Source organism: Aotus nancymaae, unplaced genomic scaffold (genome assembly GCF_030222135.1).
Source record: "Aotus nancymaae isolate 86718 unplaced genomic scaffold, 86718_ANA_hifiasm-v0.15.2.pri h1tg000008l, whole genome shotgun sequence".
Classification (NCBI taxonomy): Eukaryota; Metazoa; Chordata; class Mammalia; order Primates; family Aotidae; genus Aotus; species Aotus nancymaae.
In genome coordinates, this window is record NW_026988419.1 from 17,090,873 (window position 1) to 17,161,798 (window position 70,926).

A 70,926-nucleotide genomic window follows, 5' to 3' on the forward strand; every position below is an offset into this window, starting at 1 on the left:
CCTCGGGCTACCGGGGCCCAGCAGTGGGGGTGAAGGAGGAGGAAGTGGAGGATGCATTAAGAGGTGCGGAGAGGGACCAGGCACCTTCTCTGCTTTCCTTTCCAGAGATGCCTCGAGTGGGGGGACAGGAAGAGGAACTACAGGAAGACCTACCCCATGGCATCGCCTGCCCCCAGACTGCCTCCTGGCTTCTCGGGGGGAAGCCGCTCACCTGTCGTACGCATGCACACTGCCTGGAGCAGGTGCAACCAGAGATCCTTCTCCCCACTGCTCCTCCCTGAAGGCTCATCTCACGCCCCACCCCGCGCATAACGCTAACCCCCTCCACTGTGGTCCTCCACTCCCCTTCCATCTCCTCCCTCCCATATAACCCACATCTGTGAATCCCTGCTCACAGCCCGTGGCCATCGAGGATTCAGGCTCTGGATGGACTACTCCACCCCTGTCCCCCCACCACCCTGCACCGCCGGTGCTCATGGGACAACCCATACAGCCCCTTAGCATAGCACCATTCCCCGGGGTCCCCGCGGTTCAGCAGCCTGGAAGCCCTGTCTCCCACCTCTCCCCAGTGCTATGCTGCTGGTCCAAGCGCTGCCACACACCATCTGCCTTCCCTTCCGTCCTCTTAAGCCACACTTTGAGCCCTGGGACCCCCAAGGTTCCGTATCTAAAATCTGAAAACCCCACTCTCCCACACCAATCACAGTCTACTATGGGAGTGAGAAGAATCAGGCAAGAAAGCAGAGACGATTTTACCCAAGAGAGACGGAGAGCCTTTGCTCGCCCCTGCTTGAGTTTTCGATCCACCAGCCCTCTCTGGCTCTGCTGCTTTGCCTAAGGAGACCGGAGCCCACCGCTCCACTCTCGGTGTCAGCTTGGTTGGGGCCCCCCTGCCCTGCAGCTTCGCAGCCCTGTCCGGCAGCACTGTCCCTCCTGCACAGTGCTGCTGAGCCCCGCGGGGAAAAGTGCTGCTATTGAGTGAGCTGACATCACCCCAGAATCCCCAGGCTCCAAGGGCCCACATCCTGTCTGGGAGACCCATTGGGGCCCTAATCTAATTATCTCCCCCCAACATTACCCTCATTTCTCCAACGCATTGTACCACCTTCCCTCACTCCTAGCAAACACCCTGGCCTTCTCCCTATCAGAGAAAACAAGGGCCAGTAGGTGAGACCCTTCCCACCTCCCCATTCCAACCCCTACCAAGTTATCCACAAAACCATCCGTCACACTTTTGTTCCCTCCCCTGCCAGTCCTCCTCTGTTCCCAAGGGACAGCCCCTTCCCCACCTGCTTGTCAGCCCGGACCTATCAACCAAGCCATCTCCCTCCATGTTGGTGACAGAGGAAAGGGAGAGGAGGGAATAGAGAGGAACCATGGCCTGCAGACAGAACTGATGGGCCTTGCTCAAGAATCAACATCAGGATGGGAATGAGGGAAAGTCGAGGGATGCCTTCTCCACCCAGTGCCCCTCAAGCAGCTCAAATACAACGCATCCAATGTTGAACTCATCCTGTAAGCTCAGGCACTTGGCCTCTCTTATCATTTTATCTTATGCCTTACAAAGTGCAAGTTCAATAACAGCAACACAATTTGAACTCAGCATCTTCTCCACTACACCATCCATCTTCCTTCTCTTTCCTTCTTCAACCCCCTCCTCTTCGTCCCCATTTTTCCTCCTCCTCCTGTTTGCTGTCTCCGGGAATGACAGTGCATCCACCCAGCTGTCCAAGTCCGACCCCTGGCCTCAGTCCTGACTCCTCATTTACCCCTTACATCCAGTAAGCCACCAAGCACTAGGAATCAGCGGCCTCACGGACCACCCTCACCCTCGGCCCTTCTCTCCAGCTCCCAGCCCTGGTTCATTCAGATCATGCTCACTTCTCACCCGGATCCTTGCAATTCCACCTGCAGGGACGTTCCACGCACTCCCACTCCACGTTTTGGCTTCCATGCTGGACATCACAGTTGCAGTTCCTTTTTTTTAAGATGGAGTTTTGCACTGGAGTGCAGTGGTGCGATCTCTGCTCACTGCAACCTCCGCCTCCCAGATTCAAACGATTCTCCTGCCTCAGCCTCCCCAGTAGCTGGGATTACAGGCACCCGCCCCTGCATCCAGTTAATTTTTGTATTTTTAGTAGAGACAGGGTTTCACCATGTTAGCCAGGCTGTTCTCAAACCCCTGACCTCAGGTGATCCACCCGCCCTGGCCTCCCAAAGTACTGAGATTATAAGCGTGAGCCACCATGCCAGGCCAAGTTCACTTTCTAAACACCAATCCAGTCATGTCCATCCTCTGCCTAACTTCCTTCCTTGCTATTTCTTAACTTTTGGTCCAGAGTCTGAATTCCTCAGCAAGACACCCCAAGTTGTTCCTGATGTGCCCTGGCTTCCTCTTCCTCTGGTTCCTCTTCCACCTGCTTCTTCCCCTCACCACACATATTCCCAGCCATATGCCGGCGTCCAAGTTCATTGTGCAGCTCATGACTTAAAGGTTCTGCAGGTCAGGCATGGTGATGCACTCCTGTAATCCCAGCATTTGGGGAGGCCAAAGCAGTAGGATCACTTGAGCCCAAGAGTTCAAGACCAGCCTGGGCAACACAGTGAGATCCATGTCTTTACAAAATAAAAATTAGCCAGGCATGGTGGTGCATACCTGCAGTCCTAGCCACTAGGGAGGATGAGATGGGAGGATTGCTTGGGCCCAGGAGCTCAAGGCTGCAGTGAGCTATGATCATGCCACTGTGCTCTAGCCTGGGCAACAGAGTGAGACCTTGTCTCTAGAAATAAATAAATACGGACATAAAAATAAGATAAAGTCTCTGCACGTGCTGTTCCCTCTGTCGGAACGCCCCCCGGCACCCACACCCGCATACACACGCATGGGTGACACACTCACATCCTCCCACTCTCCTCCCCAATCTTGGCTTCTTCCTTCCAACTCTGCCTTCACCCTGTCTGAGACACCTTCCCTGACACCAGACTTAGCTGTTCCTTCTAACTGCCCCACATTCCCTGCTGGAGGGGTACCGCCATCCATGGAAGGCCATCTCTGAGTTTCCTTCCACAAGAATGTCACCTCTTCAGGACAAAGGCCATAATCTTCTTCATCTTCATCCTCTTCATCTTTATAGCCTGACACCCTAACCCTGATCCTGGGATACAGTGAGAGCTACATTTTTTTTTTTTTTTTTTTTTTTTTGAGATGGAGTCTCACTCTGTCACCCAGGCTGGAGTGCAGTGCCATGATCTCAGCTCACTACAACCTCCACTTCCCAGGTTCAAGTGATTTTTCTGCCTCAATCTGCCAAGTAGCTGGGATTACAGGCACCTACCCCCGCATCCAGCTAATTTTTGTATTTTTAGTAGAGACGAGGTTTCACCATGTTGGCCAGGCTGGTCTTGAACTCGTGACCTCAGGTGATCTACCTGCCTTGGCCTCCCAAAGTGCTGGGATTACAGGAGTAAGCCACTGAGCCCAGCTGAGAGCTACATTTAGGCAGCGCTTACTATGTGACAGAAATGATTTTATATTCTCAAAGCAAGTCTTTGAGATAGAAATTATCCCAATATTTAAAGAAGAAGTAAATGAGATTCACAGAGGTTAGAAATACGCCCAAAGGCACATAACTCAGGAGAGTTCAGATTCTGTTCAAAGGCTGCCTCACCTCCACGCTCACACTTTTAGCCACAACATCTTACTACGTAGCTAGTATTCAAGACACAATGAACAGATTCGGGGATGACAGTCGGGACTGTCCAAACACAGAGGGCATAAGAAGAGGGGTAGCCCCGTGGGCATGACCCATGCGTTCACACAGGGCTGGCGCTTGGTTTAATTCTACTATTACTGTATTGACATTCTTAGTCATTTCTGAATAAGGGACTCCGTATTTTTATTTTGCCCTGGGTCCTATAAATAAAGTCAACCAGTCCTCCATAAGAACCACACAGGAAGCAAGTTTCAGTGCAGACTCCCAGGCCCCTCCCCGAGTTTCTAACTCAGAGGTTCTGGGATGGGGCCAGTGGTAACAAGGTCTCCAACTGAGTCCTTCTGGTCCACTCCTCTTCAATGCAACTGCCCCAAGTCAAGGCCCAGTGTATGCTCAGCTGCAGTTCCACGTGCTGCCACAGAGTGGCAGTATAGACCCTGTATTTGCTTAACCTTTAAAGAGACAATTAGTTCCAGGTGAAGGATGTGCCTGACAACTGCACAATCCCTGCCCAACCAGCCATCTTCCCATATGGATGCATTGATGCTTCCTCTCGGCGAATGTTTCTAGGTTGCACTGCACAGCAATTCGTGTAATTCCTGTAGCTAGAGCCGCAGCAGAGGTGCTGCTCACCCACTCATCTATAAAAGCACCTCTTCAGCCGAGCGTGGTGGCCCACGCATCTAATCCCAGCACTTTGGGAGGCTGAAGCAGCGGGATCACCAGAGATCGGGAGTTCAAGACCAGCCTGACCAACATGGAGAAACCCCATCTCTACTGAAAATAACAAAAACATTAGCCGGGCCTGGTGACACATGCTTGTAATCCCAACTACTCGGGTGGCTGAGGCAGGAGAATTGCTTGAACCCGGGAGGCACAGGTTGCAGTGAACCGAGATGACGCCATTGTACTCCAGCCTGGGCAACAAGAGCGAAACTCTGTCTCAAAAAAAAAAAAAAAATGCCACCTCCTTCGGAGGGTTGGGTACAAGAGCACTAAGGGTAATGGAGGGGAAATGGGCAGGGAGGTTGTGGCATCCTCGGAAGCTCTCTGTAAAAGTTCAAAGAATGGAATGGACAACGTGGCAAGCCTGGGGCATGAGGTCTGGCAAACAGCTGACCCAACAAGGGCCCCATAGTAACCCCTCCCGTTTTATACAGTCCTATAGTTTTCAAAGCACCTTCGCATCCAGTCTCACACTGATACCACCCTGTTATTTGAGGCTGATATTATCCCCGATAGACGAATGAGAAAAACAGGCTCAGAGAAGATGATGGCATAGCCCCAGGCAATGGAAAACGACCTGGTGGGAACGGATCCAAGCCCAGGCGTCCTGACTCCGGCATTCTTCTTGCCTTATCCCTGGTCCACAATCACCTTTGAACCTAAGAAAGGAAAAAGACCCTGCCTGGGCTCCACGGCAGGCCAGTTACATCAGAATGTCTGAAGCTGGCGGCGGCGCAAGTGTCCTGCGCATGTCCTTCAGCGCGAGCCACCGGCTGCACAGTACATTTCTAAGTGATGAAGAAAACTTGAAACTGTTGGGGAAATGCAGCAATCCAAATGGCCATGGGCACAATTATAAAGTTGTGGTGACAATACATAGAGAGATTGACCCTGTTACGGGAATGGTTATGAATTTGGCTGATCGCAAAAAATATATGGAGGACGTGATTATGCAGCCCTTTGATCATAAGAATCTGAATATGGATGTGCCATACTTTGCGATGTGGTGAGCACGACTGAAAATGTAGCTGTTTATATCTGGGACAACCTCCAGAAAGTTCTTCCTGTAGGAGTTCTTTATAAAGCAAAAGTACATGAAACTGACAATAATATTGTAGTTTATAAAGGAGAATCGCTCTTAGGGGTTAGCATTGTACAAAGCCCAATTTCTTTCTGTGTTTGAAAAAGATCTTGGTCCCCTTGGAATAGCAAGAGGTCAGCATGTGATTGTCACACCTCCACATTGTGCTCTGGAGTGCCTATGTATTGAAGTCATTGTAAGACCTGTTATAAATTTAAGTCTATTTTAAAACTAAACTTGTAATATATGCTGAAAATCATTTAGAGTCGTTTATTTAAAAATCACTTCATTTTCAAAAACAAACAAAAGAATGTCTGAAGCTGAGGCACTGGCATCAGTTTTTTGTTTTCTGTTTGCTTTTTCAAGTGCCCCCGTCAAGTCAAATGTTTACCACGGTTGACAACCACCCGGCTTCCCAGGAGACCAGGCGTGGGCTGCTCCACCCGGGAAGAGCAGCTTCGGTGCTAGAGAGGACAGGGGGATGGGCCGGCAGCAACACGCATGCGCCAAATGAAAGCCAATCAGCCCCCGCCCGGGGGCTGCTGAGCTTCAAGTCCCAGGTCCTTCCAGTGCCCAGAGCCCTCTAGGCCCTCTCCAAAGCGTCCCGCCTGCTTCCACCCACGGGCCCAGTATAACTCAGGGGTGGGTGGCTGTCACAGGCTGGATTTAGGGGTTCCCAGGCCCAGGGCTGGGGAGTTTGGGCCCTTCTGGGGACCTTTTCCTCATCTGTAAAGTGTGACTAACAAGAGTGCCTGTTTCACGGACGCACAAGGATTCGCGGAAGGAACACACTTTCATTCGGGGCAGTGCCACGTGCTGGCTTGGCTGGGTGCAGCCTGGAACACACCCTCTTGGCAGGGCTCCATCTATTCTTGGGGATCTGGGTTTCCTGCGCTCCAAGAAAGCTCATCTCGTGGCATTTCTGAGGGCTGTCTCGCATTCCAGCTACACTTATGTCACACCTGGTAAAGGCCCCGCCATCCCTCTGCCTCTCCACACTCACCAGATGGAAGGTCTGGAGGGTTGTGGGTTGGGCCAGGGCCCTGGGCCACGTGCGTCGGCCTCAAATGCTGCGCTTTCTCCCCCCATGGCCCACTGCAAAGGCAGGGGTGGGGGTGCGTTAAGCCCACTGAAATTCACTGGGGCTGAGAGGCCAGCAGAACAGTGGCGGATGTAGGTGAGCTCCGACGTGGAACTGTGTTAAGGAAACAGGGCCACATTCTGTGCCTCCTTCCAGAGTCCCTCAGCCTGCGCTCCTCGACATACCCTGTTTCCGGTTGGTATTTGCTGGTCTGGAGACCAAATCACGTGGACCCCTTAGAGAGCAGCGCCTGAACTCAGTGGTTCACCTTTGTGAATAAGCCAGTGAACCACAGCCCTACTCCCTTTCTTTGGGGGCTGAGCGGAAATGTCTCACCCTGGGCAGAAGGGAGCTTCCTTTATTTCAGGGGCCAGACAACCCCAATTCCAGTGTTTCCTGTGCCTTATCTCCCACTGCAGTGTCAGCTGGATGTGGGAGGGAGGAAGCTGGACCCCCGCTCAGTGTCTCCCCTGACCCCCACCCCGTGACTCATCCCACCCCCGTAGAGGGCCAGGCAGGGGCCACATGGGGGCAGAAGCCTCACCTGGGAGTCCTGGGGCCACACTGAAAGGTTTCATCTGGATTCAGGAGGTTCCTATTCCTTCTTATTCCCATTTAATGAACAGGAAACCGAGGCAGGGCCTTTCCCATTTTCCTATGGGCCAGGGGCAAAGCTGGATGCTGGCGGGTAGGCCAGCCTCCTCATCTCTCCCTGAAGACCCCAAAGACTCAGACAAAAGACACACACTTTACTTTTCCTTCCTTTATTCATAAGCAAAAGAGACATAGGGGTTAAAAAATAAAAATGTCTCTCCCCTCTTCCCAAACCTGAATCCCAGCTCCCCCACCATGACTCCCTTCCTCCCTGAGAGGGGACGCAACAAGGGGCAGGTGTGGCATCTGTGGCCAGGAAGAGAGAGGGGGGAGGTGCCGAGCTCGGTGCTGGTCTCTTTCCAAGTATAAATGCGCGTGGCAGAACTGGAAAGCCCTCCAGCACCCACCACCCAAGCATTCTCCGTTTTCTGCCAGTGCTTGGAGAGGGGTGGGGGTGGGGGCACCAGGCACCGGCTGGCTGCGGTCTACTGTGCCTGCTGGGTGGGCACCCCGCCAGCCTCCTGCGGCTCATAGTAGAAGCGATGACACTCGGGGTCCCCACGGACGGTGGGGGCGCCCTCGATCCTCTTCCCGGTGTTAGGGTCCACACACCAGCACTCCCCGCGCTGCCCGTTCAGAGACATCTGGCACTGGAAAGAGAGGAGAGGAGCGTGGAGGAGCCTGCAGCTGGCAGCTTTCCAGCCTCCCTCCACCTGGCAGCCACGGAGCAGCCACCCGGTGCAGCTACCCACACGCTGCAGGGCGGAGCGTCTCAACTTCAAATATGCGCCAGGGAACCTTGATAAAATGTAGATTCCTATTCAGCAGGTTCCTGGACGGCTGGAAATTCTGCATGGCTAGCAAGCTCCCGCGTGATGCTGATGCTGCCTGCCCAGGCCCTCTCTGATAAGCAAGGCCGGTCCCGATCCTCGAAGATGAAAAAACTCAGTCCCCAGCCTCAAGGAGGCCCCACCCAGTGTGTGTGTGGGTGGGGGGTGACCCAGCATACTGAAGCTTAGTCATAGCGTAAGGTGAAAAACCTCATGCTGCAATCAAAATCTGTTATGTGCCAGGCACTGTGTGAGCAAAAGACACCACTTGTTCAGTTTCTAACAAATGCACTCATTTAATCCTCACAACCACTTTGTGAATTAGATGCCATTATTATCCCTGGTTTACAGATGATAAAACTGAAGCACAGATGGGCTAAGCAACTTGCCCAAGGTCACGCAGCTGGTGAGAAGCATAGCTGGGATGGAAGCCAGACACTCCCCAGGCATTCCAGCTCAAGGCCTCTGTCCTTATGCCCAAGCTAACTATGCCTACATTAGTACCCAAAGGTGCAGCAGACAGCCTGTTTTCCATGAGAAGTGACCAAGCTTTTCTTCTGAGCTCCAAATTGAGTTAGCCAGCTTACATTTAGAGGGCGTGTACACAAATCGCCTTTTTTTGTTTTTTTAAACGGAGTGTCACTGTCACCCAGGCTGGAGTGCAGTGGCACGATCTCAGCTCACTGCAACCTCTGCCTCCCGGGTTCAAGTGATTCTCCTCCTCCCTCAGCCTCCTGAGTAGCTGGGATTACAGGTGCCCGCCACCACGCCCAGCTAATTTTTTGTATTTTTAGTAGAGATGGGGCTATACCATGTTGGCCAGGCTGGTCTCAAACTCCTGACCTTGTGATCTGCCCTCCTCAGCCTCCCAAAGTGCTGGGATTACAGGCGTGAGCCACCACGCCTGGCCCACAAATAGCTTTTAATGCTAAACTCATATTTAGAGGATCAGCGTGCCTCAATGGTGACGACGGTGGAGGGGTGTGACCCCTGGGCTGTCAGCAGAGCCCTGTTCCCATCTCCCGGCTCCAAACATCCACGCTTCAGGTCAGCCCAGACTGCCATTAGAGCCACCAGGGGAGCTTTATAAAATCCCACTGACCAGCCAGGTATGGTGGCTAAACGCCTGTAATCTCAGCACTTTGGGAGGTCGAGGCAGGCAGATCACCTGAGGTCAGGAATTCAAGACCAGCCTAGCCAACATGATAAAACCCTGTCTCTACTAAAAATACAAAAATTAGCCAGGTGTAGTGGTGGGTACCTGTAATCCCAGCTACTCAAGTAGGCTGAGGCAGGAGAAATACTTGAACCAGGGAGGCGGAGGTTGCAGTGAGCAGAGATTGCGCCACTGCACTCCAGCCTGGGCAACAGAGAGACTCCATCTCAAAAAAATACATAAAAAAAATAAAATCCCAATGCCCAGAAAGCACCCCAGATCCACAAAATCTGAATCTCTTGGGGTGGGATTTTAACAAAAAACAAAAAAAGACGATTTTCTTTCTTTCTTTGTATTTTTTACAAAGAAAAATCTCTATTTTTTAAAGTTCCCCAGAAGACCCCAGTATGCAGCCAGGGCTGAGAACTCATGCTTGAAAACAGGATGATAGCTGGCACCTCCTCTTTTATCCCATTCCTTCCCTCTGTCTCACAGGAAAGGCACAGACACACAGGACAGTCAGGCGGGGGAAGCGAGGGATGGGCTAATATGTACCCAACCGCCTGTAATCCCAGCACTTTGGGAGGCTGAGGCAGGTGGATCCCGAAGTCAGGAGTTCAAGACCAGCCTGGCCAACATAATAAAACCCTGTCTCTCCTAAAGATACAAAAAATTAGCTGAGCATGGTGTCATGCACCTGTAGTCTCAGCTAATGGGGAGGCAGAGGTTGCAGTGAGCTGAGATCGCACCACTGCACCGCAGCCTGTGTGACAGGATGAGACTCTAAAAAAAAAAAAAAAAAAAAAGCCTCCTCTCAACCTGGATGCCAAGTGTGGCTGGTGGGTGGCTGGGTGAATGGAGCCTGCATCTGACCTGTCGGAGGCAGGGAGAAAAGCCACACCCTTCCTGGCCTGGCAGCTGGCACCCCGATCCTCCTGGTGACGGAAGTCTGGGTTTCCTACTCAGCCTAGAACTCAGAGGATTATAGGCAGGTGGGGCAGAAACAGGGCACATCTGGGGCTCAGGGCTGAGGAGGAGCCACTCGAGCCCAGGCTGGCACCATGCTCACCTGTTTGAGGTTGTACAGGCCATTCCTGTCACAGTTAGGGATGTGCAGGGAGTACAGGTGCTCCAGGGGGCCCCGCTCATCTGGAACGCGCATGGTGGAGATCCGCTCCAGGACCTGGTCCAGCTCCTGCTGGCAGGGGGTCTGCGAGCACAGACAGCAGAGGACGCCCAGAGTCAGGATAGCAGGCCCACAAAGCACGCCTCACACGCCAAGTGCAGGGAGAAGCTGCTGCACAGGGAGGGGACTTTCCCATGGTAATAGCCAGCAGGTGGCACAGGGACTTCTGACACCCCACCTGGAGATCTCCCTGCCATGCTGGGTCCCCAACCCTAGACCCTAAGAAAATTGTATGGATGGGAATGTTCACTCTCCTCCTTGCTCTGTGACCATGGTGTTCATGCTCTATCTCCAAATATCATTCCAAGTGGTTGTCTCCAGAATCTCTATGCCCCCACCCCCAGCCCAAGCTCCATTTCTTTCCATAAAACCAACCAGGGCCAGGACCCAAGGTGGCAGAGCTGGGCAGGAAAAAAGAGAGGGGATAGCGCAGTGAGAGAAGCATACGGCACCAAGAGTGACTAAGTTTCAGGCCAGGCGCAGTGGCTTCTGCCTGTAATCCCAGCACTTTGGGAGGCTGAGGTGGGAGGATAGCTTGAGTCCAGGTGATTGAGACCAGCCTGGGCAACATAGTGAGACCCCCATTTCCAAAACACAAAAAACAAAATTGGGCGGGGCACAGTGGCTCACACCTGTAATCCCAGCACTTTGGGAGGCTGAAGTGGGCAGATCACCTGAGGTCAAGAGTTCGAGAGCAGCCTGACCAACATAGAGAAACCCCATCTCTACTGAAAATACAAAATTAGCCGGGCGTGGTGGTGCATGCCTATAATCCCAGCTACTTGGGAGGCTGAGCCAGGAGAATCACTTGAACCCAGGAGGCGGAGGTTGCGGTGAGCCGAGAGATCCTGCCATTGCACTCCAGCCTGGGCAACAAAAGCAAAACTCCATCTCAAAAAAAAAAAAAAAAAAAAAAAAAACCAAATTGGCCAGGTGTGGTGGTGCACACCTATAGTCCCAGCCGCTCAGGAGTCCCGAGGGAGGCAGAAGGCTCACCTGAGCCCAGGAGTTGGAGGCAGCAGTGAGCCATGACGGCACCACTACACTCCAGCCTGGGCAAGAGAGTAAGACCCCATCTCGGGGAGCGGGGGAAAGAGTGAGCAAGTTTCAAGGAATCTGTCTTCATCTCTGGGATTCTTTTCCTTTGCCTATGTTCTAAAACCATATGGAAATGTGGAGGGTTTCGAAGGAAAGAACATCAAGAAACCACATGTCCAGTCTATTTCACAGCCAGAGATACTGATCGCCCCAAAGGTCAGTTTGTGGAAAGAAAAATGCACTGCCTGCAGGTCACACCAGATGAGGATCTTATTCGGATGCCCTCCTCCAGCTGAGACCCCTTTTTCACGTCCTCCCACACCTCCCACCAGACCTGAGACTCACTGACCCTGGCAGGGGGTGGTCGCAATATCTTGGGCTCCTCAGCGCCGAGGTGATGTTTGCTGCCCTTGCCCATCTGCCGGTGCTGCTCAGTGACCTTCTCCCGCAACACAGCCAGCTCCTTCATACCCGACTTGAGGGGCTTCCGGCCAGCACCGCCTACCCCACCCAACATGGTCACGGCGCTGTCTGCGTGGTTCTCCATGGGGCCTCCTTCCGAGTCATCGCCATCATCTGCAGAGAGGAAGGGAGGAAGTGCTCAGGTCCAGTTTCCCAGAGAGATGTGCCCTCTGGGAGCCATCTGGGCCCTAACGATGATGAGGGTGGAGATGACGCATGGCTAATTCGTGCCACCGACTTGTCAGGGCCTGTGCTGAGCAATTTACATGGATGATCAATTTCAGCTTCACCCTAACTCTTAGGTAGGCACTATTAACACCCTTCCCAACTTTCACAGATGGAGAATTTGAGGCTCACAGGTCAGCTACTTGACCAAGATCACAAATCTGAAAAAGGGATGGATTCAGGATTTGAACTCGGGCTGTCTGACTCTAGAAGAATGACAGGGACCCTCCTACAAGGCAAAAGCAGAACAGAGGGGCACAGAGGGACAAAGGCATCTGAAGACCTCCGGCCATGGAATGGACTTAAGTCCTTTCTGGGACCTCCCAGATTCTCCCACCATAACCCCCAGTTTAAAGTTTGTTTATAGTCTGGAAGAGCACCAATTAGTTGAGTTTTTTAAAACTCGTGCCACAGACATCACTGGGCTGCAGCACGCATGGCAAAGGAGAAGATGGAAGGCCATGTTGCCACCCGGAACCCGGTCCCAGCACACCCTTCTGTCACTTTGCATTTGCCAACCTGGCCCCGCCTCAAAGGTCCCACAGTGCTCCTCCGAGGCCGCTACAGCTCTGCCCCATTGACTTTTCCTCATTCCCAAGTCTGTCTGTGCAACCCACCCCAACCCCATGACATTGCGAGCCCCAAGAATAGGAACTATGTATGACTCCTTCAACTTCATAGCTTCAGCTGACTGCAGGCCTTTGCCTGTCCAAGAAGCATCCATTAAGTCTCCTTAGACTTTCTTTGACCTTCTGTGTGCACAGCCCAGGTCAAAGAGGTCTTGAAAGCAGCTCCAGCCTGCCACGGTCTCACTCTGGCTGAGGCACGTCCAGCCGAGGGAGGCAAAGAGGATCTGAATCGCATGGCAGAGCTGTAACTGGGAGACAAGTCCGGGCTTGTCTCCAAAAGGGCAGGGCCTCAAACCACCCAGCCCTGGCCCCAGCCCCCTAGAGACACAGCAAAGCAAACAGCCCCAGACCACGCCACCCAGAGCTGCTCTCCTGCAGGTCCCAACAAGATCTGGGTGGGTGCAGAGGGGGTGTTTTTCAACCGATCTTGCACATTTTCTCTTCCCCATTAATGCACCTTCAAAAACTTACAGCCCTGAAAACACAAAGGAATAACTATTAAATTAATTCTAAACAAGGTTATTCACTCACTCACCAGCTAAGGGAGGGGGCACCTCTTCCATGACAGGGACAGGACCAGGTGCTAGCACTCCGGCAGCACCTGCTGCCAGGGCATGTCCAGCACAAGCCCCAGCATACGGAGCATTTGATAGAGGTTTATCCCGTCCCTTTCCCTCCCTCCAAGCCTGATAACTAATCAGTTTTCACTTGCTATCCAGCAGCATCCTTTAGAAGCCAGCACGCCATCACCAGGGTAGCAGCACTGGTTAACGGGGTGTACTTGGGTTAAATCCCAGTTCTGCCATTTTCTATATCAGATGCACGTGTTCTCCCCTACACAGACCATCTCTGTGCCTCTACCTTCTTAACTGTAAGTTGCTGGATAATAACAGTTCTTTCGTCATAGAGCTGTTGAAAGTATGTAAAGTAGTTAAAAGACGGCTTAGGCTGGGTACGGTGGCTCACGCCTGTAATCCCAGCACTTTGAGAGGCTGAAGCAGGTGGGTCACTTGAGGTCAGGAGTTCGAGACCAACCTGGCCAACATGGCAAAACCCCCTCTGCTAAAAATACAAAAAATTGGCCAGGTATGGTGGCTCACGCCTGTAATCCCAGCATTTTGGGAGGCCGAGACAGGCAGATCATGAGGTAAAGAGATCGAGACCATCCTGGCTAACACAGTGAAACCCAGTCTCTACTAAAAATACAAAAATTAGCCAGGCGTGATGGCACACACCTGTGGTCCCAGCTACTCAGGAGGCTGAGGCAGGCGAACTGCTTGAACCCAGGAGGTGGAGGTTGGAGTGAGCTGGGTTTGCACCACTGCACTCCAGCGTGGCAATAGAGTGAGACTCTGTCTCAAAAACAACGAAACAAAACAAAACAAAAAGTTAGCTGGGCATGGTGGTGTACACCTTTAATCCCAGCTACTTGGGAGAGTGAGACAGGACAATCACTTGAACCCTGGAAGCAGAGGTTGCAGTGAGCCGAGATCTCGCCATTGTACTCCAGCCTGGGCAACAGAGCGAGACTCCGTCTCAAAAACTAAGTAAAAGACGACTCAGCGCACAGAAATTCTATATTCATGTTGCCAGTTATTCCTTTGATGATGATGGTGATGATGATGAGGATGATAACGAATGCCTCAGTTATCTGCCACCTCAGCAGCATGAAACCCAACCAAGAACCAGGAAACAAAGGAAAATAAGCTCTGAGCATCCTAATGGCTGTCGCCACGGCTGGGCATGTTTAAACGTTGGCATTTTCCACCCAGAATGAGGGGAGAATCATTCCGTGAGGAACCTTGACAGTTCACAACTATGCTGCTCCAGGAAGCCTGGCTTCTGGATGTCTGGTTTCCAAGGCTGCGGCAGAAGAAAGTCAACAAAATTAAAGGGAGAAAGAAGGAATGCATGTGGACAGTAGCAAGAAGGATCAAATGGCAGAGAGGAAGGACACTAAGAAAATCAAACACACGAACTCCGAGTACATTTTGTGCATGGCAAATGATGAATGCCGCGCCCCTCAATGACCCTTGGGGATGCCCATGTCTTAGAGCCCAAAACACAAATTATGTTGATGATGATGGTCTTGGGACATCAAAAGGGGGAAGGAATTAAAATATTACCTATTCATCATTTGAAAAGACTTTTATCCAAAATTGTTGAACTTCAGAAAACGAATTGAAATATTTAAATGTATAAACCTCTGACACCTGGAAAATTATTTTATCGCGAATGGGTATTCCCACAGGGGTTCTGGGGAGCCTAGGTTGTCCCATAAATGAAGCCAGCACAGATTAAATTGTTCCAGCAGCCCAGCAGCCCGGCACCACTGGCAGGAAAACGCAGATTTAGCGAGCGCCTCCAGGCTGGGTGGGAGTCCTGCTCCACCATGTCTAATCAGACCCAGCCACTAACCCACAGCTTTCCTCAACCATCCTGCCCTGCCTCTGTGCTCCTCCACGTGGAGAGCAGCAGACACCCAGGGGCCCAGAGAAGCAGGCTGAGTGAGTCCCCCCGCTCAGCTGCCTGCTACGTTCCCAAGAACAGGGACACTGAGTGACCCCATCATGCGGCACAGATCTCTTCAGTGCCACCAGGTCCACAACCTCCTAGAAGGTTGGTGTTGAGGGGAGCAACCATGCAGGAGAGCCCCTCTTCCCTCTTCAGATGGACCCCAGAGGTCAGGAACAAAATGGTGAAAGAGAAAGGCCAGGGAAAACCTCTAACACATCACAGATGCCCATACAGCGCACACACTCATTCCCCAGCCTCCCTGCCTCCGCCCCACTGCCCTTCCCAGACAGGCTTCCAGTTCCCTGGACCTGGGTGGGACCATCTCAGGCTCCCTGTTCCTTTCCTCTGCAGACCAAAAACACAGGAGGAGAGCAAAGTGGCTAGAAAGTCCCCCCACTCCCACCCTGGCCTGCATCAGAACATAGAGAAGAGACTTTTGCCTCCATCCCAGCTAATCAGGATCAAAATGAGAAAGACAAAATGAAGTGGGAGCCTCCAGTTGCCCTCACCCAGGCCCTTGGTAGCTGACATCACCCTTGGCATCACCTTGCTCACCACACCCTGCCCAGCTTTGTGCCCACAGAGGCAGGAAGGATTTCTGGAGACCTCCACACCGCGTTCTGCTCAAAGGGTGTTAGAGAAGATGCGAGCTCTGGGAGTCTGCTGGGACAGCACCCTGCCACCATTTCTGGAACTCTCCACTCTGTGGACATGAAGTCTGTGATGCTCAGAAACACCTGGCTGTGCCCTTCTGGGAAGTGGCTTGGGTGAAGGCAGCCAGTCTCTATTACGGCTACAATAACATGTTGTCTGGTTGGAGAAGGAAAGGCAGCTCATGTGTAGCCCTATCCAGGAGCTTCTGGGAAGGCTCTGCTCACCCAAACTCAATGCCTGGAACATCCTCTGGGATAGGGGTCTCCACCTCAGCACTATTAATAGTTGACCAGATAATTCTTTGCTGCAGGGGGCAAACCTGTGTACTTAGATTCCACCCAACAGAAACCAGTGGCACTCTCCCCAGGTTGGAACAAAAAATGTGTCTTCATTCTTTGCCAAATGGCCCCTGAGAGGCAAAATGGCCTAGGGTGGGAATCACTGTTCTGGAGTCAGGCATTTAGCCCGAGGCCTGAAAGTTGACAGCCCAATGCTGAAATGACTCCAGGCCCCACATAAAGCAAATCTACTTTCACTATATTCACATCCACAGCTAAGACCCCTCCGCTCCCCTTCCATCTGCAGCCACACTAGTCCACAGCTTATTGAGCGCAGGGCACAGGATCTTTCCTGGTCATTTCAAAGGACTTTTCAGCCTGTAGCGCCCTCTTCACTAGGCCCTCTTATACCAGACAGTGGCCAAAGAAGCATCCCTTTGCTGCGACCCAGAGGTCAACCCAACATTAATCCTCAGAAGAAGGACCTCTGTAATCTCTGGAAACACATTTGAAGAAAGAGAGGCACACATAGATAAATGTGCATTTGGGCCTGAAGCCTCCAGGCAAGGCCAACTTATCCATTAGGCTTTGCAGGCACAGTGCCTAGAACATGCTTTTATTTCTATTAACATCAGAAAAAAATTAACTTTTAGGAGCAAAAGTCTTAATATATAATATTAATACATTTACATTTATTAAATCAGTTATAAAATACTTTTTTTGTGTTTTGTTTTTTGAGACAGAGTCTCGTGCTGTCGCCCAGCCTAGAGTGCAGTGGCACAATCTCCACTCACTGCAACCTCCACCTCCCAGGTTTGAGCAATTCTCCTGCCTCAGCCTTCTGAGTAGCTGGGACTACAGGCGTGCACCACCATGCCTGGCTAATTTATATATATATATATATATTTTTTTTTTTTTTAATTTTAAAAAAATATGGAGCGCTTCATGAATTTGCGTGTCATCCTTGCGCAGGGGCCATGCTAATCTTCTCTGTATCGTTCCAATTTTAGTATATGTGCTGCTGAAGCAAGCACTGATTTTTATGTTTTCAGTAGAGGCGGGGTTTCACCATGTTGGCCAGCTGGTCTCGAACTCCTGGCCACAGGTGATCTGCCCACCTCAGCCTCCCAAAGTGCTAGGATTACAAGCATGAACCACCATGCTCAGCCATATTAGTCCATTTCCATACAGCTATAAAGAACTGCCTAAGACTGGGTAATTTACAAAGGAAAGAGGTTTAATTAACTCATAATTCAGCATGGCTGGTGAGGCCTGAGGAAACTTACAATCATGGCAGAAGGCAAAGGGGAAGCAGGCACCTTCTTTACAACGTGGCAGGAAGAAGTGCCAAGTGAAGGGGGAAAGAGCCCCTTATAAAACCATCAGATCTCATGAGAACGACAGGGGGGACCCACCCCCATGATTCAATTGCCTCCACCTGGCCTCTCCCTTGACATGCAGGGATTGTGGGGACTATAACTCAAGTTAAGATTTGGGTCGGGACATCAAGCCTAAAAATATCACCTTGTCTCTGCTAAAAATTAAAAAAAAAAAACAAAAACAGCCAGGCATGGTGGTGCACACCTGTGGTCCCAGCCACCTGGAAGGTTTTGGTGGTTAGATCACTTGAGCCCAGGGGTCAGAGGCTGCAGTGAGCCATGATCACACCACTGCACTCCAGCCTGGGTGACAGAGTGAGAGCCTGTCTCAAAAACTAAAAATAATCATTTTAAAATTTTAAAAATATATCTTTTTACAGAAGGGCCCACAGAGACAGTGTCCAGGGCCCAGATGTCATATGCAACCCTGGCTCCAGTTCCCAGAAGGCAGGGGCCAACTGGGCAGTGTTCCTCCAAGAGGACAAAGTTGGTTTCCTGTCCTGAGATGTCCCAACCTCTCTGAGGTGAAGGTCAAGTTTGTCCACCCTCACAGAGGCCACCTGGATTCAAGGGTATGTTTCATTCCATTTCTTTATTGATCTCAGCACTGCCAACGAACATGCCAATAAGATGAAGAAATCCAGAGGCCTGGTTTGCTGACGCAAGGTCTTTGAAAGATGGTTTAACAAGACCATGCGTCAGCATCTGCTTCCTTCTCTGGAACAGGCTTCTGGACTCAAATCCAGTGGCCAGATCTGAACTCCACATCTTGAAGTGGAAGCCCAGGGAAGGGAAATGAAAGAGTTGACCTGGCAGAGATCACAAAGCATTCTGGGCTGAGAAGAGCCTTCATTCCTTTTTTACCATTCCCAGCCAGAGATTCAAACCCCAATGTCTAACCATCTGAGTTGGAATTCCAGATTTTATCACTGAGCTGTGCAGCACCAGATAAGTTCCTTAAGCTCTCTGTGCTTCCATTGTTCATCTGTAAGAAGAGGACAGTGTGCACCTCCAGTGGGCCACTGGGAGGATACAGAGACACTGCCTGCATCTACAGTGAGGGCCTGGCACACAGTAGGTGCACATGGGATTAGCACTTAGCCACTTCCATTTCCTGCCCACCAGGAAGTACCCACATAGCACCCCCCGCCGACCCCCAGTCAGACACAGGCATCATCACACATTACCAAGTTTTTTCTCATATATTCTCTTATAGGCTGCAGGAACAATCCACAGGAAAACATTCCAGATGTCGAATTCCAACTAGAGTGGAATTTGCCCTCAGAACAAAAATACCAAGTTGTATTTTTTTTTTCTGCCTAAGAGAGTTAAGTTCAGAATAATATTAAGCAACCACTTATGTATGCAACTCCATGGGCTATGGCGCAAAGGGTACTATAAGAAATGGTTCTTAGCAACCAGAATGACATCAATGGAAAAGGTTCATGGGCTTAGAAATGGTTGACAGGAGCCCCCAAGGCCCCTGAAGAGACTTTTCCCTATGGACAGTAAGCATTGGCTCTTCTCCCCTACATAGCACCTGGGGAAATGGGTCAACACAGAAGCAAAGGACTTCACCTACGGAAGGCTGAGCATTTCCAAAGAGAAGTCAGGGAGATGACAGACAACCCCAGGGCCATTAGTGGGGGGCTTGAAGGGCAGGGGAGAACTCCCACCCCTGCCTTGGGTAGACTGCCATACCTTTCGACCCCTGAAGGAGAGCTGGAGGTAAGGCAGATGGGATGAGAAGAAATGGATCATTGTCCCATTTTACAGATGGCAATCCTGAGCCCCGAGGGACTTTCATCTGAATTCACAGGAGCAAACACAACCTCTCTGCCATTATCAGCAGTGCTTCACAATTGCCATGGGGTCCCTACGTTCTTTTGGCCCACCCTTACTAATTTAGCCAGGAGAGCAGCTAGAAATTGACAGCCCAAGAGCCTTTACTGTTCACTTCTATGCATTCATACCCAGGTTTTCAGACTTAATTTTGGCACAGCCCATTTTTCCAACATAATCCTGTTTGTTTTATCAATGATCTTACTCAACAAATCAAAGCCTGTGTTCGATAGAAACGGACTCCCATAAAACCTCATTTTCTCCTAGTGCACTGTTCTGACCTCAGTGCTCTATTTGGAAATTGGTGATTCCTGATCTGTGAGAGACCTTAAAGCTCTCTTAGGAACCTAAGCCCCAGGTATCTAAAAGTAACTCCCCAGTCCCGTCTGCTTGGAGGGTGTGGCATTGGTCCTTATCCAGACCTGGTGAGGAAATGAGATCTTTTCCCTAGAACGATCACACATCTTCCTAGCAGCTCAATGTGTCTCCTTTCTTTCTTCTTTTCTTTATTCTGAAGAAAGCCTTACCATTTTCCGGGCTTCTCCTCCTACCTCATGATTATCCTGAAATCTAAGAGCAGGGTTGGAGAAGAGGGGTATCACAGAGAGGATCTAAGCCAACCCTGAACCTATCATTCCTCCAGTGAACTCACCTCTTGCAACACGTGCATTCCAAGCCTTTCAAGAGTTGATTCTGAGTAATGGGCCAGGGGAATGAAGGCTGGCTGCCGCTGCTTCCTGGTTCAACCCTAGCCGGGCAGAAAATTCACATGGCTCCGTCTTTGTTAATTTATCCCAAAAGGCACTTAGCCTTGACATGTGTTGGGCAAGAGGATAAAAGCTAACCACCATTCTCCTCCCCCTGCTATCTAGATGACTCCACTAATATCCATAGCAGTGGACGATTCCTTAACAAACTGTAACAAGCAATGAAAACCAGCAGTCAAGAACCCTGAATGCCAGTGCTGTCCCTTGGGATTCACTCACGAGTCAGAACCTTTAACCTCTCTGAGCTAATGTCTCAAGTCTGAAAAATGATATTAACAATTCTGCTAAAATGATAGCTGCTGTTAAACAGGACATGGTATTATTGCCCCTCAAACTCTCATTGTGAGCAAAACCAGGCTTTAGAAAAAAATGTGTGGTGGCCGGGCAGGGTGGCTCATGCCTGTAATCCCAGCACTTTGGGAAGCTGAAAGCCTTGCTAAAAATATAGCCCTAGATCCCAGCCCCAGAAATTCAGAGGCAAGGGCTAAGGAGTCTGTATGTTGAATGATCCCTCTCCTCTCAAGCTCTGGCATTCTCTCTGTTCTGTCTGGGTTTCCCTAAGAACTTCTTGGTGAGGAGAGAACGATGCCTCTTCTTTTTAAGAGATGTGGCCTCATGTACACACTTTGCAGAGACACAGCCTTGTGAGCTCATGAACTCATGGGTTTGTAAACAGACATATAAGCATGTTTGGATACACGCAGAGGGGCATTTCCTGGCCAGGCGTCATGGAGGTTTCTAGAGCATGCCCTCATGTTGCCATCTCATCTCGGGTTCCCCCCTGGGTGAGCAGAAACAGCACAGCCTCTCCAGAGCCTCCCTGCCTGTGCACTCTCCAAAGGGCTGCTGTATAAACATCAGGGTCATTCCTGGAATTGCAAAGACCTAGGGAGGGTCAGGGCTGAGACAGACAGTTTGGGAAAACAAAAACATGCTCAAATTCAGCCAAGGTCTCTGGGGCCCCATAAGCCAAGCTATCCTTGAAGAGCCAGAGAAATTGATATCAAGATGGCAAACAGCACTATCAGCTTTCATTCCTTTCCGTGGGTCCCAAACATTTCTCCTTGGGTTCAACTAAAGCCATCCGGAAACCTGGCAAGGTGACCTAGTTGCTGAGGCCCAAGTGAGTAGAGTGTGCTTTGATTCAAACTTGGACCAGGGACTATGGGAATGGGAAGAATGTGCCTGACCCAGCAATTCTACTTCTCTCTCCATGTGCACAGGGACACATGCACAAAAATGTTCATTAAAGCATTATTAGTGGCTGTAAAAACACTATAAGCAACCAGATCCAAAAGTCTTTCAACGTGTGAATGGAGAAATAAAATCAGTAGGGTAATACAAAGGAACACTATACGGCAGTTAAAAAGAACATCTCTGACCTATGTATGTCAACATTAGATCTCAGAAACCTAATATTAAGAGGGAAAATAAAACCTTTATGTACATTTTCAATTTATTTTCACAAAACAAGTTAGATAGTATTAATCATTTATCGTATATATGCATACAGATGCAATATATGCAAACATAGGCATATTAGTCATCTAACATATATATGCAAATCTGCTTAGCTAAGAAACATGAACACTAACTACTGCGTGCTAGTGGACAATATATCAACCGCTCACGGTTCTGGGTGGTAGACTGGCGTTATTACATTGTTCTTAGCACTTTTCTGCATTTTTTAAATCTTCTTTTAAAAAAGTCACCTCTAAGTGCCAGGCGCGCTGGCTCACGCCTGTAATCCCAGCACTCTGGGAGGCCGAGGTGGGCGGATCACGAGGTCAGGAGTTCAAGACCAGCCTAGCCAATATGGTGAAACCCCATCTCTAATAAAATACAGAAATTAGCCAGGCAAGGTGGTACGTGCCTGTTGTCCCAGCTACTTGGGAGGCTGAGGCAGGAGAATCACTTGAACCTGGGAGGTGGAGGCTCCAGTGAGCTGAGATGGCACCACCAACTACAGTCTGGGCGACAGAGCGAGACTCCGTCTCAAAAAAAAAAAGTCACCTCTTCATGTCATCCACCTTCCTTATCAAGCAGAGCTATCAGTAACTTCAAGCGTCCCCGAAGCCCTACTGGTTGGAAGAGGACCAAACAATAGTGACATAGCAGACTTCCCACCACTCTCATTGGCCAGTGCAATGTCACCAGGGTCACTTGTCTGCCAGACTGAACCTGGCCCTGGGCTCCTGGCCAGTTCTCTATTCCATGAAGAACTTGGAAATGAGTCAGAAAGAAGACCCAAAGACAGTAGAAGAGGGTCACAGAATTAAGAAGGGGAAAACGAAGTAATCAAGATGACTCAGGCCTGAGAACTGATATTCAAGGGACAAGCCCATCCTGGCGTGGCCAGACGGTGCTGAGTGGTGGAGGTGACAAAGGGCCAGGAAAACCCAAGGGAAGGGAGGGAACTGTTCTGCCTCCCCAAAAGCCAGAGAGAAAACAGCCTTAAACTAAAACAGGAGAGATCCAAGTTAGAAGCCATCTAAGAATTTCATAAGAAAGAACAAAACAAGTGATAAACTGCAGATGGAAAGAAATTGCATAGACTCCCTCTGGTATAACTTAGGAGAAACCTTTGGAGAAGGAAGAAGGATGAACAATACAGCCTCCAAGAGTCCAAAGGCTGCCATTTGATTACACTGATGAAAAGCACTGCTGTAGGTGGGAGGATGGCTTGAGCCTGGGAGGTGGAGGTTGCAGTGAGCTGAGATCGTGCAACTGCCTTCCAGCGTGGGCGACAGACCTGGTCTCAAAAAAACAAATAAACAATTTTTTTTTTAATTTTAAAAAGAAAAGTACTGCTGGGTAAAGTCTTCCAGTAATTTGACCAACTTTCTTCACAGCACTATCGCCTGAGTCCATTGCCAAAAAGCTGTAGGTCTGTGCACTTTCTTAGTCCTCCTAAGAATGGAAGCTTCCTGAAGACATAAATTTGGTCTTAGCTTCCATACAGCTTTCCATCCTCAGTGAATGGAGGAGAGAAAACGTTCTGTGTGCTCAATTTACATTTTTGGAAGGAAGAGACACTGTGCTTTTTTCTTCCAAGACTGAAGTAGAAGTCTGTCCCACTTGATTCCCTTACTTCGTAACTTCAGTCACCATAAAGGGACTTCATTATTTAACATCAAGATCTTCCCAAGAGCCTTGGTCAAAAGGCTAAAAGAGCTACCTGTTTATTTGCATAGGATGTATATACATCTCTACAGACTTGGCTTCTTCTTTATTCACCTTTTTAAAATGCTTTTCTTGCCTCCCTCCAGCATGAAAAGCATGTGTTACAGGAGGTATGACAACTGCTTTTTTAATAAGTCTCCTCGCTGACACACAGCATATACTCAATTAACATTTACACATTAGAAAAGGAGACCATCGGACACGGTTTGGCTGTGTCTCCCCCCAAATCTCATCTTGAATTGTAGCTCCCACAATTCCTACGTGTCATAGGAGGGACCCAGCGGGAGGTAACTGAATCATGGGGGTGGGTCTTTCCCATGCCATTCTCATGATAGTGAATGAGTCTCATGAGATCTCATGGTTTTATAAAGGGAGTTTCCCTGCAGAAGCTCTCCTGTCTGCTGCCACGTGAGACATGCCTTTCACCTTCTGCTATGATTGTGAGGCCTTCCCAGCCACATACCTCCATTAACCTCTTTCTTTTGTAAATTGCCCAGTCTTAGAAACGTCTTTATCGGCAGCATGAAAACGGACTCATACACTATTGAATGGCATCTAGCACTTGCCCAAGAGTACCCTGTTACATTAACTCTTTTTCTTGCTCTTCTGGCCTCTGTCTCACCATCTGGAGCCCATATCAGCAAGAGTGGCTAAGAGTCAAGAAAGGTAGTGAGCCAGTGGAGCCATGAGATGAGATGGGAAGGACTCGTGCCTCTCCCAAGACCCACATTCAAACAACTCAGTTTCGATGAGGCAACCCCACAGCCCCGCTCCCATAGTGTAACAAAGGCTGAATCCCACCAACCTCTCTCCCACCACCCTCCCCTTCTACTGTCCTCTTCTCCATCCCCGTAACGCTGCTCTCAGATACTCCAGGCCTGACTAATCGAACCCACAGGGTGCAAAAAGAAATTTAAAACCTGCAAAGATGTCCAGAATTGCCGGCCACTCTCAAACCAGCACAAGAAGTGTCTTGAATATAAATAAGTGTCTTTAAATAGGTCACCATGCTTTTCTCCATCTTCAACTAAAGTTCACTAATTTTGTCTGATAGTGTATCATATCAATCACCTTCCTTGGCTATGCTCTCATGGTTTTAGAAGCAGTGAACTAAACCAGAGACAACCAGCAGAGCCTCAAGTGAGAGTCCTAACTTCTAGGGCACAAATGGGACATGGTTGGTCATTAGTTGGTAAAACCACAGGCACAATGGCATCGAGGGTCATGACTGCCCCCTGGAAAACCCTCAACTATTGACTCCTCTCTAGACTCACTGAAGGCTTGCCAAAGCAAAGCGCAGCTGTCCAGGTAAGCCACGCTCAAGGGAATAAGCCACACCTGCTAACAGGAGTCTTGAAACAACCAATCAGAAAACATCCAAAAATAGGTGTTTGCCATTCTCCTGTTCTCCTGTGTTGCAAGAATCAAAACCTGCACTCCTTCATTTGATTATCTGAGTTTCTGTGCTATGTGGCTGGCATGTTTAACTTTGTTATCAAGCAGGCACATGAGGTTGATAATTTCTTATCCCCTCTCACACTTGAAAAATGAGCTATAGAGTTGGAAGCCAACTGCACAAAGTCACATAACCAGTGGCCAAAATCAAACCCAGGTTGTTAACCTGGTCAAGGAAAGACTCGAGAAAGACATTTTAGCCTCAGGGCTTCATTTCTTCCCCTCCCCATCTCTATGGGACCCCCCATCTTCCCACAGAAGGTGGCTATCAGTCATGTCAGCAGCCCTACCCAACCGCAAAGACCTCTTTGATCCAGTAAACCCGTCCCACCCCCACCCCCTTTATTCTGCCTGACACACCTCCTGCCACCGTTGCTATAGCAACTACCCAGTGTTATCAGGCAGTCATAGGAGCAGGACACAGGGTACAAGGGAATTGCCATTTTCATTTTTTTCTTGGCCTCAGGCATTTTAGAAAACAAATTCACCATCCGGAGGCAACTTGGCACCTCCATCCAGAAGCAAAGACAATAGACCTAAAAGAAACTTCCTAGAGAGTTGCATAAAGGAACATTTTTGAGAAGATATGCCTTAATTACTACCTCCCAGGGAAAAGGAGCTTTTCCAAGAAGCAGTATGTAATTCACTGCTTTTCTGCATGTGCGAGTCTGGTGGAATGGAGGGCTGGAAGAATCTACAGAACCAGACTGCAATCTGGTCTGTGCTTGCCCTGGCAGTTGAACCTGAATGTAGCCTTGATATCTTCATTTGTCAAGTGAAGAGAATCTCGAGGCTAAAACGGAGCTGGAGCAGGAAGCAGGAGGCGAGGTAACAATATAAAACAAACAAACAAAAAAAAGCTTTCGGGTAGAAGCAGACGATGTCTAGAGCAAAGCCATTTTGTTTATCACTGTTGTATCACTTCCCTTTGAGGTAGCACCCTTTGCTTAGTGCCAATGAGACTCTGCACCCCTGGAATCCAACCTGAATCCCTCCAGCTGAAATGCCCCCTCTTCTCAACTTCTAATAGGATGAAGCAGTGAGTAGGCACCCATTCCTCCCCACCTCCGACCTACCAAGGCCTTCTGGAGCTCAGTCCCCTCTTCCCTTTGACTTCCTGGCTCAGAGAGCTCAGTTCCTTGAATGAACACAGGCTGCCACACCTTCACCGTCCTCCACTAATTAGAAGCCTCCCCAGGCTTCACTAGAGGCCAACTACACCAGGGCCTGTGGGCCAATTCCTCTGCCCAGCAACTGGGGGTTTGCCAGCCCCTGCCCCCTTCTCCCCAATCTTCACCCCTGCCCTGCCTCCCAACAGCCAGGAAGAGATGTGGGGCTGGCAGCCAGAAGGGCCTCAAGGACTGCCAAGTGTCCCTCCCCCCGCCCACAGAAAAAGGAAAGGGAAAAAATTCCTGACTACAGTTGCTCTGTATTTCTTTCCGGGAGAGCTGGCTTTCTGAGCAAGGTCTCCCTCTGAGTCTTGACTGACACCCAGGGGCTGAGCCAGCCCAGATCTTCCCTGGCTTTGTTAAGGAACGGGAGTGAGCAGAGAAGGGGGAGGGAAGAGTCAGGGGTTAGTGGCCAAGGAGGAGGAGAGGCATAGGGAGATATGGACCATTCTAAAGGAGAAGAAAAAAAACTGACATCCCATCCAGCAAGGAGGAGGAGAGGCATAGGGAGATATGGACCATTCTAAAGGAGAAGAAAAAAAAACTGACATCCCATCCAGCCTGCTCTTTGTGAGGATGGAGAGTGGGAGCAGGTAAATTACTCTGGAACTGAAAACCAACACATTTCTCTGGACCTACTATCCCACCTGTAAAATGGGCTTTTCCTTTCCTGCCTCCACCATGAAAGCCCTCCATGGGTCTAAGGCAAGCTTGTCCAACATGCAGCCCAGGATGGCTTTGAACATGGCCCAACACAATTTCGTAACTTTCTTAAAACATGGTGAGATTTTTTTGCAATTTTTTTTTTTTTAGCTCATCAGCTATGGTTAGTGTTAGTGTATTTTATGTGTGGCCCAAGACAATTTTTCTTCCAAGCAGCCCAGGGAAGCCAAAAGATTGGACACCCCTGGTCTAACATGACCATCCACTTGGATTCCCAGTGGCAATAGTGTGCTTTGTCCCCAGTCCTGATTTCACCGTAAGTATATTCTGACCCTCAGAGACTCAAGCATCCTCCTTCTCTGCTTTCCTGGGGCCTTGCCTCATTCGATGCTGGAAAAGAAAGTCTTCTGCATCATTGTGCACAGACAGGCTGCCATTCAGAGGGCTTTTTGGTACCACAGATAGAATCAGATATTACGTAGAACCCCAGTACTCAGAAGACACTCCCCTAACCCAGCATTCCTATGGAAAATCCATCAGCCCCTTGCAAAATGGGATGCTGCCTCCCCAACTCAGGAGAAACCTCTAGAGATAATGTAGCAAGAAAATATCACTTTTGTGGAAAGAGCTTCCAATTTCTTTGCCAGGATCAAGTTCAGTGCATTCTGGCATCCCAGGTTCAGAGATGTGAAAGGACCATTTTCCTGGTGCAGGAAATGGGTCGCATAGGGGGTCCTCAATGGCTTTGATGACTGCACAATTGCACACCCTTGAGCATGCCAGATGTGCTAAATGTGCTAGGACCACCTGGATTAGTTAATACTTAATACTATTATTCTACAGTCTGGATCCTTGTAGACGTCCCCTGGAAGGCCATCTATACAGAGGACCTTCCCCCACCCGAAGATGTGGCCTCACAGATTCTCCAGAGCTCTAGAGACTGACAGTCAGAAGGCTAGGTCTTCCAGGTTGGCTGGCCTAGTCAAGGAGGAACTCAGCCCTGTGTTACCTGCTTATGAGAAGCAAGGTCAGCATGAGAACCCAGGTGTACAAGCTCTGGGGCCACCTCTATTCCCCCATAGTCCCTCCCACCCCCATTCTAGACACTGCAGAGGGAAGCTCCCATACCAAAAACAGTCAGCCCTAGATGTTAGGACATGGGCCCCAAAGAGCACTGCCTAACTAATCCATTAAAAATGCAAGCCTGGCCGGGCACAGTGACTCACACCTGTAACCCCAGCACTTTGGGAGACCGAGGCAGGTGGATCATGAGGTCAGGAGTTCGAGACCAGCCTGGCCAACATGGTGAAACCCCGTCTCTACTGGTGGGGAGTGGTGGCAGGCACCTGTAATCCCAGCTACTCGGGAGGCTGAGGCAGGAGAATCGCTTGAACTTAGGAGGCAGAGGTTGCAGGGAGCCAAGATCACTTCAGCCCAGGCAACAGAGCAAGACTCCGTCTCAAAGAAAAAGAAATGCAAGCCTGCTGGCCTCCAACCATTTATGCACTGTCAACTGCATTTATGTTGCATGTAAAGTACAGTTTTGGCCGGGCGCAGTGGCTCACACCTGTAATCCCAGCACTTTGGGAGGCCGAGGTGGGTGGATTGCTTGAGGTCAGGAGTTCGAGACCAGCCTGGTCAACATGGTGAAACCCTGTCTCTAAAAAAAAATAAATAAATAAATAATAAAAAGTAGAGTTTTATTGCCCTTTCCATAAACAGCCTCGCTACAGCCCTGTAAAGCAGGTTGGAGAGGTATGGATATTTCATTCACAGGTGAAGAGAAAGAAACCAAGTAAATCATTACCAAAATGCAAGAGCTTAGGTTTTACACGTAGTTCATATCTTTACAAACGTCTGCGTAGTTGACCCAGTGAAGTACTATCAATTTCTGATTTATAAATAAGAAAACTGAGGCTTAGCAAGAAGAAATCTCTTACCTTGGATGATTAGTATGTGGTAGACCACCTGGGATTTGAACCTCCAGAAAAGAGTGGCTTGCCTGACCATTCCAGTTTGGCCTTCATTTAAAGGCCAGCTAACTGTCAAGGAGAAGATATCACTTGCCAAGATTATTAAGGCAGTTAACATGTACAAGAACCTACTATGTGCCAGGTACTTGCCATCATCACAGCTGCACTAACATACACCCTGGGAAAGAGGTAAAATCATTGCTATTTTACCAACAGGGAACTAGCATTGGCGGAAGAGCCTGGCTAACTACTCTAGTATTAAGAGACGGGTCTGGCCAAGCACGGTGGCTCACGCTTATAATCCCAGCACTTTGGGAGGCTGAGGTGGGTGGATTACCTGAGGTTGGGAGTTCGAGACCAACCTGACCAACATGGAGAAACTCTGTTTCTACTAAAAATACAAAAATTAGCCAGGCATGGTGGCATATGCCTCTAATTCCATCTACTAGGGGGCTGAGGCAGGAGAATCACTTGAACCCAGGAGGCAGAAGTTGCAATGAGCTGAAATCATGCCACTGCATTCCAGCCTGGGCAACAGAGTGAGACTCCATCTCAAAAAAAGAGAGAATGAGAGAGAGACAGACATGTCTGTACTGGAACCCAGGTCAATATGACAGCAAAGGCCAGGCTGCCCGCACCATCATCTGCTACCGGCCAGCTCTTCTCTCAAGAGGCCCACCCTGTGACCCTTTTGTCCCTCTTAACTGACCTCTGTATGCTGGCTACTTACAATTGTGAGGTATAAGTGCCCCATACATCACATGCACATGTCAGGTGTCCAGGAACAAAACTTCTGGCTGATAGGGTCAAATGCTTTTCTCTGCCAACAGCACAACTCCTTGCCTGGCCACGGAGGTAGAGGGGTGCAGTGGGAAGGTACCCAGGTGAGCCTCTCGGCACTTTCTTACTGCTGACTCACTCAGTGTCCACACCTGTGAAACGGAGGTAGGAAAGCCTCCCTCGCAGGGAGGCGGAAGACAGGAGACAAAGCAGGCGCAGAAGCTGGTTCATAATAGGGTGAGGACAGATGCAAGCACCACTAATCTCCTGGGGGCTGCCTGCCATCTCAGAGAAATGCTGGCCAGAGACAGGAGAAGCAGAGGGGTCTAGAATATCGCCAACCAGGTCACCAGCTTCCCTGATGAATTGAAACGTCATCTCCCTCTTCTATACCTTGGTTTCAGCAGGAGCAGCACTAGTGCTAACCCCCCTAGGAGAGAATCACCATTCCCTGGCCTATAGATGTCATTTCCCTCAAAGCCCAGTCAACCACCCTCCTCATTTAAGGATTCCAGTTTTTTCAAGCATTATAGTCTCCAGTCACCTACATAGTGTCCCTCTGATTGGATGGATCTCTGAGGAAGGCTGAGACCACTGTATTTTCCACGCCATTTTTGAGCCCCGCCCACCTACCTAGCAAGCAGTCAGGTGTTCTAGCTGAGCCGGAGTAGGAAAGGCATGGAAGGGAAAGGAAAGAATGGTTTGCAGGGACCAAGAGGACAGGGTGGAGAAGGCAGGAGAGGGAGTCAGGAACACAGAGAAAGGCTGAGACAAAATGCACTCCCTGGATTCTGAGTTACTTAAGAAATAAAAATAGGCCGGGCTTGGTGGCTCAGGCCTGTAATCCCAACACTTTGAGATGCCTGAGGTCAGGAGTTCCAAGACTAGCCTGGCCAACGTGGTGAAACCCCATGTCTATTAAAAATACAAAAATTAGCCAGGAATGGTGGCAGGCATCTGTAATCCCAGCTACTGGGAAGGCTGAGGCAGGAGAATCACTTGAACCCAGGAGGCAGAGGTTGTAGTGAGCCAAGATTGCACCACTGCACTCCAGCCTGGGTGACAGAGTAAAACCCCATCTCAAAATAAATAAATGAATATATTAATACTAATAAAAATAACAATTCCCAGATACACAGTCTCAAATAAAAAAAAAAAAAAAACTAAGCCTTATTCTTTTGGAGAGTGTTCTAGAATGTGGGAAGGACCAACAACAAAGCCAGATGTGTACGTGGCCTCACAGCCCCTTTCTGTTCTGCTCCTCCCTCATTCCTTTCAGCAGCCCCCTGCCCTATCCTGCCAGGCATCGTAGATATTTACCTGTTCTCCATTCCCTTTGCTGCAGAATTTTCAGAACTTCCTCACAGAAAAATCGAGCAGTTGTGGCTGAGCACGGTGGCTCATCCCTGTAATCCCAGCACTTTGGGAGGCCAAGGCGGGAGGAACACTTGAGGTCAGGAGTTTGAGACCAGCCTGGCCAACATGGTGAAACCCCGCCTCTACTAAAACTACAAAATTATTAGCCGGGTGTGGTGGTGCGCACCTGAATTCCCTGCTACTCGGAAGGCTGAGGAAGGAGAATTGCTTGAACCCAGGAGGCAGAGGTTGCAGTGAGCCGAGATCGCACCACTGCACTCCAGCCTGGGCAACAGAGCAAGACTCCGTCTCAAAAAAAAAAAAAAAATTGAACAGTTGTACCTCCCATTTTCTATGGCGGTGAGCAGCCCAGCTGAGAACCAACTGGAAGCCACCTGATGATTGGGCCAGGAACAGTTCTCTCAAGTCAGCCCTCAAAGGTCAGATAATGAGGGAATGGATACGCTCCCGCTTTCAGGAAACCCATGGCATTTTTTTTTTTTTTTTTGAGACGGAGTTTTGTTCTTGTTGCCCAGGCTGGAGTGCAGTGGTGTGATCTCGGTTCACTGCAACCTCCACCTCCCGAGTTGAAGTGATTCTCCTGCCTCAGCCTCCTGAGCAGCTGGGATCACAGGCATGCCGCATGCCCCACCACACCTGGCTAATTTTGTATTTTTAGTAGAGATGGTGTTTCTCCATGTTGGTCAGGCTGGTCTGGAACTCCTGACCTCAAGTGATCCACCCGCCTTAACCTCTCAAAGTGCTGGGATTACAGACGTGAACCACCACACCTGGCCCCCAAGCCTGAAGGAACGATTTGCCTGAAAGTCTTAAAGTTCAGTCCTGAAGTAGGCCAGCAATGAGAACCATCTAAGCCTCTCTCTTCCCTCTGCCTGACAGGAAACTCAATAGTCCACTTGACCAAAAGCCCCGATGTAGACAGACCCTCAGGAATACAACAGATAAGTTATCCTCTCCTTCTAGGCTCTACCACCTATTCTAACCCAGAGATTCCTGTGCCTCATTTTTCTCAGATTCCTTAACATTGTTACATAGAATTTTTCTGTTCTCAAACCACCCTCAAATATCTTGTTTAAAGAAGTGGGTCTTTACCACCTTTACACAAAGGGACCTATGGCAGCAAATGATTTGGGCATATGTGGAAGCTGAGTAGGGAAATTTCAAACAAAGAAGACCCGGATTCTGCAGCTTTCTCAAACTCCAGCCCACCCCTTCAGAGAGGCCCCCTCCAGGGCCCGGGTGCACACTGCCACACCCTGCTTGGTCTCCTAGACAGGCGCTTCCCCATCTCCTCCTTCCACGAACAGTGGTGACTGGTGACTCAGGCGGTGGCGCTGCTTAGCAGAACTAGTTCTGGGAGCTCTGTCCAGATAGGGGGAGGGGAGGTGGAAGGTAGTGGTGTTAACAATCAGTGACAGTAGATCCCACTCATTTCCCTGGTCTATTTTACGACTTTGAACTCAGTATGCAAATTTATGCAAGACGAGATGCAAAGCAGTACTGAGCCAGAAGTCCCGTTGCTTCCCCCCCCAACCCGCTTTTTTTTTTTGAGGCTGCACTGAACCACTGTAAATCAGTGCTGGCCTCTTCCCCCCTTTATTCTTCCCTGGCAACTGCAGATGCAGAGCCTCCCCAGGCCCGCCCATCTGTCCTGGGACTTTGAATGACTACACATTTCTATAGCACCTTTATACGTGCAGCGGGCCCCGCCCCTCAGTATAATCCTCTGCTTTGTGCATGGTAGGGAAGGAGGCTGGGGAGATACTGAGGGGGAGCCGGTCCAGCCCTGCCTGAATTTTGAAAGGGCCTGGCCTGGCCCAAGCCTGCTCCCTCCTTGGCCCCTGACATTTCTAGGCACTTCCGTCCACTCTACCACCAAACACACACACGCTTTTAGAGTCCCAACTTCAAGCAGATCTCAGGGTCTCCTTTCGGTTTTTCATCCACCCCTTCCCCCAAGTCTGATTTCTCAGTTTCTTTGAACCAACAAGTCCCAGCCCATCGTCCCCGTGGGATAGAGGCTCACCACCACCCACTCCTTCCACCCACTGATGTGCCCACCCCCACCCCTGCATCCCTGCCATCCCCAGGAAGCCAGCGACACTGCCCCTGAGTCCCGGGAACAGAGACAAAAGAGCTAACAGCAAAGCCGGAACTGCTGAGGTTCGCTGCCTCGAAATAAGAGGGTATGTTTAAAATTCTCAAAAGCAACCTGCTCAAAGAGGAATGCAGGCTGGAGAGGGGTGCTCATTCTTCGGAGGGAAGAGAAGAGGGGCTGGGAGATGGAGTGGGAGGCAAAGGATTCAGTGCTAAGATCTCTGTCTGGGGCAGACCCCACCCAACTCAGACCCAGCACTCTCCATCCAGTGACCCCAGTCTCTGCCCCAGCCTAAGACCCTCTCCCGCACAAAAGCCTCCAACCTTGACCCCTTTTTCTCCTGCACCCTTGCAAGCCCAGGCTCCTTCCCAAAGTGCTCCCCTCCTCCAGTCTGACTCTTTCTCAGGCACCCCGACGTCGGTCACTTCTTTTGAGTGAGCCCACTCAGCTTCCAGCCCCGCCCCCCATCTTCCAACCCGGCTGAAAATCCCCTCTTCCCAGGCTGGTGAACAAAAGAAAAATGCGGAAGGCGTCTGGGCACTGGGGAGGAGAAGGCAGCTGGGGCAAGCTGGCGGAAGGGAGTCCCATAAGCAGGCAGAAAATCCAGAGTGACATTCTTCCCATGAACTCACCCCATTGTCCCTGGCCTCCCCTGACAACTCCCCCCACCCCCCCTTCAGGCTCCTGGGAAAAATGAATGGGAGAAAATCTGCTGCATCTGTTCCTGGCTAAAGATCCTAACCGGCTTCAAGGATTTGGGAAGTAGGAAAATTGGTTTTCAGGCTTAGAGTGAGACGAACAAAGGGCAGGAAAAAAAAAATAGTAAAATGTTGAGGAAAGAAAGGCATCACACACTTTATTAAAACAGTCAGCAGCCAAACCATTCTGTGAACTTAGACGCCTTGCAGCAAGTTCACCCTGCTGAGGAAGATGTTTAGTTAGTCAGAGTTCAGCTCAGAAACCGCACAGCACCTCCCCAGTAGGACCTCAGAGGGGTGATGAGGAGGAACGCAGGATGGGCGGACGGGCACCGCGCAGTGAAAAGACTTGGTCGGGCCTCTTTCCTTTTCTTGTTACTTTCTAAGAGAAGCAGGAGGAAAGGGTTAACTTCCAGGCCGGCTAGAGAAGGAAGCAAGCCGAGAGAGAAGAAAGGGACTGAGGGGCTCCCTTCGGAGGAAGCCCTAACTTGCTCTGTACTCCAGAGCAAAATGTGCCAGAGAAACAGAAGAAAGAGTTCAACTCTGACCCCTAATTCCATTCTCAAGGAGAACAGGGAAAAAACAATGCAGGCCAGGAGACGGGGGATATGGGGGGTGGGGGGCTTACAAAGAACTCAGAAGCTGAAAAGCAAGCATTCTTGTTCTCACTTTTTCAAGTTTGAGAAACTTAGACTCACTTGCTTTTTAAACAACGGCAGCAGGCAGTGGACACATTTCACCACTGTCTCCAAGAAGAAAGAAAAAAATTACAGCTTCCTCCCACCACTCGGGCAGGAGGCTTTTGTAATTTAAAAAAAAAAAAAAAAGGTGAGCTCCTTTAGAGCCTGGTTGTGTCCCTCAAATAACTTTTTGGGAGGGATGAGGGCCCCTGAACAAAGAATGCCGAGTCCCCATTGTATCCTACAGGAAGGGGTGGGGGCAGGGGTGGGGGGTGGTAACATTTCTCCCGCCTTTCGACCTGGGGCCCAGATACGAAACTGCACAGCCAGGCTGTCGCCGTCCCGGGACTGCAGCCGGCGATCGGGCTTAAGTTACATGGATTCAGCTGTTAGGAGACCCCTCGCCTACCAAATGCCTCCCCCTTTTATTTTTCCATTCGACGTGGTAGCAAGGGCCCTGCTCGTTCCCTAGGGAGAAATAGTAGTGTTCGTTTTTTCTCCTAAGCCACTCACCCTACAAAGTCCTTTCTTGCCACCTCACAACCCCAGTAGAAGAAAGGGTCCCTTGGGAAGCCGGTGCTTCCTCCCAGCTCCCTCTCCTCTTCCAAGGTTCCTGGCGTCATCGGCGCCCGGCAGCCTCCGCCTCCCAGTAGCGATCCCACCAGGACCCCTAGAACCTCAAGCAGTGCCCCAAATAAGCTTCGACTTCCTACTCCCACGGATCTGACCACCATCCTCCTTCTCAGCAAATCCCTCCTCCAGAATAGAAGTCAGGGTCGGTTCCACGCGGGTAAGACTATGGCAGCAGGGATGTCTTTCCTCTCCCCACTCATCCCCACCAAATCAGTCTCCAGGGCTCTTCCACTTGCTCTAACTCCAGGTCCCCTCCCCGGGCCTGACTTTCGGGTCCCGCTCGCCACAGTCCCCATAGATCTGGTGCAAGGTCTCCGCTCTGCCTCCCCTACAACAGTCGGTGAGGTCCTGCCGCACGCTTCTCCCCGGCATCACGGCCGCCCGCCGGGCTCCGCGCTACCCTCCAAGTTTCTCCCAACTCTTTGTCCCAGCCCACGTTACCTGCAACCTGCTCTGGGCTGACGCCGTTCTCGGCGTCCCGGAGCTTCTGACAAGTGCCCGCGCCCATGACCAGCGCCTGCAGGGGCAGCTCGGAGCCTGGGCGGGGATAGCAGCGCAGCCCCTGGCCGCAGCGCGGGGTGTAGACGCCGCACGCCTCGCCCTCCAGCCGGGCGCACACCGAGCAGCAGCCGCAGCCCGGCTCCCGGACGAGCTCCGCGCAAGGCACGGGGGTGGTTCCCGCCACCGAGGCGGACGGCGCGACCGGCGGGGGTCCGCAGGCTGCCAGGCGCTCGGGCGTGCAGGGTGGGCAGCGGAACAGCACCTCGGCGCTCGCCCCGCCGCCGCCGCCACTCGCACCCAGCAGCAGCAGCAGCAGCGGCAGCAGCGGTGGCAGCGACAGCGCGGGGCCGCCCAGTCTCGGAAGCATGCTGGCGATCGGCAGCGCGGCGCGGCGAGCGAGCGAGCGGGCAGGTGGCACGGTTCTGCAAGCGCGGGAGCCGCCTCCTCGACTTCTTCCTAGTCCCTCGCCGCCGCAGCGGAGTCTTAAAAGGCCGGCTTCTCCCCGCCCCCTGCCTTCTCCCCTCCCTCTTTTGGAGACCACCTCCTTCCCCCGACATTCCCGCGCGCGGGAAAGTGCGTGCGCGCAAGTCCGTTCGCCCACCCCGCCTCGCCTGCGGGCTCTAGGGGGTCCCCTGCTCTTCCCGGGTCACGTCCCTCCTCCCTCTTCTGGCCCTGCCTCTCTGACTCCTGGAGGAGAATACGGATAACTCGCGGGTTTGGGTAGGACCGGCGTGGCGGTGGAGAAGGGAGCGTGCTTTTGTCTGCCCTCAGTTCAGTTCGCAAGGACTTCGTTTGTGCGCTTCCCATGTGGCCGGCACTCGGCTAACGGCTGGGGAACACAAAGGACATAAGGCACCGTTTTGACCTTCAAGTAAATTTCAGTCGGCTCACACCAACTCCATACTGGGGTATCACCCGCCACTAGCACGTGGCTCGGAACAATGGCTTGGTGTTGGGTGGGTCCTGCGGCGTTTCGGACCTGTCTGACCACGCTAGACCCAAACAGCCCCGAATGTTCTTAGTAACTATTGCAGTTTTCCAAAGCAAAGCTGGGAGCTCGTGACTACAACCTATGAGAACCCGAAGTGCAATGCCCCACAAATACTGCTTCCTTTCTCTGCCCCAGACCCCGCTTCCGCTTCTGCCCGCTAAAATAATCCCTTAGCGCTCGGTCCCCGCCTACAAATTCCGAGGCTTTATTGCCGGACAGATCCCAGAATCCCTGCTGCAGGGGTCTTGGAGAGGTCAGACCAGCCTTCCAGGTGTGAAGCGCGCTCTGGGGTAAGGCCATTTATGGCTGTCTTCAATAATACAGATGGACAACGATGGCCTCCTTCCATTGTTCTGTTTCATTTACTGAGCCATCTACCCAAGCTGCCCCCAACCCCCATCATTCCAGGCTGGACAAAGCCTTAATCATCAACCATCCCCTGGGTTGTGACCCTAACAAAGACCCCTGTCAGAGAGATTCTCTTGGTGAGAGATGGGTCATTAAGCTGCCTCCAGCCCAGGTTTAATCTCCCTAACCTCAGTGCCCCTCGACCCTGCCACTCTGGCTCTTTCTTTCTTTTTTCTTTTCTTTTTCTTTCTTTCTTTCTTTCTTTTTTTTTTTTTTTTTTGATACGGAGTCTTGCTCTGTCGCCAAGCTGGAGTGCAGTGGCACGATCTCGGCTCACTGCAACCTCTGAAGTGAGACTCCGTCTCAAAAAAAAGAAAAAAATACCACACACACAGAGAAATGGGAAAATAGGTTGGGGATCAGAAAGTGAGTCCACCTAAGCCAGAGTGCAGGATGCTGGCAGAGAGCAATTCTGGAGGCAGGAACCCCAGTTGACCGTGTGGAAGTTTGGCTTAATATGCTGAGCAGTAGACATACAGCATCCATGTTTGAGCAGAGGAAGAGATGGACAGAGTTGGACCTCTGGAACTCATTAACACTATGTAGAGAGCTAGCCTGAAAAAAGTAAAAAGACAAAGACACAGGGAGGGTCGTGGTCATTTCACCTTCATGCTTCCTGATATCTTGTGCCTGCTTTTGTAACATGTTTCTGTTGCCCTCCCCCCTACAGAGTAGGGACAGGGTCTAGCACAGTGCCGTCCAATAGAAATCTGCAAACCGCAAATGTGAAAACATGTGCAACTGCAAATTTCCTAGTAGCCATATTAAAATATAGTAAAAAGAAATAGGTGACATTTATTTTAATAATATACTTAATTCAGCAGTATATCCAAAATACTATCGTTTCAATGTGTAATCAACACGAAAATTAATGAGAGATTTAACATTCCTTTTCCTATACTAAATCTTCAAGTTCTTTTTTTTTTTTTTTTTTGGAGACAGTCTCGCTCTGTAGCCAGGCTGGAGTGCAGTGGCACGATCTCAGCTCATTGCAACCTGCGCCTGCTGGGTCCCAGTTCAAGCAATTCTCCTGCCTCAGCCTCCCAAGTAGCTGGGATTACAGGCACAAGCCACCATGTCCAGTTAATTTTTGTATTTTTAGTAGAGACAGGGTTTCACCATGTTGGCCAGGCTGGTCCTGAACTCCTGACCTCGTGATCTGCCTGCCTCAGCCTCCCAAAGTGCTGGGATTAAAGGCGTGAGCCACTGCGCCCGGCCTAAATCCTCAAGTTCTAATGCGTTTGCTATACAGCACATTTTGGTTTGAAGTAGCCAAAATTCAATGCTTGATAGCCATGTGTGGCTAGGTAGCTACCAAATTGGACAGCCCACAGGTCTAAATATGACCTGGCACCTGGTAGGCACTCAATAAATATTTGTTGAGTGAATGAAAAATACAATCTCTCAAAATATTGCTGGCAGGGCCCCTCATTCTCTTTCTGTCTTAATTGCAATGCCCAGCAGCTGGGGATGAAAGGCTGCGATTAGTCTATTAAGAGGCTAAGAGTGACATTCATTCATTCACGTCCAGCTCCTCACTTATCTTTTGAGATTCATTCTCTTTCCACCTCCTTTTAAAGTTCTTGATCTTTTAGCTAAGAGCAGTGGAGATGAGCAGTCAAAGTGACGCTGACTTGACAAATGCAAAGTACGCAATGAGATTTCTCTTTCTAATGAGCCTGAAGGCTACACCCAATTCTTCTCTCGTAGTTCCCAGGTTAATGGCCAATTTGAACTTTCTCCACCCTAAATACACACAAACTCATAACAAAGTAACCCCATCTTTTTTATTTTTTTTTAATTTTTTTATTGCATTTTAGGTTTTGGGGTACATGTGAAGAACAGGTAAGATTGTTGCATAAGTACACCCATGGCAGTGTGATTTAGAAACCCCATCTTTTTAAGGCCTTTCCCAACCTCTCCTGAGCCTCACTCAGAATCCCACGCCATAAAGGCCAGCTGCTACGGAGGCTTGAATCACAAAGCATCCTCAACCTATGGAAGCCTAGGAGAAGTAGCGGTACTCAGACCAGAACCCAGAGCTGGTTACTGGCTGGCCTAGGACTCAAGCAGCTTGTTTGTTACTGTAGGCCCAGGGCTAGAACAGTGCCTGCACACAGATGCTCAAAGAATATTTGTTGAGGGAATCCAGGTTTTTCTCTCCTTGTCTCTTGCTTTGCCCATCCCATTGTTCCTAGAGCATTCCTCACTTTAGATTTCTCATGAGTCCTCTGTAAAGGTATATCCTTAGGCTTGTCAGCCTGTCTGTGCCCAACAGTGAGGACTGGTTGAGAGATGGGGACAGGCTAAGACTGGTTTTCTCCCTTCCCCTTAATCCCTGACATTTTCCATCTCAACTGTGTTTCATAAACCCCACCCTTACATGGTTTACCGTAACTAGGTACCACCTGTACTATTATTTACATAACTTTTTTAAAGTAAGGCAATTCACTCTTTTTTTTTTTTTCTTATGATCATTTTTAAAAGAAACTGTATATCACTACCATAAATGGAAATCCAGTATAGATGGTAACGATGAAAATAAACACAATGAAAAACACAATGTTATTTGATTCGAGCTGGATACCGTTGCCTGCTGAAGCTTCTGAAGCTGGCACGCTCTCCCCAAGTTAAGAAAGTGAAACAATCTAAAAGAAGCATTCAAGTTAAGCTAGACCCAAGCTGAGATTTTCTCCACCAAGTCGTCAGTAGAAGAATGGTTTTTTACAAATATGTTTTTGAAATATACATGCAAAAAAGTAGGTAAACTAGATAAATATCTACAAATGGACCACACCATATAGCCAGCTCCCAGACCAAGAAGAACACTGCCAGACACAGTGACTCACACCTGTAATCTCAACACTTCGGGATGCTGATGCAGGAGGATCACTTGAGCACAGGAGTTCGAGACCAGCCTAGGCAACATGGTGAAACCCTGTCTCTCCAAAACAAAAACAAAAACAAGCCAGGCATGGTGGCATGTGCCTGTAGTCCCATCTACTCAGGAGGCTGGGGGCCTCAGCTCGTTATTATCCCCATGCCCTGCAAAAGTAAACATTGTCCTGACTTCTACTGGTGTGGATGAGTTTTTACATAAATGAAAACTTAAAATAACCAGTATTTGTGTCTCCATCTTCATTTGCTCCACATTCTGCATATGAGATTCACCCATATTCTTGCATGTAGTTGTAGCTAGTTCCTTATTGTTGGGTAGTGGTCCACAGAAGGACCACATCACAATTTATTGATCCATTCTATTGTCGAATGGACATTTGGTTTCCAGTTTTTTACTATCATGAACGCAGCTGCTGCAAACTTACCAGAACATGTTGTTTTTTGAGTATATGCACATATTTCTGTTTGGCCTATACATAGACATGGAATTTCTGGGTCATAAGGTCCACATGTGTTCAGTGTTAGTAGATAGAGCCAATAAGTTTTGCCAAGTAAATGTATGAATGTCTATTCCTATCAGCAGTACCTGGGGGTTCCACTTGCTTCCTCTCCTTGCCAACAATTGATACTTTCCATCTTTTCTCAATTTACCAGTTCTTGTTGAACACCTTCTTTATTCACAGTGGGCTGTTCACAGTGGGGCTTATATATGTATGATAAAATAGGAGGAATTTTTAAAATATAATTTCAACCTTTATTTTAGAGTTAGGGGGTGCATGTGCAGGTTTGCTGTATGGGTTTGTTGCATGATGCTGAAGTTTGAGCTACAAATGATCCCATCACCCAGGTAGTGAGCATAGTATCAAACAGTTTTTCAACCCTTGCCCCCTCTGTCCCTCTCCATCTAGTAGTCCCCATTGTCTGTTCTTCTCATCTTTATGTCTGTGAGTACCCAGTCTTTAACTCCCACTTACAAGTCAGAACATGTGGTATTTTGTTTTCTGTTCCTGTGTTAGTTCACTTGGGATAATGGCCTCCAGCTGCATCCATGTTGCTGCAAAGGACATGATTTCATCCTTTTTATGGCTGTGTAGCATTCCATGGGGTATATATACCACATTTTCTTTATTCAGTCCACCATTGATGGGCACCTAGGTTCACTCCATGTCTTTGCTATGGCGAATAGGGCTGTAGTGAACATGTGATTACATATGTCTTTTTGGTAAGAAAATTATATATATATGCCCAGTAATGTGATTGCTGGGTCCAATAATAATTCTGAGTACTTTGAGAAATCTCCAAACTGCTTTCTACAGTAGCTGAACTAATTTACATTCCCACCAACAGCGTATAACAAGGCTTTCTCTAAAGCCTTGCCAGCGTCTGTTGTTTTTTGACTTTTTAATAATAGCTATGTTGACTGGTGTGGGATGGTATCTCATTGCGGTTTTGATTTGCATTTCTCTGATGATTAGTGTTGTTAATCATTTTTTCATATGTTTATTGACTGCTTGTATGTCTTCTTTTGAGAAGTGGCTGTTCATGTTCTTTGCCTAATTTTTTTTTGAGACAGAGTCTTGCTCTTTCGCCAGGCACCAGGCTGGAGTGCAGTGGCACAATCTTGGCCCACTGCAATCTCTGCCTCCTGGGTTCAAGCAATTCTCCTGCCTCAGCCTCCCAAGTAGCTGGGACTACAGGCACGTGCCACCACGCCCAGCTAATTTTTGTATTTTTTTTAGTAGAGACGGGGTTTCACCATGTTGGCCAAGATGGTCTCAATCTCTTGACCTCATGATCCGCCGGCCCCAGCCTCCCAAAGTGCTGGGATTACAGGCATGAGCCACCGCGCCCAGCCCTTTGCTCACTTTTTAATGGGGTTATTTGTTTTTTTGCTTGTTGAGTTGTTTAAGTTTCTTATAGATTCTGGATATTAGACCTTTGTCAGATGCATAATTTGTAAATATTTTCTCCCATTCTGTAGGTTGTCTGTTTACTCTGTTGAGAGTTTATTTTGCTGTACACAAGCTCTGTAGTTGAACTAGGTCCCACCTGTCAATTTTTTATAGTTTGGGGTCTTACACTTAAATATTTAATGCATCTTGAGTTAAATTTTGTCTATGGTAAGAGGTAGGGGTCCAGTTTCATTCTTCTTCATATGGCTAGCTAGCTATCCTAGCTCCATTATTGAATAGATACTTTCCCCATTGCTTATTTTTCCCAACTTTGTCAAAGATCAGATGGCTGTAGGTGTGCAACATTATGTCTGGGTTCTCTATTCTGTTCCATTGGTCTATGCGTCTGTTTTTGTACCAGTGTCATGCTGTTTTGGTTCCTGTAGCCTTATAGTATAGTTTGAAGTCAGGTAATGTGATGCTTCCAACTCCGTTCTTTTTGGTTAGGATTGCTTTGTCTATTTGGACTCTTTTTTGGTTCCATGTGAATTTCAGAGTAATTTTTTTTTAATTCTGTGAAAAATGACACTGGTAGTTTGACAGGTATAGCAATGAATCTATAGGTTGCTTTGGGTTGTCTGGTCATTTTAACAATATTGACTCTTGGCCGGGCACAGTGGCTCATGCCTGTAATCCCAACATTTTGGGAGGCCGAGGCAGGTGGATCACCTGAGGTCAGGAGTTCAAGACCAGCCTGAAAAACATGGTGAAACCCCGTGTCTACCAAAAATTCAAAAAGTAGCCAGGCATGCTATTGCATGCCTGTAGTCCCAGCTACTTGGGAGGCTGAGGCAGGAGAATCACTTGAACTCAGGAGGCATAGGTGCAGTGAGCAAGATGGTGCCACTGCACTCCAGCCTGGGCAATAGAGCAAGACTCCATCTCAAAGAAAAAAAATATGGATACGTATATGTATGTATGATTGTATGTGTGTGTGTGTGTGTGTGTGTGTGTGTATATATATAGAGAGAGAGAGAGAGAGAGGAGAGAGAGAGAGAGAGAGAGAGAGAGAGAGACTCTTCTAATCCATGAGCATGGAATGTTTTTTCATTTGTTTGTATCATCAGAAAAATCTGTGATTTCTTTCAGCAGTGTTTTGTGGTTCTTCCTGTAGAAACCTTTCACCTCCTTGGTTAGATGTATTCCTAGGTAACTTCTTCTTCTTCTTCTTTTTTTTTTTTTTTTTTTTGCTTGCTTTTGTTAAATTTCCAACTTTTATTTTACCTTCAGGGGTACATGTGCAGAATGTACAGGTTTGTTACATAGATAAATGTGTGTCAGGGTGGTTTGCTGCACATATCATCCCATAACCTAGGCATTAAGCCCAGTATCCATTAGCTATTCTTCCTAATGCTCTCCTTCCTCCCCCAACCCTCCAACAGGCTCCAGTGTGTGTTGCTCCCCACATGTGTCCATGTGTTCTCATCATTCAGCTCCCACTTATAAGTGAGAAAGTGGGGTATTTGGTTTTCTGTTTCTGCATTAGTTTACTGAGGATAATGGCTTCCAGCTCCATTCATGTCCCTTCAAAGGACATGATCGTGTTCCTTTTTATGGCTGTGTAGTATTCCATGGTGTATATGTGCCACATTTTCTTTAACCAGTCTATTATTGAAGGGCATTTAGGTTGATTCTATGCCTTTGCTATTTGTGACTAGTGCTGCAATTAATATATGTGTGCATGTATCTTTATAATAGAATGATTTCTATTCCTTTGGGTATATACCCAGTAATAGAATTGCTGGGTCAAATGGTATTTCTGCCTCTAGGTCTTTGAGGAATCTCCACACTGTCTTCCACAATGGTTGAACTAATATACATTCCCACCAATAGTGTAAAAGTGTTCCTTTTCTCCCCAACCTCACCAGCATCTGTTTTTTAACTTTTTAATAATAGTCATTCTGACTAGTGTGAGATGTGGTTTTGATTTCTATTTCTCTGATGATCAGTGATGTTGAGCTTTTCTTCATATGTTTGTTGGCCACATGCGTGCCTTCTTTTTGAGAAGTGTCTATTCATGTCCTTTGCCCACTTTTTAATGGTGTGATTTATTCTTTCTGTGGCTATGGTAAATGAAAGTGTGTCCTGGATTTGGCTCTCAGATTGAATATTATTGGTATATACCTATGCTGCTGATTTTTGTACATTGATTTTGTATGCTGAAATTTTACTAAGTCATTTATCAGTTCCCGGAGCCTTTCAGCAGAGTCTTTTAAGGTTTTTTTGTATATAATCATATCAGCAGTGAAGAGCAACAGTGTGACTTCTTCCTTAACTATTTGGATGCCTTTTCTTACCTTCTCTCGTCTGATTGCTCTGGCTAGAACTTCCAAATAGGAGGAATTTTAAAACGGAATCACATCATACAGTTTTATGTCATGTATTATAAATGAATATGTTGAGTAGCACCTAAAATCATATCTTTTTAAATTTTTTTTAAAAAAATCATTCATTAAACATTATTTTTAAGTACTTGCTAAAATATTTTGGCTCCCATAGACCTGACCAGGATTGCTATAAAAGATGAATAATTTTATGTTAAGAAGAAATTTATTTTTTATTTTTTATTTTTTTAAGACAGAGTCTTGCTCTGTCACCCATGCTGGAATGCAGTGACATGATCTCAGCTCATTGCAACCTCCACCCCCTAGGTTCAAGCAATTCTCCTGTCTCAGCTTCCCAAGTATTTGGGACTACGGGCACCCGCCACCACACCTGGCTAATTTTTATATATTTTTTAGTAGAGACGGGGTTTCACCATGTTGGCCAGGATGGTCTGGAACTCCTCACCTCAAGTGATCTGACCACCTCAACCTCCCAAAGTGCTGGGATTACAGATGTGAGCCACCACGCCTGGCCATCATACTTTTTTTTAAAGTGACATTATATGTCACTCTGGCTGGAGTCCAGTGGTTATTCACAGGCACAGTCATAGCACTCTGTAGCCTCAACTTCCTAGGCTCAAGTGATCTTCCTGCCTCAGCCTCCCAAGTAGGTAGGATTGCAGGCACATGCCACCACGGTTAGCTCATATACTTTTTTATCATGGGGAGTTTTGAGTTTGAGTTTTGGTTGTTGTTTCAAGAGGAAGGGAAGAAGCATAAAAGGATAAGAGCATTGCTTGAGCAGAGGAAATGTCCTCTAGTTTTTACACATTCCCCTGGGATTTGCCAAAGACCAGCACAGACTCCTCCTTGGTGAACCCTGAAGCAAAATAAACAGGGGTAAGAACCGCTGGCTTTTCTGACCCAGTTCCTTGGTGAGAAACTTCCTAATGGAAATCGGGAACATCACTATGGAAAAGATGAAGAATGGAAAATGTGCTGTGGTGAAACTAAGGCCAGGGCTGCATGTTCTGTGGTGATTTTCTAAACAAGCATCAAGTGCCAGGTCAACAGCTTGATCTGATCACTGTCATCATCTTTGTCTTCAGAAAATCTTAACCAAGTGCCTCCTGCCAGATGATAGATTGGGCCTTGTATGGCCCTGCCATCTAGAAGTTGCTGACCAGGTCTGATGACTCCACAATGATGAAAGGAGAAGGACACAAAAGAAAAGAATCAGAATGTGAGCCCTGGAGCAGGTAGGAGTTAAGTAAAAAAGGGCCTTCGGTTGACAGAGCTGCCTGGATTCACGGCCAACTCCTCTGCAACACGGCTGTGTAATTTGGGGCCAGTTATTTAACCTCTCTGAGCCTCAGTTTCCTCATCCGTAATAAGGGGATGATAATAGTACCTGTTTCAGAGAGTTGTTGCAGAGAGTAAATTGGGCCGGGCATGGTGGTTCACGCCTGTAATCCCAGCGCTTTAGGAGGCCTAGGCAGGTGGATCACTTGAGGTCAGGAGTTCAAGACCAGCCTAACCAACATGGAGAAACCCATCCCTATTAAAAATACAAAATTAGCCAGGTGTGGTGGCACATGCCTGTAATCCCAGCTACTGGGGAGACTGAGGCACAAGAATCACTTGAAACCTGGAGGTAGAGATTGTAGTGAGCCAAGATCACACCACTACACACCAGCCTGGGAAACAAGAGTGAAACTCCATCTCCAAAAAACAATAAGGCTGGGTATGGTGGCTCACACCTCTAATCCTAGCACTTTGAGAGACCAAGGTGGGTGGATCACCTGAGATCGGGAGTTTGAGACTAGCCTGACCAACATGGAAAAACCCTGTCTCTACTAAAAATACAAAAAAAAATAGCCGGATGTGGTGGTGCATGCCTGTAATCCCAGCTATCTGGAGGCCGAGGCAGAAGAATCTCTTGAACCTGGGAGGCGGAGGTTGCAGTGAGCTGAGATCACACCATTGCACTCTAGCCTGGGCAACGAGAGAAACTCCATCAAAAAAAAAAAAAAAAGCCACTAACAACAAAACAGAGTAAAAATCAGGCTGGGCACAGTGGTTTATGCCAATAATCTCAACACTCCAGGAGGCCAAGGCAGAATTGTTTGAGGCCAGGAGTTCAAGATCAGCCTGAGCAACACAGTGAGACTCCATCTCTACAAAAAATTTAAATTAAAAAATTTTCCAGGCCGGGTGTAGAGGCTCACGGTTGTAATCCCAGCACTATGGGAGGCGGAGGTGGGTGGATCACAAGGTCAGGAGTTTGAAACCAACCTGGCCAACATGGTGAAACCCCATCTCTACCAAAAATACAAAAATTAGCCATGCATGATGGCTCACAGACCTGTAATCCCAGCTACTCAGGAGGCTGAGGCAGGAGAATCGCTTAAACCCAGGAGGCGGAGGTTGCAGTGATCCGAGATCGCGCCATTGCACTCTAGCCTGGGTAACAAGAGTGAAAATCCGACTCAAAAAAAAAAAAAAAAAAAAAATCCAGCCATGGTGGGAGGTGCCTAAAGTCTTAGCTACTAAGCCTCCAAGTCCAGGCTTGGCCATTTTAACCTTGGTAAACGGCACGTACACCTCTGGATGGTCTCTAGGAACCAGAAAGTCTGAAGCAGCCACAAGTAACCAGGTGGCCACAGAAAGAAGTGAAACAACTTGTTCCTGCCTCAACTATTGCTCTCCCTCTGCAACCTGCAACCTGCAACCATTGTTCCTGCACAGCCTTGTGGAATTTCTCCCTGGACATTGGGTTTCTCAAGACCGTCACCCCTATAACTATGTAATTTACCTCACCCTCCACTCTGCTTGCAACCGATAACCCCCACCCTTATGATCATGCCTGTTTGTAAAAGATAACCCATACCCTTGTGACCATGCATCCCATGACACCCTTCCCCTCCCACCTTTAACTAACCATTTGCCCCAACCTATAAAACCAACTCCTACCCCACTGCCCTCCACTGACGCCCTTTTTCTTCTCAGTCTGCCTGCACCCAGGTAAATAAACAGCCATGTTGCTCACACAAAGCCTGTTTGGGGGGGTCTCTTCATTCAGCATGTGCATTTTAACACTAGCCACTCATCAAGAGGCGATGCTGGAGGCCAGGGATTCAAGATTACAGTGAGCTGGGATCGCAGCACTGTACTCCATCCTGGGTATAACAGAGTGAGACCCTGTCTCTAATCTTAAAATGTTACAAAAGTTTTAATAAGAGTAAATAAAACAATCAAGCTGAAATTCTTAACCCACTGCCTGGTATGCAACCTCAGCCAAAGATAGTCCTGCCAGTATGATTGCATTAGGCACGTGGGAGGCGCCCGTGTCTTTTGGCATAGTGCAGGAGTAGAGTATGATGTTTAGAGATCCTCAGGGTGAGGTCAGGAAAGCACCACAGCCTTTCCTCTGTAAAGCTGGGAAGATGTTTGCAGAGGAAGGAGAAATTCAAAGGAACTACTTGGGTAGAAGGGATTGGAGTTGTTCCCCAAAGTGTAATGAAGCAGGAAAGGCATGGATGCATATTGCTTCCAGCAAGTGTGCTAGAAACCAGAGCACAGGGGTATTCATAGGCCTGGAAGAAGGCATGGAAACCAGCCATGGGAATTTGGAATCTTAGCCTCACTGTAAGTCGAAGGCCTGGCTGGTCTGCATGGCCTGGGTAACAGGCAGAGAGGTGTGGTGACAACAGGAAGAAAGGAACAAAACTAACAGCAGAAAGTCTGTGCAGACACTTTTACAGGTGTTATTTCATTTAATTCTTAAATGATGCTTAGACAGTTTAAGTGATCTGTCCATGGTCATCCAACGAGTATGTCAAAACCTTACCTTTCTGCCACTTCTAGGGAAGCCAAGAAACGATAACTGTAACCCAGGACCTGCTGCCAACCTCAGGGTGTGTGGCCTTGGGCACACTGTGGCACTCTACTCAAGTTCTCTAAGTTTACCCAAGTTCTTCTGAAGGATGAGGGCACTGGACTGATGGTCTTAGGCACTGGATGAAGGAAAAGATGACTTACGGAGGCAGTTTAGCGTGATTCAGAGCAAGGATTCTGAAGCCTCATGGCCTAGGCTCAAGTCTTGGTTCAAACTACTGTGGTGGAGCCTGCTGATGTTCACCTTCATCCATTCTCTTTTCCTTCCCTCACACACAGAAGCTTAACTCGCACTGAGTCACAAGTGACTAGTAGTGGGCAGCGAGCTGTGAGTGAGATGAAGTAAGGGTCACTCCTAGCCTGAGGCAATGGAACAAACCCCACATGACTCCTCAGTGTCTGTCTTCTTCATGTTCTAAATGGTGAGGCTGTTACAACCAGCCTAGATCCTGAGTGACTGTATGGATTAGATAATAGAGCCTCCTGTCTTGAATAGTTAATGAGTGTGAATTAAACCTCTGTTGTTTTAAGCCATTAAGATTTAAGAGGGTTGTTACTGTAATATAGCTTAGTCTACCCTGACTAATGCAACCATTTAATAACTGTATAAACTTGGGCAAGTTTCTTTCTTTCTTTCTTTTTTCCTTCTTTTTTGAGATGGATTCCTGCTCTTTCACCCAGGCTGAAGTGCAGTGGCGCAATCTTGGCTCACTGCAACCTCAACCACGTGAGTTCAAGTGATTCTCCTCCCTCAGCCTCCCAAGTAGCTGGGACTACAGGCATGTGCCACCACGCCTGGCTGATTTTTGTATTTTTAGTAGAGGGGGTTTCACCATGTTGGCCAGGCTGGTCTTGAACTTTTGTATTTTTAGTAGAGGGGGTTTCACCACATTGGCCAGGCTGGTTTTGAACACCTGACCTCAGGTCTGCCCACCTTGGCCTCCCAAATTCCTGGGATTATAGGCACAAGCCACCGCACCTGGCCCACTTAGCCAAGTTTCTTAACCTCTGTGTGTATCAGTTTCCTCATCTATAAAATGGAGACACTGATAATACCTACTTCATAGGGCTGTCATGAGCATATAAATAACAATATTTTAGACACTTAAGATTTAAAAACAATGCCTAAAACATTTAAGTACTATGTAAGTATTATTTATCATGTTTATTTTGTAGGGTGTTTTTCCCAGTAGCAATAGAAATTGTCAGTTTCAATTAATACTCAAACATGCAACAATAGATCTAAGTTTACATCCTGACATTGCCACTTGCTTCTTGGAGGAGTTGAGCCAGTCATCTGACTTTTCTGAGCCTTTGTTTCCTTATCTTTAATGCGAGTAATAATGTCTACCTCAAAGGGTAGTTGTAAGAATCCTGTGAGCTCAGCACCTGGCATGTTGTAGGCTCAAAAAAAAATTCCTTCTTGATTTATAATTTGTAGGTAGGGAGTTGGTGGTGATTCTCCTCTAAAAAGGAGATACCAAGGCACAGAAGGGAAAAGTCCAAATCTTCTACTTCTAGAGGAAGCTTTCCAGACCAAAGCAATGGAACCCCACCTGGGACTAACAAGATGGCCACCCTCATCCCCTACCCCCATCACAGCCCACACTGCCATTGCCTTGTTCTCATGACCTCTCACTGTGTGACAAACCATCGCAAAGTTAAGTCTTGAAACAGCCATTTATCTTACCTCTTGTGGTTCTGTGGGTTGACTAGATTCAGCTGGGTAGTTCTCATGTGGGCTCTTTCATGTGGTTATAGCAGACGGTGTCTGGGACTGGAGTCATTATCTGAAAGCCCAGCTCAGCTGACACCCAAGAGGGCTGCACACTCCCCTAGGCATAGCGGGTGCCGGCTGCTGGCTGCGAGTTGAGCTGGCTGCTCAACCACAGCACCTGCATCTGGCTTCTCCTGTGGCTTCGGCGCCTCAGAGCATGGTGGCTGGGTTTCAAGAGGGAGTGTCCCAAGAGTGAGTGTTCCTAGAGATGAGATAGAAGTTGCAAGTCTTTTTGGCATTGAGAAGTCCCACAGCATCACTTCCCCCACATCCTACTAGACACACCGAAGGCCAGCCCATGTTCAACAGGGTGGAGAAATAAGGAGTGGGACAGAGATATTGTGGAGGCCATCATCGGAACGTGTAATTGGCATAGCATCCACACTTCCTCACTAATGGGAGGGACATCTGCAGAGGAGCCAGGCCTTGTTCCAAGGAGTTGGGGGCAACTCCACTAGCCCTCGTCTCCTCCAACTGCTGGTCATTCCCTGGGAAGTTCCCTACTCTCCAGAGGCAGGCCGATTTCGATAAATGAGTCAAACCTCTACCAGGGGTCCTGCCCAGCTTCTGGGGCTCACAGTTTTACAAAGAGCACTATAGACAGAGCTCCAAGCCTTGGGTAGAGGCACTGCCCGGTAAACACATTACAAACAAATGGAAGTTTTTTCCCTCCCCTTTCGAAAAGTTGTTGAGGTTGAGGAGTTCTGGAAATCCTTAAAGGCTCAGAACGGGGGTCCTTTGCATCTGATGGAAAGGAGCATTGAGCAAAGCATCCCTCAGCCAGAATTTTCTAGTTTAGAAGTTGGCAAACCTGGACAGGTGTGATGGCTCACGCCTGTAATCCTAGCACTTTGGGAGGCCGAGGCAGGCGAATCACAAAGTCAGGAGTTCAAGACCAGCCTGACCAACGTGGTGAAACTCCGTCTCTACTAAAAATACGAAAATTAGCTGGGTGTGGTGGTGCGCACCTATAATCCCAGCTACTCAAGAGGCTGGGGCAGGAGAATCACTTGAACCCGGAGGTTGCAGTGAGCCAAGCTCGTGCCACTGCACTCGAGCCTGGGCAATAGATCAAGACTCTGCCTAAAAAAAAAAAAGAAGAAGGAGAAGAAGTTGGCAAACTTTTGCTGTAAAGGGCCCTGTGGTAAATATTTTAAGCTTTACCAGCTTCATGGGGTTTCCGGGACTCAGCTCTTCCCATTATATCACAAAAGCAGCCAAGGGCAATATTTAAACAAATGAGCAGGCTGTGTTCCAATAAAAGTTTATTTACAAGAACAGATGGAGGCCAGAATTGCCTCACAGGCCAAGTCTGGCCTCCAAGCTCGTCCACCCCGACTCAAGGGCTTCCTCAATTTTAGAGAGCAGATTTTCAGACTTCTGTGCCCAAGAGATAATGTAGGGCCTGAAGTATCACTTCCCAGCCTGCATCCAACGACCCCCATTACAGCGGCCATCCATGTAACCCCAAGGAAGCCATAGAATGCCTGTGAGAGAGGCCAGCTCCACTAAAGTCAAGTACTTTATGAGGGTCCCCACTCCCTCCAGGATCGCAGGGTGAGGTGATCCCAGTCCCCAGTGTCCCCAGAGGAGAATCTCAACCCAGCCCTGGCCAGGCCCTGGCAGCCCCTCTCTGTTCAGTCAGGACAAGACTGAGACGTGCACTCTGAGACTTCTTGGAGAAAGGAAGAGGGACAGGCGGCAGAAGGAAGCAAGGCAGATGCTGTGAGACGGGCCTGGAAAAGGTTTCAAGCAGAGTGCAGCATCTGCAGACAATGTGAGCAGCGCTGTTCCCTCCATTGGACGGCCCGCCCCCTGCTTCCTGCTGCAGCTTTTCTTTCGAGGAACAAGAACTACATCTGTTTGGCGATATTCTATCTGGAATCGTTAAATAAACCTTTCAGGCCTGGCAAACAACTGCCCATCTTATTCCAATGGGGGAGCTCCTGACACGCAGCAGACTTCTGAATCCTAAATCTGTCTGCTGCACCCCCCTCCCCTCCAAGCAAATCCCTGCTCACTCCACTCCCTAGCCTGTGACTTGGAGAAAGATGGCATACATGCCAGCTTCAGCTCCTCTCGGCACTGACAGATCCTTGTTTTGGAGTCTTCGTGTTTACTTTTATATATATATATAGAGAGAGAGACAGTCCCAATCTGTTGCCCAGACTGGAGTGCAGTGGCATGATCCAGCTCACTGAAACCTCTGCCTCCCACGTTCAAGCGGTTCTCCTGCCTCAGTCCCCCTAGTCGCTGGGATTACAAGCCCATGCCACCACGCCCGGCTAATTTTTGTACTTTTAGTAGAGATGGGGTTTCACCATGTTGGCCATGCTGGTCTCAAACACCCACCTGGGCCTCCAAAAGTGCTGGGATTACAGGTATGAGCCACTGCACCTGGCCTTCATGTTTACTTTTAGCATTATTGTACTTGGTGTCTTTCTCTCTCTCTCACTAGCTCAGTGGTCTCAGCCACGCAATACTGTCTGAGCAAACTTGTCCAGGCCCCCACAATGATCTCATCTCCACGTTACCCCACCCCCACTCTCCTGAGGCCTCCAAGAAGCAGGCAAAGCTAAACAAATAAAGGATGGGAAGCAACCCAGCCAGCATTTCCGAGGGCCTGGCAATGGGAATGCCTTTACTCCGCACAGGCACTAGCCTGCCCCATAGATATATACACACACACACACACACACACACACACACACACACCTGCAGAGGCGTGCTGCGATGCAGGCCACAGACCCTGTGTGCCCAGCTTCGTACACAGCCCTCTCCCCTCCCCTGGTCTCTTCACTCCCTTCCCTCGATGTAGCAGACACTCATTGCCCTAACTCCCCTTTCCAGGAAATCTTCCTCAGCAGAGTCATGTCATGGAAAGCAAGACGTTGCTGTGGGCACATTTGGTTTCTGATGAAATTGCTGCTGGGTGAGAAATGAGTATGAACTGCACCCGTCCACCTCCCCAACTCTTTCCGGCCTGGGAGAAGGTTGTATAGACTACACGCTGCAATTTCACAGGCAGTCCTCGATCTCTGTTGCTCTGTGATTAAACCACACCCCCCTTCCTAATCAGAAGCGGGGGGGGGGGCGGGGGGGGTGAGGTTGTTACTGCTTTACCAAGAAAGAGGGGGGTGGGGGAAGGAATAGGAGGAAATGATGAAATAATCCAGTTTGGAAACTGAGCCACCAGGGGGTGGAGGTAGCAAAGAGTCACTCCCTAGGGGAAAAGTATAACCCTCAATTTGGAGACTTTTTAGAGGGCAGTTTGAGAATTAGAAAGGTTCTTCGTGGGAGGTTCTTCGTGGGAGGAAGGCTGGCTTCAGAAATGATTCTTGGTTCAGTCTTTGCAGAGCACCTTCCTGAAGCTGAGGGAAACTTCATCTAGCCCGTTCCTCGCCCCTAACACCAGGCATGGTGCCTCTCTCAAAGCTGTCCTAAGATCTGAGTTTAGGTGGCTTTGTGTTTCTTTTTGTTCCCTACCTCCATCTCCCTCGTGACATTGAAAGCTCCGTGAGGGCAGAGACTGGTATTCTCTGATTCCTGTGCCCCGTCCCTCACCCATCTCCCCACGACCCTCCTGCCTGGCTTTGCCTACAGTGGAGAGTTGACTCCATTCTCCCGCTATGCCTCCAAGTGAGCTGCCTCTGCCATTCTCTTCTGCGTGGGTGGAAGATTTGCAGCCTGAGGAAAAGAAGCTCATTTCTCAGGGCCATTGGATGATCTGGTAACTCCCAAAGCAACAGCCATCATACTTGGCATTCCTGCCTTTTCATCTTGACTGTGGCCAGGCAGGAAAACACAACTAATTCAGCACCATTGTGTTCAGAGCTGACACCAAGCAGTATTTCCCAAACATCAGCCATTCAAGAACTTCTTCCTACTCTGTGCCATATCTTTGAACCACTTAGATTATTATTTCTTTAATATTTATGTTTAAATCAACTCATTTATTTATTTATTTACATAGAGACAAAGTCTTGCTCTGTCACCCAGGCTGGAGTACAGTGGTGTGATCTTGGTTCATTGCAACCTATGCCTCCAGGGTTCAAGCGATTCTCCTGTCTCAGCCTCCTGGTCAGCTGGGATTACAGGCGCATCCCACCACACCTGGCTACTTTTTTATATTTTTAGTAGAGAGAGGGTTTCACCATGTTGATCTGGCTGGTCTCGAACTTCTGACCTCAAGTGATCTACCTGCCTCAGACTCCCAAAGTGTTGGGATTACAGGCATGAACCACCACACCAGGTAACACTTATTTTATTGAAATAAAAACACTGCAAGGAATAATATGCCCGAAAACACAGCTTTAATATATTATTTTCCTATTACACTTAAAATACATAATTTAAATAAAAGATATTCCTTCTAATACCACCTAAAATCAGCTTGTATGTTGTATGTAGAAAATATTTTAATCTTTCAGCCAAGTTAAGCAATAAACATGTCTCTGAGACTCAGTCTCTTTACTTATTAAATAGGAATAATAACTTCTGCTCTGCATTCATGAGATAATGAATAACCTCATGGAGGGTAATGGGCAGTATAAAGAGCTATCAAGTAGAAAGAGGATTTTTAACAAAGGACATGGCCAGGAAAGTGGCATAAGATGTAATAAGCTGGGAATTTTGTAAAAGTATAAATTGCTAAAGGGGAAGGAGTGTTATACACGCCCAGAAGAACAGAAGCCCTGCACCAGATACTGCAAAGGAGATAGAAATAGTAGAGAAATGTACAGACTATTAAAAGAAACAATACACACCCACAGGAAAAACACAAATAAAAAAGGCCTATAGAGAATTATAAACCCAATTATAATTCTACAGAGCTAGGAAGGCAATGCAAAGGGACGACGAGACTCTAGATGAATCATGGGAAACTCTGAAGTTCTGCAGCCTAAATTGTGGGCCGGGAGGACTTCCTGGAAGTGGTGTTAGAAATCAGAACTCTTGTCTCCTCGGTTGTGTGTTTGTGGCATCCTTTCTCTCTCTCCCACATCTGAAATCCACATTCCCCTTGGGTTTCAGCCACAGACAACAGGTGCCTGCTAGAAACAGCTTTTCTGGAGGCTGCTGGTGGTTGGCAGGTCCTCGGGGCTATGGGTAGCAGCAGCGCCTTGTCTCTGGGGTGTCCCACAGTGCCCAGCACCCGCTGTCTCTCCGAGTCCTCTCTACGGCCGTCCATCACCCGCTCTCATCCACAGCTCTCCATGTGCACCGACTTCCCACTTGAAATCTTTCCCACTGCCGCCTCCACTGAAACTTCTCTTGCTCACTTTCTGTAAAGTGTTTCTCTCTCTCCTCTCGGCAACTTGTCACAGTGCAACTATTTCTATCTCTTACATTGCTGTTTCTCCCTGTCACATTGTAGCTTATCCTGGGGTTGGTCTCCCCCTCTCTCTCTTTCTCTGTTTTCTATGACTCTTTCTCCTCTATTGTTCTTATCTTCATCCTCCCACCACCTCCTGATCCCCGCTGAATGCCTCCTTCTATGACCCAGCCCTTTCCTTTAGAGTCCGAGGTGACTCTGCTGTAATGTAATGATAACCAGTGGCCAAGGGACTCGAAGGCAGGGGCTGTTCAATTTTTTGGCTTCCCTGGGCCACACTGTAAGAAGAAGAATTGTCTTCGGCCACACATAAAAGACACTAACACTAATGATAGTTGATGAGCTAAAAAAAAAAAAAATTACAAACAGATTTCAAAGTTTTAAGAAAGTTTAAGAATTTATGTTGGCCTGCATTCAAAGCCATCCTGGGCTGCAGGTTGGATAAGTTTGCTCTTGCTCTAAGGTATCACTGTCTGGGGGTTGGGCAGAAGGGAGGGTTTGGGGGTCACAATGAAACCTCTACCACAATTGCACAACAGACACACACACACACTGCATGGCTAGGGTGCAGCATTGGGCATCTCGCCAATACTTTCAAAATTATGCCTCCTGCCCAAGAGCCAGAATGCAGAATCAATAATTATTTCCATTCACATCTTTGCAAAATAGTCAACAACTCCGAGGCTTAGCCAATCGACAACCTCAGTTCCTGCTCTTTGTCCAGAATCCTGCTCTCTGGACTTTCACTGTGTAAGGGGCATTTGAGTTGTAACACAAAAGAACTCAGAGCTCGAAACAACCAGAACAAGCACAGCACACTTTAGAGGTGCTTACTGGGGAGTCCTCACCCCAGCTCTGCCAGATAACCTACAATCTGGCCTATTTTGCAAGTCATCAAACTGTTAGGAGCCTCAGTTTTTGCATCTGCAAAATGGGGTAAGAACACCTAGCTCATGGGGCTTTTGTAAGGATTTGTGGAATCATTCACAGCGGTCTCTGGCAGGACGTCTGACCCAAAGAAGGGATTCAGTTCAATGTTTGCCAAACCTGGAGTCGGGTCTTTGCCGTGGACATTTGCCTCTTGGAGCAATCTCTTGACTTTGAAAACTGATCCACGATATGGGATCCCCTGTGTTCTTTAAGACCACCTGGCGGCACCCTGGGTCTGGTCTCTCCTTCCCCCGGCATAACAGTTCCAAGGAGACCCACTGGGTCAGAGCAGCACCCTTGCGGGGAGACCTTCACCGCTCCATCTTGCAGCGTGCCATCTGTTGCTGCCTGCCCATCCGACTTGGTCCTGGCTGTCTGGAACAAGATATTCTCTCTGGAGGAAAATATTATTGGTTTTTTTTTTTTTTTTTTTTTTGCCACTTGTTTGGTCCTCCAGAGTCAATATTTGCAGAGATAAGCACAGAGTGATGTGGAGTTGTTTATAACTCTGCCCCTATCCTATTGGGTTCTGGTTCCTTTTGGGCTACACTGTGAGGTGAGTGGGTGTGCATTTCAACAGCATTTGGACCTGGTACTCACCAAAACTGCTTTGGAAGAATATGGAAGAGGAGCTGGAGTCAGTTTGCTCCTGTCTCCTGAAGGTGTACCCTCAACCCACTCTGAACGCCAAGCAGGAATTTATGTGACCTCCCCAGGAAGCTGGCCTGGACATCTTTCCCGCCCAAGCATTTCCTGTAACATAAACCTCAGGGCTGCCCCAATCTTCTCTACTAGATAGTGAGATCTCGGAAGGGTCTTTCTATAAAAATAAGATTTTCTGTTTCCACTTCACATAAAAATGCCTAGAGAGAGTTTCCACCCAGTTTGGAGGGCTTATTTCAAACGATTTAACTTAAAATATAGGCTGTGAGGAGTGGGCAAAATTCCCTTTGAAGTGGCCTATAGGAGGGTACCCCAAGTGTTGGATGGGTGGCCATTCTCTGGAGATAGTGACTACTCATGGGCTGCCATGAGAGGCCAGAGTGACATCTGATTAGGAGAGACAGGCTGCACATATTAATCCATGGAGGACAGAGGTGACAAACATGGTTTCAACTGTGAGCTCCGAACCAAAAGTGATGGGGGTGTGCAGTCAACAAACGCAATTGAACTGCTTCTCATGTGGGCAACTCTATATACCTCTAAGACAGTAGAAGCAAGGGTGGATTTTTTTTTTTTTGAGACAGAGTCTCGCTCTGTTGCCCAGACTGGAGTGCAGAGGCATGATGTCAGCTCACTGCAACCTCCATCTTCTGGGTTCAAGTGATTCTCCTGCCTTAGCCTCCTAAATAGCTGGGATTACAGGGGTGCACCACCACACTCATCTAATTTTTTGTATTTTTAACAAAGACGGGGTTTCACCATGTTGGTCAGGCTGGTCTCGAACCCCTGACCTCGTGATCCGCCCGCCTTGGCCTCCCAAAGTGCTGGGATTACAGGCGTGAGCCACCACGCCCAGCCAAGAGTGGATTTTTTTAACCATAGGTAACGGTTCTCTGGAGAAACACAGGCAAGATGGCTAGCTAATAATAATACTAGCAACAAGAGAGGAAGTGTAGGAGGAGGAGGAAGGAGGAGGAGGAAGAAGAAGGAAGTGGCATGGCTGGGTGGTCCACTATGTGCCAGCCTCTTAGCAAAGTTATTTCTAAAAGTGATCTCCTTTAATTTGTTTCATTTAATATTCATAAAACCACTACAAAGCGGCTATCATCCCCACTTTTCAGGTGAAGAAAGTGATGCTCTGAGAAGTTAAAGCCACTTGCCCAAGGTCATGCACTTACCAAAAGCAGATACTGAATGGGCTGTGTCTCCATTCAAATCCAACTCCAGTTGTATCTTCCAGAATTCCCATGTGTTGTGGAAGGAAACCAGGGGGAAGGTAATTGAATCATGGGGCCTGAGCTTTCCTGTGCTATTCCCGTGATAGTGAATAAGACTCATGAGATCTGATGGGTTTATCGGGGGTTTCTGCTTTTGCTTCTTCCTCATTTTCTCTTGCTGCCGCCATGTTAGAAGTACCTTTCGCCTCCCACCATGATTCTGAGGCCTCCCCAGCCATGTGGAAATGTAAGTGCAATTAAATCTCTTTTTCTTCCCAGTCTCGGGTCTGTCTTTATCAGCAGCGTGAAAACGAACTACTACAGATACTGAGTGAGATTTTCCTGACCTTGACCAAGGAACGTCCAACAAATCCGTTTCTGATGAACTCATTATTGTGCATGGTGGACAGCTGAGCCCTTACTGTTATCCTGCACTTGCCACGTCCTTGATTGCTCTCTCTCTTCCCTTTGGGGCAGTGGGATCCTTTGTATCTTCCACTTGAGCACATGCTACGTTCCAGTACAAGTTGGTCAAATGAATCAAGATGACTGATGCCTTACTTAGTCAATCAAGGATCTGAGATTGACATAAACTTGCCCTGAGGCTCTTGGGAACTTCCAAGGCATGCATGCATTTTTGAAACAATTGCTACAAGCCAGACAAAATTTTAGTTGCTTGGGATACATCAGTGAACCACAGACAATTCCCCATGCTCTGGTGTAGCTTACAGGAGGAGGGGAGCAGCAGACATGACTGGCAGACACTGTAAGAGGCTTCTACTCACTGCCTTCCTATTGAGAAAGCAAGACTTTGCCCCAATCTGCTCTCCACAGAGTAGCCAGAGAAGATTCTTTTCCAAACATGAATGTGATCAACTCATTCCCCTGCTCAAAACCCTCAATGGCTTCCCATGGCTCTTAGGATAAAGCCCCCACACCTCAGACCTGCCTTCGAGGTCCTGCATAGGGTCTCTGCCCTTGGCAAGCCTCATTCCATGCCCAATTCCTCCACCATGAGCTCCTCCAGTCCCTTCCCTTTTACTATCCAACTCTTCCTTCAACTGTCTTCTCATGGAAGACCTGTCCTCCCTGCATCAAACTCTCCCTACCAACTCCATGGATCGGTCGCACTTCTTATAGTTACAGTTTCACATTTATTTGTGCAAGTTTCTGATGAATGTGTGTCTTCTGTACTGGACTGTAAACTCCTTGCACACAAGGAATGAGTCTGCTGCGCTCCCCACCGAGTGTCTAGAACCTCACCAGGGCCTGGGACAACACAGTGTGCAGAATAAATGCCTGACACACCACCATTCTCTCCACCCCATACTGCCCATATTCTTCTCATCTGATCTATGCAAACCTCCCTTTTCCAAAAAATCAGAAGGATGGGGGATCCAATCAGGACTGTGGTCTCACAATGCAGGTGCATATAACAGGGACAAAGACAGAATTGTTGACCTCAGACAGTCCAGGTCATGTGGTTACTGCACCTGTGATGAAAAATAAGATGCCATGCCAGGTGCGGTGGCTCACACCTGTAATCCCAGCACTTTGGGAGGCCGAGGTGGGTGGATCACCTGAGGTCAGGAGTTCGAGACCAGCCTGGCCAACATGGTGAAACCCTGTCTCTACTAATAACACAAAAATTAGCTGGGTGTGGTGGTGCATATCTGTAATCCCAGCTACTCAGGAGGCTGAGGCAGGAGAATCACTTGAACCCAGGAGGTGGAGGTTGCAGTGAGCTGAGATTGAACCATTGCACTCCAGCCCAGGCAACAAAAGCAAAACTCCATCTCCAAAAAAGAAAAAAAGAAGCCACTTCAGTGTGAAATGCTGGAGAATGAATGGGGCAAAATGAGTTTCTAGCCAAGCCTATCCCTAGGAAAACAGTGAGCAGAAGCCCTCCAGCTTCACAAAGCTTGGAGTTGCGTGCCTGAGGGCTCTGTTCAATATCATCTACTCATCTCTTTATTGGAAAGGTGTAGTACTGGACCAGGAAAGTTGTTTTCTAATTGGAGACGTGATTTATTTTGATTAAGTTCCTACTGTGGGTTGAGTTTTGAGGATAAAAAAGTGAGCTAGATTGATGCAGTTCTTGTCTTCAAAAATCTGATGCCCCAACAAAGCAGGCAGGTCATGCAGGATTAGAGGACATGGGCAGTGCTAAGGACACGCAGGGCAGTGTGGCAGGGTGGTGTGGCAGGGCAGTGTGGCAGGGCGGTGTGGCAGGGCACTACACAGCATGGGAAGTCGTAGAGACTCAGGAACTGGGTTTGGAGAGAAACATTGCATGGGCTGGGAAGGGCTTTCCAGGCCATCGGAATGGCACAGCCAAGGGCGTGGAGGCAAACAGAGCTCAGGGTGCTGTGGCAGACACTTTCTGGCAGACACTCCCAGAAAGTCCAGGGTAGGACTGGCAATGGCAGGAAATGGAGCTGGAGCAGTAGGGATGGGGTGGGTCACAGAGCAACCTTAAGTCCTACTGAGAATCTCAAACTGTCTCATGTTGAAACAATAGAGAAGCATTGGAGGTTTTAGGCAGAAGAGTAACATGGACAAAACTGTATTTCGGGGAGACCACCATACTGGCAGAAAAGATTTGAAGTGGACCAAGGAGGGTCAGGGAAGCTGGTTAGAAAGCGGTGGCCACGACCATAGAGAAGTGACAAGAGCACGATCTGGAGTTGTAGAGGAGACTTCAGAGGAGAGATGTTCAGGAAAGGGTTAGGAGTCGGCCCCTGGAAGAACTAGAGTATGGCACAAACAATAACAACACTTTCCATTTATTCAGCTTCTTTCATCTGCCAGACATTCCAGATAACTTTTCTCTGTTACTCTAAATTTTACTATTCATCCAAGTAGTTAGGGGATGCAGGATGAGAAAAGGCCTGGAATCCCAGGACCCTCTCTGTAGAGTCTAAATGTCAGAAATAAGGAGTAGGTGGGAAGGCTAGATCCAGTTTACTGGAATTGCTCCGGCAATGGAGGGGTCTTTGTATGCCACAGTCATGTCTATTATGTCCTATAATGGAGGAGCCATCATGGCCATGAAGGGGAAGGACTGTGTGGCCATCGCTGCAGACAGGCACTTCTGGATCCAGGCCCGGATGGTGACCACAGACTTCCAGATCTTTCCCGTGGGTGATTGGTTGTACATCGGTCTGGCCGAGCTCGCTACTGATGTCCAGATAGTTGCCCAGTGCCTCAAGTTCTAGCTGAACCTGTATGAGCTGAAGGAAGATCAGTAGATCAAACCTTACACCCTCATGAGCCTGGTGGCCAGTCTCTTGTATGAGAAACATTTTGGCCCCTACTACACTGAGCCAATCATTGCTGGGTTGGACCCAAAGACCTGTAAGCCATTCAGTTGCTCTCTAGACCTCATCGGCTGCCCCATGGTGACTGATGATTTTGTGGTCAGTGGCACCTATGCCAAAGAAATGTACAGAATGTGTGAGTCCCTCTGGGAGCCCAATATGGATCCAGAACACCTGTTTGAAACCATCTCCCATGCCATGCTCAATGCTGTGGACTGGGATGCAGTGTCAGGCATGGGAGTCACTGTCCACATTACGGAGAAGGACAAAATCACCATCAGGACACTGAAGGCCCAAATGGACTAATTCTGCTCCCAAAGCCCACTTTTTTTTTTTTTTTTTTTTAAAATAAAATAGCCTTTTTATTTCAAAAAAAGAAAAAAAAAATACTGAACAGATGCTAATGCCAGCTGAGCTGAGATTGAGACAGAGGAATAAAGTAGGAGATAGAGTAGAGGATGGAAATGAAAAACAGTAGGTCCCAACAGCTAGTTAAGAGAAGAATTGTATGAGGGACGTTTTTGTTTTTTTGAGACGGAGTTTCACTCCTGTCAATCAGGCTAGACTGCAATGGCATGATCTTGGCTCACTGCAACCTCTGCCTCCTGGGTTCAAGTGATTTTACTGCCTCAGCCTCCTGAGTAGTAGGGATTATAGGCACTCACAACAACACCCAGCTAATTTTCTTCTTTTTAGTAGAGACGGAGTTTCACCATGTTGGCCAGGTTGGTCTCGAACTCCTGACCTCAGGTGATCCACCTGCCTCAGCCTCCCAAAGTGCTGAGATAACAGGCGTGAGCCACTGTGTCCAGCCCTAGGGACTTCTTAAGAATCCAAAGTTTAGACGAGGGTTTGCAAATTCAGTTGTCTATAGGTACCAGAAAGGGAACATAAATCAGTTAGATAAGCAGAGAGCTGTGATGATTCATATGTAGATGCTTCTTGACCATCAGGAGTGGTGGGGACTGTGCCAAGGGGAGAGCCCATATGCCATCTGAAAAAGTGAGCTGCTGCTCGGCCTTAGCCTATTGTGGCCTGGTAGGAATGAAGGTCCAAGGTAGCCAAAGGGGCTCATTTCAAAGCAAAATTAGTTCTCCAGACTTTTGCATGACTTCTCTCAATTTGAAAGTGTTGGCAAGTAATTCAAAATTCAAAAAAGAAAAGAAAAACATAGTACAAAGTACACCCAGCATGCTGATAAGCTAGATGTGAATATAGGATTGGTACTGAGTCTTCCGGCATAGACCTTCTTTTAGCAGTAAAGGTATAGGAAGGAAAGGGAGACACAGGCAGGGCACACCAGTGCAACCACGACCACATCTGCCTACCAAATGTGGTGGTGTCTCCTGTCCATCACGTGGTAGGGTCTGCAAGAACACTCCCTCCTGGAGTGAGGGAGATGTGTTAAGGTGTGAATAGTGGTTATCAGACATCAGAGAACATCTTCAGCATTCTAGAAGCATATCAGGAAGGCACACGTCCTACACTTTAAAGGATGCTGTAGGCTGTTGGGGTGGCTCACACCTGGATTCCCAGCACTTTGGGAGGCTAAGGCAGGCGGATCACCCAAGGTCAGGAGTTTAAAACCAGCCTGGCCAACATGGCAAAACCCCATCTCTGCTAAAAATACAAAAATTAGCAGGACATGGTGGTACATGCCTGTAGTCCCAGCTACTCAGGAAGCTGAGGCAGGGAAATTGTTTGAACCCAGGAGGCAAAGGTTGCAGTGAGCAGAGATCCTGACACTGGGCTCCAGCCTGGGCAGCAGAGCAAGACTCCATCTCAAGAAAATAAATAAATAAACATAAAAAAATTAAAAATAAAAGATGCTTGTGAATGAGCCGACAACTTGCTGCAATTGTCAGAGGCGTTCAAACCAGAGTGACTCCATCTTGAATAGCGGCTGGGTAAAATAAGGCTGAGACCTACTAGGCTGCATTCCCAGGAGGTTAGGCATTCTTAATCACAGGATGAGATAGGAGGTCGACAGGACTGGTATCACAAGATACAGGTCATAAGGACCCCACTAATAAAACAGAATGCAGTAAAGAAGCCAGCCAAATCCCACCAAATCCAAGATGGCAAGGAAAGTGACTTCTTGTTCTCACTGCTCACTACATGCTAATCATGATGCATTAGCATACACAAAGACCCTCTCACCAGCACGATGACAGTTTACAAATGCCATGGTAATGTCCAGAAGTTACCCTATTTTGTCTAAAACGGGGAGGAATCCTCAGTTCCAGAAATTGCCCTGCTTTCTCAGAAAACTCATGAACAATCCACCCCTTGTTTAGCATATGATCAAGAAATAATCATAAAAATAGCCGACCAGCAGCCCTTGGGGCTGCTTTGTTTATAGCGCAGCCAGTCTTTTGTTTCTTTACTTCTCTAATAAACTTGCTTTCATTTTACTCTATGGACTCACCCTGAATTCTTTCTTGCATGAGATCCAGGAACCCTCTCCTGAGGTCTGGATTGGGACTCCTTTACCAGTAATACAATGACACCCCACTGCCCACATTTATCTGTCATGGTCCGCCCCCTGCTGCCCTTGTGGAGTCCCCATTTTAGTGCCTATTTTGTGACTCTGGTTTTGTGACCATTCCCTCCCATGGCTTAATACCTTCTTTTCAGACCCCCATAGCTGCCCTTGGCTTCCCTCATCAGCTCCAATCTGGCCCTAGGGTGGACCCACTGCTCAGGTCCAATGCAGAGATCCCAGGTTTCATCTTGTAGGTCCCGTGATTCAAGACAGAGGACCGGATGGAAATGTCACCATGGAAAGAAGTGAACTTTAAGATCAGTAATTATTATAACAGCCAACAAAGAGTGGGAATAGAAGCTACGTCCTCAGAGATTCCCAGAAAGACTGTCAATGGACAGTGATCTTGGTGGTTTGACCAACTCAAGTCAAGAAGTATCTACAAACAATCACACACACCCCACTGTGTGCCTGGTGCCCCTCGGTGCTTATGTCGTGAACTTGTAGAATTCTTGCAACAATCCCATGAGGTCGGAGTCAAGATCGTCCCCATATTACAGAGGAGAAACTCAGATCCATAGAGGTTAAGTCACTTGCCTCCAGACATGTATCCTCTTTCCAAAGCCGGACCCAGTTCCTGAGTGTTGCTGCGAAACAGTGCTTTTCAAATCACCTCTGGCAAAAACCCCGTTTCTGCACCCTAGTTCATCACAGACTGACACTTTTGTAAAATACAATCACAAAATGAATTATTAGCAAAAAGTCTAGGCATTGGAAAGTGCAGCAACGTCAGATTGTTCCCGAAGTTTCTGAGCGTTTTCTATCTCAACTGTTAACACGTTGTGGTGCGGCAACACACAGCAGCCCAGCAGCACAGGCCACGTGCACCGTGGCAGCGCCGTGCGAATCCATCCACTACACGCTCAGGCTCTCAGGATATAAAGTGTTTCTGGGAACCACTTGTCTGTATTCCCACGGCTGAACTATTCACCTCCACGGGTTCACGACTCTAGCGCCGTGTTTCTGGTTTTTGTGATTTGGGGAGAGGCACCCCGTATCGTGCAGAAATGAGATTAATTCACTCCCCAATTCCCTTTCAAAACCAAAATGCTGGGATTCCGCCTCCTTTTACAACAGCCCCGTTCAGCAGGGCTGTTTGCAGGGCCAGCTGTTTCTGTTCTCGCATTCATTAATAAAAGTTGTGAATGCACCCAGAGCCACCCTTTTCTTTCCTTTGTCTTGTCTGAAAGGGGGCAGGGAGGGAGCAGGAGAGCCCGCAGACGCTGGGGACGTGTCAGACGTGCCACAGGAAGGGCTCGGCGAGGCGAGAGCGGAGCTGTGAGAAAGGCAGGCAGGTGGGCGGAAGGCGGGGGTGGGGGCCGGGCGGGGGCGAGGGGCCCAGCAGACAGACATATGGAATCAATCACCCCCGGCAGGGGGTGGGGGTGCAGAATTACAGAGACCCCTGGCCTGCTTTCTGGAGCAGGGGAGGATTGAGAGCTGCTGAGGAAGGGGGTTGATGCTGGAGCAGGGGCTGGGTGAGATGGGAGCTCCCTCGGGACCTTATTGTGACATCCGAGCTCCTGGCGGTTGGAGAGTGGAAAGTTCTCATTGTCTGTACGGTCAGGGTCCAGCCAGGGAAGGAGGAGGGAGGCAGTTCTCTAAGTCTTATTCAGAGACTTTAATGAAGGGAATTGGTTACAGAGATGCTAGAAAAAACTCCTTGGACTGCAGGGATGACAAGAAGAGGTGCTTTTTCAGAGCCCAGGAGCAACGGTCACCGTATAAAATACAGGACACCGGTTAAATCTGAATTTCAAATAAATAACTGCTAATATTTTTTTTCTTTTTCGTGTGTGTATGTGTGTGTGTGTGTGAGTGAGTGTTGTGAGACAGAGCTTCGCTCTTGTTGCCCAAGATGGAGTGCAATGGGGCAATCTCGGCTCACCCCAACCTCTGCCTCCGGAGTTCAAGCGATTCTCCTGCCTCAGCCTCCCGAGTATCTGGGATTACAGGCATGTGCCACCATGCCCGGCTAATTTTCTTTGTATTTTTAGTAGAGACGGGGGTTTCTCCATGTTGGTCAGGCTGGTCTCAAACTCCCAACCTCAGGTAATCCACCCACCTCGGCCTCCCAAAGTGCTGAGATTAAGGCACGAGCCACCGTGCCCAGCCTGTATTTTGGAAATCAACATAGAATGCATTAAATGCCACAGAATTGCATACTTTAAAAATGTTAAAATGGTAAAATTTATGTTATGTGTACTTTATCATAATCAAAAATATTATATAAAAATGTACGCAGTTGGGCCAGGCACAGTGGCTCACACCTGTAATCCTAGCACTTTCAGAGGCCGAGGTGGGCAGATTGCCTGAGGTCAGGAGTTCGCAACCAGCCTGCCCAACATGGTGAAACTCTGTCTCTACTAAACATACAAAAAACTTAGCCGAGTGTGGTGGCACATGCCTCTTGTCCCAGCTACTAGGGAGGCTGAGACAGGAGAATCACTTGAGCTCAGGAGACAGAAGTTGCAGTGAGCCAAGATCATTTCACTGCACTCCAGCCTGGGCAACAGAGTGAGACTCCATCTCCTCCACCAAAAAAAAATACAGTTTATCTGCAATTCACATTTAACTGGTGGCCTGCATTTTATTTTTAAAATCCAGCCATTTTACATCTAGCAGGCACTAGAATGATGGTAGGGGTTGCCCCCAAGGGAGCTGGTGCCACAGAGGAGACACAGCTGCTGTCCAACAAAGCAGGAAGTGGAGGAAATGGAGGAGGCAGAATGGCCAGCTTCTCCCTTCCTCCTGGAGGCCCTCCAACAATCTACCAGTTCCTCCAATCAGCCACAGCTACCTGGAAGCCAGAGGGCAAAGGCACCTCAGAAATGCAGGTGCAAGGAAAAAATTGAAGAGCAAGCATGCAGTCATTTTAGATGACCCAGGAAAGCTGGACCTGCCCGGCCGGACAGCCACAGTTGTATTTTCTCTGCAGGCTGAAACGAAGCCACAGGTTCAGTGGTGTTCTCCCTGAGGTTTGTGCTCTACCTACCCTGATCCATGGATAAGTAGTTACTGTTTGCTGCCAAGGACGCAGACAAGAACACATGTGTGGAGCAGCTTCTATGTACAAAGCTCCCCTCTAGGAATCCAGGAGAAGTGCTTCAGTTGGGAAGCTCAGGATATGGTTTCCCAATGTCCATTCATTCATTCATTTATTCAACATCTGCTTATGAGATAGGCATGGTCCACGACAATTGAGTAGATGGTGGTATAGAAAGCAGACATATTCCACATTCTCAGGGTGCTTATGGAGCTAGCCTATTGGGAAGATATCAAATGCAATGAGAATTAACTAAAATATAAGATGTAAATGGCAAATGCAAGAATTGTCTAGCAGAGCAATGATGAGCATGCACACGACCAGGAGAAAATGGGCAGTATAAGTAATGCTCACAGAAGGTAGCGAGTGCCTGGCATGGTGCCAGGTGCTGGGGAGCAGCAGGGCAGAACTGGGCATGTGCTTACCTGTCTTTCCAGGAGCTCATGATGTTGCCCACAAGAATCTCCAGACGGCACCTACAAATATCTGTTTACCCTTTTGGCTTCACATAACCCCACAGAGAGGCCCTTGGAGGGAAGAGAACAGATTTAGTTGTCTAGAGCTCTTGTGTTCACGATAGGCTCAGCCTCTAGCTCTGAGGGTCCTGGGACCTCAGTTTCCCATCTGTGAAGTGGGGGGCAGCCTCGATGATCTCTGCTCCCGCTCTGTGGCTCCTCAGGTCCTGTGATGTTAGTACTTCTGTGTTCCGGATCTGCTCCCCTCTTACTGCTGACAGCTCTCCAAGTGGCAGGAGCTGCAATCAGTCATTTGTCACTCTGGAGCACCAAGCTCAAATCTCTGAATGAGTGACTCGATGAATGTGTACAGATCACCTTGTGCAGTGACAAAGATTCTTTGCTTGGCCAAACTCCAGTAAGGCTTCTGAATCTCCTCCGAGGTCCACCTGTGCACTTTATTTCTTTTCCTTTCTTTCTTTTTTTTTTTTTTTAATTTTATTTAGAGGAAGTCTCGCACTGTCGCCCGGGCTGGAGTACAGTGGCGCGATCTCGGCTCACTGCGGCCTCCACCTTTCGGGTTCAAGGGAGTCTTCTGCCTCAGCCTCCCAAGTAGCTGGGATTATAGGTGCCCGCCACCATGCTCAGCTAATTTTTTGTGTGTTTAGTAGAGATGGAGTTTCACTATGTTGGCCAGGGTGGTCTCAAACTCTCGACCTCATGGTCTGCCCTTCGAAAGTGCTGGGATTACAGGTGTGAGCCACCACACCCAGGCCACCTGTGCACTGTCTTGTAAAATCCAGTTTTAGCAAAGAACCTGGCTAAATCAGTTTAGCAAGAAGCCCCCCGATCATTGATATCTGGACACTGTTTACAGCTGATCAGTTTCCTCATCCTCTACCATTCCCCAGGTGCCGTCTGATCATCCTGGCCTGTCTTCAGCAAGAATCCTGTTAGCTCTGTTTAGCCAGAATTTCCCTTACCTCTAATGTTTACTCTCAGTAATTTTCTATCCACTGACCCCGACCCTGCGCCTTGGCTACAAATCCCCATGTGCCCAGGTGAGCCCAGTCTCTCCTCCCCTGCTGTGAGACCTCATTGCAGTGGTCCCTAAACGTATAGAAATAGTCCTGAGTCTTTCTTACTCTGCTTTAGCAAATATCATTGAATAATGTTTTTCTTTAACAGCAGGAATGTCTGAATATAGGCCCTGAATCCTGGTTCTGCCACTTACCATCTTGAGCAAAGTTATATGAACTCTCAGGCATGTCTGTTTCTTCACTTGTAAAATCGGAATAATAATAGTACCTAATAGATTTATAAGACTGAATAAAATCATGCATGTAAAACTGCTGAGAGCTATGTCTATTCGCTATCATTATTTATAAATATCATTATTTATTCATCACCCTTCATAGAGTTAGAAGCCAATAATAAATTCACTCTCGACTGCCTGTATTTTTCGTTTCTCAACCTGTGGTTTATCACTAGTGAATTACAAAATCACTGTAGTAGGCATAGTAGTATACATGTTTAATGACTACTTATTATAATTATATACAAAAGATAAACATATAGAAAAAAGAGTAGAATAGAAATAGTGTATCGAATGTCGTAAGCATAAGTATCTTCCTGTGAAACTTGATTTTCAGGATGTATGGTGTATGTGTGTACACGGGTGCACACACACATAGGGTAGTTTGCCGGGTTGTGATGTAAAATGTGTTTCTTCCCGTCCAAGAAATTTGAAACCACTGCTGTAGGTGAAATCACCATTACCCATAATTCTCCCCTTCATGCTTTTCAACACTCCAGTTCCCCCCTGACCTACAAGCAAACACCATTTCCCCCTCCCCCGCTTCCTCCTGGCACTGTATTCACCCCTTCCTTTACCCTCCCTGCCTCTGAAAATCAGAACTGCTCAGCCTTTCTCTCCCTGGAAGCTCAGCTCCTCCTCCCCCACCCTCCCACCGTAGGGTACCAGAAACTTGCCCTGGGTGCCAGACAAGGTGGGAGCCCGGGAGCTGCCACAGATGCTGGTGGTGGCGGGGGCTGGCAGGAAAAGACACGGCAGCCGAGGGATGAGGTTTGGCATTTTATCATCCGAGCATGCTCTGGGTTAGGTACAAAGCCAAGTCAGGGGTCTTGTGTCAATTGTGAGGGAAAGACATTCCTGAGGGGAGAGAGGGATTAAGCTGGAGGGAGGATGAAGAGGAGAGAAAGAACTGAAAGGATACCTAGAGAGAAGACCCAAAACGGGAGGCAAGGAATGTTCTTCAGGAGCCAGCTGGGGAAGAGGGGTGGGCTAGGGGCAGATGAAGGAAAGGCTGGAAAAGGCTGGAAGTGATGCCTGGGGCAGGCAGGGGCTCAGCCCAGCAAGGCCACAGTCTGCAGAAGAGGTTTTCCTGGAGGGCCATCTTGCGCTGCAGGGCCCTCTTCCTCCTCACTGAGGGAACTCTCTAAACCCCCTTGAAGTCAGGAACCCGGCTTGCTCAGGATTAAGCCAACCTAGCTGTGGCCACCATCATTGTGGCCAGGGGTCCCCTTCGCTTCACATTTTGTAGCTTCCACCCTGGCAGTGTCTGGGCAGTGTCTGGGGGATGCTTGCTTTGCAGGAGAAAGCCCAGTGTCTGAGCGGAGCCTCGCAGACAGCCAGGACCCTCTCTACACAGCACTCCTCTGCCCTTCTGTCAGGTTGAGGGCAGAGAAAATTAACAGACCTCCCCAGGCTCGGTGGCTCACACCTATAATCCCAGCACTTTGGGAGGCTGAGGTGGGTGGATCACGAGGTCAGGAAATCGAACCCATCCTGGCCAACATGGTGAAACTCTGTCTCTACCAAAAATATAAAAAAGCAGCCGGGCATTGTGGCGGGCACCTGTAGTCCCAGCTACTTGGGAGGCTAAGACAGGAGAATCGCTTGAACCTGAGAGGAGAGGTTGCAGTGAGCCAAGATCGTGCCATTGTTGGCAATTTCAACATTTTCTTGTTTGCTTATCTATATTTTCTCATTTTTCTACCATGGACATATATTATTTGCCTAATGAAAAGGAGGCATAAAATCTTATAAATCATTGGCACTGTGGGGCTGGAGATTACTTTCTGCCTTTTTTTTTTTTTTTTTTGAGACAAGAGTCTCGCTCCATCACCAGGCGCCAGGCTGGAGTGCAGTGGCGCCACCTCCGCTTACTGCAACCTCCGCCTCCTGGGTTCAAGCAATTCTCCTGTCTCAGCCTCCCGAGTAGCTGGGACTACAGGCGTGCACCACCACGCCCAGCTAATTTTTTTTCGTATTTTTTTTTTTTTTTTAAAGACGGGGTTTTACCATGTTGGTCAGGCTGGTCTTGAACTCCTGACATCAGGTGATCCACCTGCCTTGGCCTCCAAAGTGCTTGGATTACAGGCGTGAGCCACCATGTTGGCCAGGATGGTCTCGATCTCTTGACCTCGTGATCCGCCCGCCTCGGCCTCCCAAAGTGCTGGGATTACAGGCATGAGCCACCGCGCCCAGCCACTTTCTGCCTTTTCATGGACTATTTCATTCCTGCTTTTCCACTGTGAAGATTTAATTTAGCTCAAAAATTCCACAACTATTTATGGAATGCTTATTTTGTGCCAAGCACTGTCCTAGGCACGGCAGGAAATGGAAATATTAATGAGACATGATTGGACCTCTTCTGTCCTGTTGAGGAGACAGATATCCACACAAAGGACCATACTGCCAGATGGTGTGGATTACAGGCGCCGAGAGGGAAGTACAAGGTGCAAGGGGAGTTGAGTTAATTAATTAGTCAGCAAAACTG

The 70,926-nt window shown here is 48.5% G+C and overlaps 1 protein-coding gene, 1 non-coding gene and 1 pseudogene across 9 annotated transcripts; 1 reads left to right on the forward strand and 2 right to left on the reverse strand.

Annotated features, from left to right (window-relative positions):
- Positions 1-7,349: 7,349 nt before the first annotated feature.
- IGFBP2 (insulin like growth factor binding protein 2) lies at positions 7,350-49,682 on the reverse strand. Of its 8 annotated transcripts, XM_064373006.1 has the most exons (6): positions 29,332-29,374; positions 28,569-28,670; positions 28,196-28,288; positions 11,755-11,981; positions 10,251-10,391; positions 7,350-7,845 (listed from the first exon to the last, which is right to left on the reverse strand). In XM_064373006.1, exons 1-6 carry the CDS (start codon positions 29,357-29,359, stop codon positions 7,681-7,683), a joined length of 756 nt encoding a protein of 251 aa, XP_064229076.1. In that variant the 5' UTR covers positions 29,360-29,374; the 3' UTR covers positions 7,350-7,680. The 8 variants fall into 8 exon arrangements, with proteins under 8 accessions (XP_064229076.1, XP_021522546.1, XP_021522541.2 ...); XM_021666871.2 differs by lacking the exons at positions 28,196-28,288; positions 28,569-28,670; positions 29,332-29,374 and adding an exon at positions 49,529-49,682; XM_021666866.2 differs by lacking the exons at positions 28,196-28,288; positions 28,569-28,670; positions 29,332-29,374 and adding an exon at positions 35,309-35,826.
- On the reverse strand, positions 17,098-17,204 carry LOC135273793 (U6 spliceosomal RNA). The gene has a single exon (XR_010341595.1). It is a non-coding gene; the product is annotated as a U6 spliceosomal RNA (small nuclear RNA).
- Positions 49,683-60,768: 11,086 nt separating the features above from the next.
- Positions 60,769-61,383, forward strand: LOC105712751 (proteasome subunit beta type-3-like; annotated as a pseudogene).
- Positions 61,384-70,926: the final 9,543 nt, after the last annotated feature.

What these genes read in the sequence shown, in the direction of transcription:
- IGFBP2 (XM_021666866.2), bottom strand. Translation starts at nt 35,735, where the DNA reads ATGCTTCCGAGACTGGGCGGCCCCGCGCTGTCGCTGCCACCGCTGCTG. An exon ending in CAGCCCAGAGCAGGTTGCAG is followed by an intron (nt 11,982 to 35,308) that starts GTAACGTGGGCT and finishes TCCTCTCTGCAG; the next exon opens with ATGATGGCGATGACTCGGAA. An exon ending in GCCTGTACAACCTCAAACAG is followed by an intron (nt 7,846 to 10,250) that starts GTGAGCATGGTG and finishes CTCTCTTTCCAG; the next exon opens with TGCCAGATGTCTCTGAACGG.